This window comes from Diceros bicornis, chromosome 33, assembly GCF_020826845.1.
Source record: "Diceros bicornis minor isolate mBicDic1 chromosome 33, mDicBic1.mat.cur, whole genome shotgun sequence".
Taxonomy (NCBI): domain Eukaryota; kingdom Metazoa; phylum Chordata; class Mammalia; order Perissodactyla; family Rhinocerotidae; genus Diceros; species Diceros bicornis.
This window is the reverse complement of record NC_080772.1, coordinates 26,925,777-26,997,865: the sequence shown is the minus strand read 5'-3', so window position 1 is coordinate 26,997,865 and position 72,089 is coordinate 26,925,777.

The window sequence follows — 72,089 nt, the reverse complement described above, 5'->3', positions numbered from 1 at the left end:
ACCGGGCACTCAACAAACAGGCATAATGAAGACCTCGACCTTTTGAAGTCTTTTCATCTCTAACATTTACCAGAATTCACTCCATTGCTATTATTTGTTTGAACGATTTCACTGAGTTTGGAAAGAATGTATAGAAAGCATTATGTTTTCCATACTCTGACTGCCATCTCCTACCATGTGTTAATATGCTCTAGAGAGTAAATAGCCACGTGTGGTGGTCTAGTGGTTAAGATTCAGTACTTTCACCGCTGCGGATCGAGTTTGCTTCCAGGTCAGTGAGCCACAGCACCGTGTGTTGGTTGTTGCTTCCACTTAGCTTTAGCCAAGCACCGCCATTTAGTCATGAACAACCTACAAACTAATCTGATTTCTAAGATATTCTGGAAATCCAGAGTTTTATATGAAATCTCAGAATATTAAAGTTTGGAAACAGCTAAAAATATTTGAAAGTCTCTATCAGGGCCGAACAAAGCACATCTGCTGGTTGCAGCTAGCCCCCAAGCCATAACTTTATGATCTTTTGTGAACTGCAAAGAAAATAGAGTAAGAGTTATGAAGATCTGAGTCTTAAATATAACCTGGATACCTCATGTTTCAATTTTCTGATGTAAAATAAAGATTGAATTACATTATTTGTAAGGTTCCTTTCTTCTGTAACAACTTGTCTCTTTATTACATGCAGAAAGATGTATGAGATATAGAGCTAGGCCCCAAAATATGGATATTTATCTATATAGCCTTTGGAATATTCCAGAAATACACTGTGTAGCCTATTATAGAAAGAGGCAGGAGGAAGTTATGGAGGAAAAAGGAAAGAAGAGTAAATTGGACACCATTCTACAAAGAGGTTCTGTGGCATTTACAAAACGTGACTGAAGTCAGTGGAAGGAGTACATTTATACAGTCAGTGACAGAAAAGATAAGATTATGTGGAGGGCTGGTGAGGAGTCTGTTTTGGTCATTAGACTTGAGAAAAAGAAGGTCAGGGGATTTATTCTGAAGAAGAGGTTTACGGAATTGGCAATGAGGCTCAATAGCAAGAGATATATTGTCGACAAAAGAAGTAGGAGAGAGAAGTTAAGAACAGGATTGTTGGAAATGCTAGAGCCAAAGGAGGTGTTTTAGTTATGGGATAAGAAAAGTCGTACTTCGAAGCAATTTCTACAAATAAATGAGAGGCAGAGCAATGACAGGAGGAGCTAGCTCAGTGATTTTCACAGACTCACTCAAAACTGGCAGGCCTATAAAAATAGTCTATTTTGGCAGTTCCTGAACTTAAACATTTTTTTTGACAAATCTACGATATTATTTATTTCCAAACATGATCATTCCTTACGTAGACTTGAAATAGGTTGGATTTCTTCTTATAAATTAAGAATAATATTAAGAACAATGAAGAATTAACGAAGAATAGCTGAAAACAAACAGCAGATTCCCTTCCTACTCACCAGCTTTTATTCTATATCGTTCTGTCTACTTCTGAATTACAAATGTGAAAAAAGAGTTAATTGCAAAGATAAACACACAAAAACATGCTGGGTTAGTGAGCAGCACAGTTCCACACTGCAGAGGAAGAGAGGAAAGAGAAGAGGCTAAGGTAAGCTTCATTTATTAACTGCCTACCTATATGCTTGGCACTCTGCTAAGTTTTATCACTATTATATCTTCTGCCGCTGACAAAAATTCTCTGATATGTATATTACTACATTTTTGAGACGAGAAGGTTGAGGGTCAGAGCATTTAAATAATCTGCCTAAAGTCCCGTGAGGGGCTGACCAGAATTTGAATTTAGATTAGACGGACACCAGATTCTATACTCATAATCGCTCCACCGTGTTATCTGCCTCCAAGTGGAGAAGAGAAGTCATTACTGCAATTCTCAAAATGTTTCCTGTTAAAATGCCTTCAGGCTTTTGTGTCTGCTATTCTCTCTTCCTAAAATGCCAGCCCTCGAAATCTTTACTTAGCTGATTTCTTTTCATCATCCAAGTGATAGTTCATTTGTCCTCTTCTCTAGGGACCTTCTCTATCTGAGCTATGCAAAGTGGCTCCCCACCCCAGTCTCGCTCTATCCCATAGCACTGCTTTTTCCCCCACAACACTTTCACTATCTTACATTAACTTAACCATTTTTTCTTCTCCGTAGTCTATCTCCTTCTTCTAGAACGTAAGCTGCGTGAGAGCAGTCTTCTCTTCTATATTGTTGATCCCTATAAATCCAGCACTTAAAGCCACGCCTCGCATATAGTAGGCATTTAATAAATTTATGCTGAATTCATGAATAAAGAATATGTAATTGTCTAACCTTGATCTTTTTTTTTTTTTTTTACCATTTTTGGGTAATAGCTAAACTGGTAGTTTTGTGATGCTTTTTTTAAAAAAAGAACTACATTCCATCATGTCAGATCCTCAGTTACCACGGAACTAAGTAAAAATGATTAAACACGGTGCACCAAATCCTTGATGAGCCTCATTTCATCCATTGTCATGACCCCTCCCACCAAATATAACATCACAGTTATGAACTGTGAACTCCAATCCCCCTGGGTCTACTCACTTCCTCAATTACCCTCATGGCCTTTCATTCTTAGTGCCTTGCATGTCACTCTTCCCCAAAATACCCTACCCTTCTTTGGCAAGAAAACAGCCACCAATTTACACCATCAGGCTCAGGTTTTCCTCTCCTCTTCCCCAGCACTTTGCTTTCATTTCAAGTACAGAACCTACTTTATAACTGTAACGGTTATTTTCATCTCTCTCTCCCACCAGATTTTGAGATCTCAAAGGCTGGGACCATAAAATAATTAACTTGAAGTGACTGATTTTACTGTGTCATGCCATTCTTAGTGACTGGTTCATTTCTTTTACATTTTAGACTGAACTGATCACCAAAAATGGCACACCAATGTTGATATTCACAATAAAATTTCAATTTTTATGTCTAACATGAATTTAAACATTTTTCTGACTACTATTTGCCCATAATAAACAAAAAGCATGAAGATGGCTACAATTAAGGTGAAATAAAAAGAACCAATAGCAATGTGCAAATGATGCTCATCAAGCGGGTTAGTCACAGAATTTCTTGAAGCCCTTGATATGTGGCAAATCACAACTCAGGAATTAAAACCACTGTAGCCCTAAAATAGTAACAAAGCCTAATGCAGGGCAATGATAATCTTCATTTTAAATTCTGTTTAACTGTATATGTAGGCGTGTGCATGTGTGTGTGTGTGTGTGTGTGTGTGTGTGTGTGCCTATGTGTAGTATGGATATAAAATTTGTAGCTGCAATAATTGATCTTTCTATTTAGAAAGGACTTTCTCTGCTCCCCTAACAGAGCTTTAAGAACAGTCTTGTCTGTGGCTAATAATCTTCCTATCACTTTAGCAGTAAAGAATTAGAGCGACCCCTACCGTCCAAGTTAAATAGATATATCCTTTGTTTTCCCTAAGGAATTATCAAATACAAATTTTAACTTATTGCTTACAATTTCGAATCAAAGTCAGAATCCCTTGCTTCACCTTAAACCCATTATTAAAACAAGATGAAAAGAGACACTTGATGAAAGTTTTCCTCCAATAAAATGTGTGCACCTACTTTAGCCTCACTGCGTATTCTGCTATTACCCGTGTGGCAAGCATTTTTTTTTTGTAAATTATAATAAGCAAAGAAAAGAGGAGCTGAGGTGAAATGTCAGCTTAGCAGTAAAATAGGCATTTGAACAATTGCAATTGATTTTGAATGCAAAAGACATGTAGAAAGATCTGAATACAGCGTTGTCTAAAATCAAGATTTCAGTAATTCTCTATTTTTAAAAGCTAAATTAGAAGTACGGGCTTTCTTTCACAATTTTTTGGTTTTAATGGACGTTAAAAGTTAATAGATGGCTTGGCTGTAGATAATAAAGATTTCTGTCATTTGTGGAAGTAGTACAAATCAATATAAAAGCTAGAGACTGCAGTCACAACAAAGACCTCAGTATGGGGCTACCAAGAAAGATGACATCTCAAATTTTCACAGAAAAAAGAATTATAAAAGAAGCTGTTCTTTGAATTGCTAGAAATCCCTTCTACCTTTTTAGATAATGTGCCTTAATTGAATTTTTTTTTAAAAGCCACCTTTGGAGGCCTTAAGAATTTTTTGGAACTCACTTAGCTTTTAGTATTGAATATATCTTTTTACAAAAGGTAATGTAGCCCATTGACTTGCATTAAAAATGAAAATATGTTGAAAACTTTTTTTAACCATTTCAGCCAAAATGCGTTTCAAATGAAAACAGAGAGGCTACAAAATATTGCTCTAGAAATCCACGTCTGCATCCATGGGATCAATAAAGGGTTGATTAATCTTCAAATAAAATTAATTTTGCCAGATCAAAAATGATTTCCTCAATTATAGATGTAACTGTAGCTTGGATATGATTTTTTTAATAGTGATTTGCATCAGAAGATAGCTGCACCCCAAACTTGGTGATTGGTATAGGCAAATCCTCAACACACAATGTAACACCTCAAGCTAACTTCATAATGAGTAGTGTTGGTTTCTGCATAGGTCCTCCTTAAATAAGCAATTGATTTAATCCATTCTGTCCATTAATTTCTTACCTTGATATTTAGAGGTCAGTGTTGCTTCAGAGGACAGTTCTGAAAAAGTTATGCCACAATGAATGGATCTAAAATAGGATTTGGAGTATTGGGAATACATAGCTTTAAGGGAAAAAAGGGTGACAGAGGTAGTGAGATGCTGAAGGATAGCAATATTAATGTATTCTACACTACTGTTACTAAATGCATTTGTTCAGTGTGGTTTATTTGGTTTCTGCTAAATTATATTGATTGTTATAAAAATGATATTGTACAATTCTTTTTCTTCTTACCATCACTAAATAATTTAAGACGTGCCATAAAGAAAAATGCCAACTCCTCAAATTTAAGACAGTTTTGATTTTATACCAACACATAAAATTAAAATAATTTTCCTGTTTAACAATATATATGTTAGGTAGAAGAATACTATCAGCAAATATTACATTATTTCATAAAAGTTATCAAATTGTTACATAAAATTTCATATGTATAAAAGGAGGCTCAAGAACAGAAAATTCACACACTTGCTCTCAGCATAAACTTGAGCAAAAAAAAAAAAAAATCATAGACAATATACCATCTGTCTCCTAAGCCATGTGAAAAGAAAAGCTTTGAAAATCCAGCCGCTGCTAATGTGACATGTTGAAACATTAATCACCCCCTTAGGCCAATATAATTGTAGCTCCATGTTAATTACCTAACAATTAACAGCAGTAATTTCCAAGGGGCAATCAATGAATTAGCTTGTGATTTTCCCACAGATTTCAGTCCCACACTGCCAATCTGAATGCATTTCAAATTCCTCACCGTGGTTCGTCAATGACACTTCTGGTGTATGAAATAAAAATTCATTTGCACCCTTACTAATTAGGCTCGAATATATCCCTATGTGTATTGCAAACTCTATTCACTAGCTCAAAATCTCTGCCACAGGCATTTTTCCCCATTTAAAAATTCATTTTCTATTAAATTAGAAGGTCACCTAGCAGGAAAATGTACTAATCAAGATTTTATCACTAACGAATTAAAGGTTTTTAATAAGCAAGTTTAATTAAGTTATCCTAACAAGTGATAACAGCTATTTACAACTTAGGGGGATGTGTGCCTGTGCACTAGAGCATGGAGAGTTTGAAATGATATTCCTTAAATTCAGTAGATGCTACATATTCCGTAAACAGATGGAAGTTGACTAGGTGCATATGCGTAGGATTGCTATAGTTTCAAACATAACAATTGCTTTTGGGGGAGGAGAGGTGTGTACTTGAAAAAAAAGTTAATTAGTTGTCTATATTTTATATGATAAAAGACATATAATATTCAATTTAATAGATTATCTTCTTCCCTTGACCCTGTACTTGTCCTAGTGTCAATTACATCAATGTGGTGATAATTACCTTATATCCTAAATACATAAATATTATAGTTAATTATTATCTCTTGAGATAATAATAAAAATTGTGCTTCCTGGAAGTCATATATAATTTCAACAGACAAAAATATTATCTTAAGGTAAATATGGTATATCTACACATATAGATTTTTTCTGAAAAGTTTGCTACTTTCCAAAAAGTAAAAATGAAACATGTATATGGTATATAACCATCTATTGGTTTAGAATTCTTATTGAATTTACTATCACTTTGTTTTTGCCTTTATTATTGCTAGGTACATAGAGCACAAAGATTTTGCTCCTTGAAGAATATCGCCTTTTAAAAGTAGCAATGAAAAAAGAGAACAGAGAAATGATTAACAGTATAGCAACAGCGAAGTTCCAACAAGACACCCACAGGCAGTTCTGCAATTCCACAATTGGATTTTTCTTCCCTTAAAAGAGTGATCTGTGAGATTTATCAATCCATAACTCATTTCATTCATTCATGAAGCACACACCAGACTAAACATTATATCTAATGTAAATCACAAATAAATATTTCATGTTATTTACTGGTGTCTTAAAATCTGCGTAACGCATACACAAAAGTGTAATGTTAACTGTTTTAGAGGTGGCAGAGAAAAGGAAATAAAGTCATAGAATTATCAGGAGAAAGAGCACATCCACTTTCCTGTACCCTATTCTCAATGATTGCTAATGAGCAAACACATTAGGGTATAGATAGTTTAGGAAGACTCAGGCAACGCAATCCTGGATATTGTAAAATGCAAACCCTTTGACTCTCAAGTTCTCTTTCTTTGAGCAAGGTTTAACACAGAAGATGACTAAATCTTGTTACAAGGTACCCATTATAAAAATCATAGAATTTTTGGACTCAGAAGGACCTTAAAAGGTTAATTTAAAAATGAAAGAACTGAAGCTAAGTGATGTAAAGTGACCTACTTATGGTCACACAACCAGTTAATGGCAGACATAGATTTACTGACCTGTTAGGCCTATGCCCTTTATACCACATTATGCTGCTACACTGTTAGTAATGTCATTATTTTTGTCGTTAATGTCATATTTAGCAATAATTAATACATTTTCTAAAGAATTTTGGGAGTTAGCCTCCTGCCTTTCTGACCCATTCATTCTTTTCCACCATTAACTGTTAAGTAGTTATATAAAGAACACAATAATCCATCTTTAGTCCTACATAATAATAAATGTCCAAGAAAGCCTCATTTACTGGCTTTGAAGGCACCCATTAAACTGGCTCCAGTTCCCTATTATCCATCTCTATTTCCCACCACTCCCTAAAAACCTTATATATAGACAAGGATTAGACCTTTCAAGTGAAAAAAAAAAAAAAGCACTATATCCCTTTGTTACGTTTTACTTTCTGCAAAACAAACACACAATATAACAGTTCTGGGGATTGCAAAATCTACAGTGACAATTCTTCTATTTAGCTTTTTCTTTTTTTTTTGGCCAAAGTAGTCATGATGTAATATTCATAGACATGGCATAGATGTCATTCCTACATCTATGCTATAACTCCATTATCTCAAACACTTTGATTTCTTGCTATTCAAATACAACACATTCTCAAGACTCACATGTCCCATGAGGTCTAGCTTCACTATCTAGTCTTCTTGTACCTTCTTTTCTAAAATACTTACATTTTTAATGAATGTATGTCACAGGTTAGCTTTAACGACTATCTTTCAGTGGTTTCTCTTTTACATTAGTCATGCGACGTTTAATGTTGAGGATATGTTCCGAGAAATACATTGTTAGGATGTTTTGTCATTGTGCAAATATCATAGAGTATACTTACACAAATCTAGATGGTACAGCCTACTATACACCTAGGTTATATGCTAGTAATCTTATGGGACCACCGTCATGTATGCAGCCTGTCATTGACCAAAACATTCTTATGTGGTCAATGACAGTAATGTATGGTGATTGATTTACACATCTCAGCTCAAATATCACTTCCTCAAAGAGATCTTATCTGATCTGATCAAAGAGTCTAAAATAATACCCCCAGCCAAAATCCCTATTACTGCCGTGATATTTTTTATTATTTTAACTGCATTTAAAACTCTCTGAAATCATCTCAATTATTTACTTGTTTATTTAGTGCCTTCCCCTTGTATAATGCAAATTTCATGAAAAAAATGATTTTGTCAGTCTTTTTTACTACTATTCCCCTGGATGTAGAACAGAGTCAGCTTCAAATCCTGATTCTGCCATACAGTCACACTCAACAGTGAAAAGCTAGAATTTTTTTCTCTAAGGTGAGAGGAAAAAAACACGGATACTACTTTTTTCACTTCTATGAAACATAGTGCTGGAAGTCGTAGCCAGAGCAATTAGTCAAGAAAAAGAAATAAAAGGCATCCAAATCAGAAAAGAAGTAAAATTGTCTGTGTTTGCAAATGACACAATCTTAACCATAGAAAACCCTAAAGCATTAAAAAAACTGCTAGAACTAATAAATGAATTCAATAAAGTTTCAGGATACAAAATCAATACAAAAATCATTTACATTTCTATATAATAAAAAGAAGCTACAGCCATACCTCGTTTTATTGTGCTCCACAGATATTGTGGTTTTTACAAAACCCTCCACCAGCAAAAAATGATTACAACTTGCTGAAGGCTCAGATGATGGTTAGCATCTTTTAGCAATAAAGTATTTTTTAATTAATCTGTACATTGTTTTTTTACACATGATGCTATTGTACACTTAATAGAGTACAGTATAGTGTAAACGTAAATTTATATGCACTAGGAAACCAAAACATTAACGTGACTTGCTTTATTGTGATATTTGCTTTATTGCAGTGGTCTGGAACCAAACTTGCAATATCTCCAAGGTATGTATCTGTATCTGAAAAGGAACTTAAGAACATAATACCATTTATAATTGCATCAAAAAGAATAAATTATCTAGGAATAAATTTAACCAAGAAGGTGAAAGAGCTGTACTTTGAAAACTGTAGGACATTGATGAAAGAAATTAGGAAGACAGTGGGAAAGGAGACTGTCTAGCTACCTAGCCTCCTGGTCTTTCAGTTCATCCCCAAAGGCTGAATTTCAACCTTGCCTCATACTGAGTGTTGAAAGACCAGTAGCACCCAGGCACCTGGGACAACTAGGAACAAAAGAGAAGGAGTGAGCATCCTCCTACAGCTGTCACTGTTTTGTGAGATTGGAAAAAGGCACAGAATCAAGGTTATTTCCCCGGGAGAGAATTAAGTCTTGTTTCCAGCCTTTCTGTGTGATTCCTAAGAGGCCGTTTCGCATTTTGTATCATACCAAGTATGAAAGACGTGCAGAACCCAGATACTTGAGACGGCTAGGAACAAAGGAAAAGGAGAGGGCATCCCTCTATAGCCAACACTGCTCAGCAAGATTGGGAAAAGGAGCTGTTTCATAAAATGCAGAGACACCAATGCAAACATACAAGCAACATGAAGAATAAAGAAAACATGACACATTCAAAGTAAAAAAAGAAATTTCCAGCAACCGACCCAAGAGAAATGGAGATTTATGAATTAGCTGACAAAGAACTCAAATTAATAATCTTAAAGAAGATCAGTAAGTTATAAGAGAACACTGATGGACTACTAAGTGAAATCAGAAAAATGATAAGGACAAAGTGAAAATATCAACAAGAATATAAAAACAATAAAGCATACAATACTTGAACTGAATAATTCACTAGAGGGGTTCAACACCAGACTTGAACAAGAAGAAGACAGATTTGGTGAAATTAAAGACAGGTCATTTGAAATTATCTAGTTAGGGGAGCATAAAGAAAACAGAATGAAAAGCAGTGAAGAAAGCCTAAGAATTATGGGATTCATCAGGGAAACCCAAATGCACGCTACGGGAATCTCAGAAGGAGAAGAGAGAGAAAGGGGCAGAAAGTCTACGTAAAGAAATAATGGCTGAAAACTTCCCAAATCTGGAGATAGATATGGACAACCAGATTCATGAAGCCTAAAGAATACCATTAAAATAAATCCAAGGAGATCTAAATTGACATACATTATAATCAAAACATCAAAAGTCAAAGACAGGGGCTGGCCCTGTGGCCTAGTAGTTAAGTTTGGTGCGCTCTGTTTCAGTGGCTCAGGATCGATTCTTGGGCACAGGCCTATACCACTCGTCAGTGGCCACGTTATGGTGGCAACCCACATACAAAATAGAAGACTGGCACAGATGTTAACTCAGGGCAATTCTTCCTCAAGCAAAAAGAGGAAGATTGGCAATGGATGTTAGCTCGGGGTGAATCTTCCTCACCAAAAAAAAAAAAAAAAAAAATCAAAGACAAAGGGGGGATTTGAAATCAGCAAGAAAAAAGTGACTTTTCATATACAAAGGAGTCCTCATGAAACTATCAGAAGATTTCTCAGCAGAAACTTTGCAGGCCAAAAGAGTAGGTTAATATATTCAAAGCTCTGAAAGTAAAACTTTCAACCAAGAATACTATACATAGCAAAGCTGTCCTTCAGAATTGGAGAGAAAAACAAAAAAAATAAAAACAAAAGCTGAGGGAGATCATCACCACTAGACCTGCCTTAAAAGACTTATTGGACACCCAGAAGAAGAGAGAGAGAAGATGGCAGAAAGCTCATTTAAAGAAATAATGGCTGAGAACTTCCCAAATCTGAAGAGAGATTTGGATATCCAAGTTCGTGAGGCTCATAGGTCTCCAAACAAATTCAACCTAAAGAGATCCTCTCAAAGACGCATTACATAAAACTGTCAAAAATCAAATACAAAGAGAGCATCTTAAAAATGGAAAGAGAAAAGATGCGTGTAACTTACAAGGGAACCTCCATAAGACTAACAGCAGATTTCTCAGCAAACAGCTTATAGGCCAGGAGAAAGTGGGATGATAAATTCAAAGTGCTGAGGGAAGAGAACTGCCAACCAAGAATGCTCTAACTGGCAAAAATGTCCTTCAGAAATGAGGGAGAGATAAATATTTTCCCAGACAAACAAAAGCTGAGGGAGTTAATCACTACTAGAACTGCCTCACAAGAAATGTGGAAAGGAGTTCTTCAAGCTGAAATGAAAAGACACTAATTCTTAACATGAAAACATGTGAAAATACACAACACACTGATAAAGGTGAGTATATTGTCAAATTCAGAATATTCTAATACTGTAATATGGTAGTATGTTAACCTCTTAACTCTAGTATAAATATTAAGAACAAAATTATTAAAATGAACTACAGCAACAGTAATTTGTTAATGAATACACCATATAAAAAGATGTAAATTGTGACATCAATATCATAAACTGGAGGGAGAGAGTAAATGTGTACTTTTTGTATGTGAGTGAGGTTAAGTTGCCATCATGTTAAAATAGACTATTATAAGTACAAGATGATTTACATAAGCCCTAAGGTAATCACAAACAAAAAACTTACAGTTGATACACAAAAGCCTGAACAGGCCAATAACAAGTAAGGAGATTAAATCAGTAATCAAAAACCTCCCAGAGACTGGCCCCATGGTATAGTGGTTAAGTGCACACGCTCCGCTGCTGGCGGCCCCCGTTCAGATCCCAGGTGCGCACTGACGCACTGCTTGTCAGGCCATGCTATGGCGCCATCCCACATAAAGTGGAGGAAGTTGGGCATGGATGTTAGCTCAGGCCCAGTCCTCCTCAGCAAAAAGAGGAGGATTGGCATGGATGTTAGCTCAGGGCTGATCTTCCTCATACACACAAAAAAAAAAACCTCCCAAAATGAAAAGCCCAGGACCAGATGGCTTCACTGATGAATTCTGCCAAACATTTAAAGAAGAATTAATGTTAATCCTTCTCAAACTCATTAAAAACGTAAAAATGGAAAGAACACTCCCAAACTTATTTTATAATGCCAGCATTACCCTGAAACTAGAGCCACACAGGGACACTGCAAGAAAAGGAAACTATAGGTTAATATCCCTGATGAACATAAAGGCAAAAATCCTCAAAAAATTTCTAGCAAACCATATTCAATAGCACACTAAAAGGATCACGCTTCATGATAAAGTGAGATTCAAGTATGATTCAACATATGCAAGTAATAAATAGAATATAACATATTAACAAAATGAAGGATAAAAATCATATGATTATCTCAATGGACACAGAAAAGGCATTTGAAAAGGTTCAACATCTTTTCATGATAAAAATATTCGACAAATTAAATATAGAAGGAATGTACCTCAATATAATAAAGACTATATTGAGAAGCCAACAGTAAATTTCATATTCAATAGTGAAAAACTGAAAACTTTTGCTTTAAGATCAGGAATAAGACAAGGATGCCCACTCTCGCCACTTCTTTTGAACAAAGTACTGGAAGTCCTAGCCAGAGCAATCAGGCAAGAAAAGGAAATATAAGGCATCCAGATCAGAAAAGAAGACGTAAAATTGCTCTGTTTGCATATGACATGATTTTATACATAAAAAACCTTAAAGATTCCACAAAAAAACTGTTATAACTGATAAATAAATTCATCAAAATTTCAGGATGCAAAATCAACGTGTAAAAATCAGTTGTGTTTCTACACACTAACAGCAAACTATCTGAAAAAGGTATCAAGTAAACAATCCCATTTATAGTAGCATCAAAGAGAATAAAACACTTAGGAATAAACCTAACCAAGGATGTGAAACACTTGTATACTGAAAAACTATAAAACATTAATATAAAAAATTAAAGCAGTTACAAATAAATGGAAAGATATTCAGTGTTCATGGATTAGAAGATTAATATTGTTAAAATGCCCAGACTACCCAAAGAGATCTACAGATTTAATGCAATCCCTATCAAAATTCCAGTCATAATTTTTACAGAAATAGAAAAAAATTCCTAAAATTCATCTGGATCCAGAAAAGACCCCAAATAGCCAAAGAAATCTTGAAAAAGAACAAAGCTGGAAGCATCGCACTTCCTAATTTCAAAAAATACTAAACTTACAATAACGAAAACAGTATGATACTGGCATAACAACAGAAATATACACCAATGGAACAGAACACAGAGTATAAAAATAAATCCATGTATATATGGTCAGCTAATATTTGACAAGGGTGCCGAGAATAAACAATGGGGAAAGAATAGTCTCTTCAACAAATGGTGCTGGAAAAACTGTATATTCACATGCAAAAGAATGAAATTGGACTCAAATCTTGCATCATATGTGAAAATTAACTTGAAATGGATTAAAGACTTAAATATAAGATCTAAAACTATAAAACTCCTTGAGAAAACATAGGAGAAAAACTTCTTGACGTCGGTCTTAGCAATGATTTCTTGGATTTGACACCAAAAGCACAGACAACAAACTAAAAATTAGATAATTGGGAATACATCACACTAAAAAGCTGCACAGCAAAAGAAATAATCAAGAGAGTGAAAAGGCAACATACAGACTGGGAGAAAATATTTGTAAGCCATTTATTCTGATAATGGATTAATACCCAAAATATATAAGAATCTCCTACAACTTAATAGTAGTTTGAATAGTGCCTGGGTTATATATGAAGGAGATTCATTGACTAATTTTAGGGAATGTTCTAGAGAGGCAGGGATCTGTTGGAACTTTCTCTAGGGACTAAAGTGCTGGCAGGGACTACTGTTTTTTTTAATCTCCTTCTACCTAGCTGGCCCAGCCCTGGCAGGTGCCATTTCTAACACTCTCTATCTACCTTGCTAGCACCACTTGCCCTACCTAGGCACTTGCCTGTGGACCAGCCCTGGTAGATGCCCCTCCAAAGCAGCTCCTGCCCTGCCCCACATGGTGGGTGGTTGTGGATGGCATCAGAGCCCCTCCAAAGCAGCTCCCACCCCATGGAGCAAGCTCCACTCATCAGTATGCCTACAGCAATTATGGCCCAGGCACAACAGAAGGGTGCATACAGCCTACACAGGGGACACACCTGGAGCACCTGGCTCTGGTGACCAGGGGGGATTGTGCTACTAAGTCCCACAGGACTCCTTCTACATAAGACCACCCCTTCAAGAATGGGAAACATAGCTGATCTACCTTATACATAGAAACAAACACAGATAATTAGGCAAAATGAGGACACAAAGGAATATGTTCCAAAAAAAAAAAAAAAAGCCAAGTAAAAACCTCAGAAAAAGAACTAAACAAAACAGAAACAATCAATCTACCAAATAAAGAGTTCAAAGTAATGGTCATAAAGATGATCACTGAAATGAGAAGAATGGATGAACACAGTGAGAACTTCGACAAAGAGACAGAAAATATACAAAAAGAACCAATCAGAGCCAAAGAATACAATAACTGAAATGAAAAATACGCTAGAGGGAATCAATAGCAGATTAGATTATGCAGAACAACAAGTCAAAAATCTGGAAGACAGGGTAGCGGAAATCAACCAATTAGAACAGCAAAAAGAAAAAAGAACCTAAAAAATAAAGAGAGCTGGGCCGGCCCCGTGGCTTAGCGGTTAAGTGCGTGCGCTCCGCTGCTGGCGGCCCGGGTTCGGATCCCTCGCGTGCACTGACGCACCGCTTCTCCAGCTATGCTGAGGCCGCGTCCCACATACAGCAACTAGAAGGATATGCAGCTATGTCATACAACTATCTACTGGGGCTTTGGGGAGAAAATAAATAAATAAATAAAATTATATTAAAAAAAGGGGAAATACGTTAAAGTTTTTAAAAAAAATAAAATAAAATAAAGAGAGCTTAAGGGACCTCTGGGATAATATCAAGTATATTAACATTCACATTATAGGGATCCTAGAGGGAGAAGAGAGAGAGAAAGGGACGGAAAACCTATTTGAAGAAATAATGTGTGAAAACTTCCTCAATCTGGCAAAGGAAATAGACATTCAAGTCTAAGAAGCACAGAAAGTCCCAAATAAGAAAGCCTGGAGAGACCCACATCAAGACACGTTATAATTAAAATATCAAAAGTCAAAGATAAAGAGCAAATCTTAAAAGCAGCAAAAGAAAAACAACTAGTTATGCACAAGGGAACTCCCATAAGATTATCAGCTGATTTTTCAGTAAAAGCTTAACAGGCCAAAGGCAGTGACACAGTATATTCAAAGTACTGAAAGAAAAAAACTTACAACCAAAAATACCCAGCAAGATTATCATTCAGAATTGAAGAAGAGATGAAGAGTTTCCCAGACAAGCAAAAGTTAAAGGAGTTCCTCACCACTAAACCAGCATTTCAAGAAATATTAAAAGGACTTCTTTAAATGGAAAAGAAAAAGCCATAACTAGAAATAAGAAAATTATGAAAGCAAAAATATCACTGGTAATGACAAGCATATAGTAAATGTAGCAGATGATCCTTCTATATAGCTAGTTTGAAGGTTAAAAGACAAAAGTAGTGAGAGCATCTATAGCTACAATAACTAGTTAAGGGAAACACAAAATAAAAAGATGTAAAATATGACATCAAAAATGTAAATGTGTGGGGGGGAATAAAAATGTAGTTCTTTTAGAATGTGCTCAAACTTAATTGACTATCAACTTAAAATAGACTGCTACATACATAAACTGCTGTATATGAACCCCATGGTAACCACAAACAGAAAACCTGTAACAGATGCCCAAAATATAAAGAGAAAGTAATACAAACAAAACACTAAAGAAAGTCATTAAATCACAAGGGAAAAAAGCAAGAAAAGAAGAAAGGAAAAGAGAAGAACTACAAAAACAACCAGAAAACAGTTAACAAAATAATAATAAGTACATACCTATCAATAATTATTTTAAATGTAAATAGACTAACTGCTCTGAACAAAAGACATGGGGTGGCTGAATGGACGGATAAACAAAACCCATATATATGCTGCCTACAAGAGACTCATTTGAGATTTAAAGACACACACAGACTGAAAGTGAAGCAATGGAAAAAGCTATTCCATGCAAATGGAGATAAAAAAAAAGCTGGAGTAGCAATCTTATGTATCTGACAAAATAGACTTAAAACAAAGACCATTGCAAGAGACAAAGAAGGGCATTACATAATAACAGAGGGATCAATCCAACAAGAGGTTGTAACACTTGTAAAGATCTATGCACCCAATATGGGAACACCTGAATATATAAAGAAAATATTAGCAGATATAAAAGGAAAAATTGACAGTAATACAATAATAGTGGGGAACTTTAAGACCCCACTAACATCAATGTATAGATCATCCAGATAGAAAATCAAAAAGGAAGCATTGGCCTTAAATAACATATTAGAACAAATAGACTTAATAGATATCTACAGAACATTCCATCCAAAAACAACAGAATACACATTCTTTTCAAGTGCCCATGTAACCTTCTCCAGGATAGATCATATACTAGGCCACAAAACAAGTCTCAATAAATTTAAGATAATTGAAATCAAATAAAGCATCTTTTCTGACCACAATGATGTGAAACTAGAAATCAATTACAAGACAAAAACTGGAAAAAACACAAACATGTGGAGGCTAAACAGCAAACTACTAAACAACCAATGGGTCAAAGAGGAAATCAAAAAATACCTTGAGACAAATGAAAATGGAAAGGCAATGTTCCAAAATCTATGGGACACAACAAAAGTAGCTCTAAAAGAGTTTATAGCAGTACAGGCCTACCTTAGCAAACAAGAAAAATCTCAAATAAATGATTTAACCTTACACCTAAATGAACTAGAAAAAGAAGAACAAACAAAGGTAAAAGTTGAAGGAAGAAAATAACAAAGATCAGAGTGGAAATAAATGAAAGAGAGCCTAAAAACAAAAACAGAAAAGATCAATGAAACTCAGAGCTGGTTCTTTGAAAAAATAAAATTGATAAACTTTTAGCCAGACTCATCAAGAAAAAAAGAGAGAGGGCACAAATAAATAAAATCAGAAATGAAAGAGAGGATGTTACAACTGACACCACTGAAATACAGACAATCAGAACAGATTACTATGAACAATTATACACAAACATATTGGATAATCTAGAAGAAATGGATAAATTCTTAGAATCATACAACCTTCCAAAACTGAATCAAGAAGAAATAGAGAATTTGAATAGACTGATCACTGGTAAGGAGATAAAAACAGTAATCAATACCTCCCCAAAAGCAAAAGTCCAGCACCAGATGGCTCCACAGGTGAATTCTACCAAACATTTAAAGAAGAGTTAATACCCATCCTTCTCAAACTTCCAAAAACTGAAGAGGAAGGAACATGTCCAAACTCATTCTATGAGGCCAGCATTACCTTAATACCAAAACCAGAGCAAGATACTATAAGAAAAGAAAATTGCAGGCCAGTATCCCTGGTGAACATAGATGCAAAAATCCTCAACAAAATGTTAGCAAACTGAATTCAACAATACATTAAAAGGATCATACATTGTGATCAAGTGATATTTTATCCCAAGGATGCAAGGATGGTTCAATATCCACAAATCAATCAAGGTGTTACACAACATTAACAAGATGAAGGGTAAAAATCATATGATCATCCTAACAGTTGCATAACAAGCATTTGACAAAATTCAGTATCCATTTATGATAAAAACTCTCAACAAAAGTGTATAGACAGAGCATACTTCAACATAATAAAGGCCATATATGACAAACCCACAGCTAACATCATACTCAATGTTGAAAAGCTAAAAGCATTTCCTGTAAAATCAGGAACAAGACAAGGATACCCATTCTTGCCACTTTTATCAGCATAGTATTGGCAGTCCTAGCCACAGCAATCAGTCAAGAAAAAGAAATAAAAGGCATCCAAATTGGAAAGGAAAAAGCAAAACTGTCAATATTCACAGATAACATGATAGTATATATAGGAAAACCTAAAGACTCCACCAAAAAATAGTAGAACTAATAAATGAATTCCGTAAAGTTTCAGGATACAGTATCAATATACAGAAATCTGCTGAGTTTCTATAGACTAAAAACAAAAAATCAAAAAGAGAAATTAAGAAAAAAATTCCATTTACAATCTCAACAAAAAGAATAAAATACCTAGGAATAAATTTAACCAAGGAGATGAAAAACTTGTACTGTGAAAACTATAATATATTGATGAAAGAAATTGAAGACGACACAAATAAATGGAGAGATATACTGTGCTCATGGATTGCAAGAATTAATATTGTTAAAATGTCCATATTACCAAAAGTAATCTATAGATTCTATACAATCCCTATCAAAATACCAATGGCATTTTTCACAGAACTAGAACAAATAATCCTAAAATTTATGTGGAACCACAAAAGACCTGAAAAGCCAAAGCAATCTTGAGAAAGCAGGACAAAGCTGGAGGTATCATGTTCTCTGATTTCAAACCATTCTACAAAGCTATAGTAATTAAAACTGTATGATATTGAAAGAAAAACAGACACACAGATCAATGGAATAGAGATCCCAGAAATAAATCCACACATAGATGGTCAATTAATCTAGGCAAGAACATACAATGGGTAAAAGATAGTCTCTTCTATAAATAGTGTTGGGAAAACTGGACAGCTACATGCAAAAGAATGAAACTGGACCACTTTCTTATACCACATACAAAAATAAATTCAAAATGGATTAAAGACTTAAATGTAAGACCTGAAGCTGTAACACTCCTAGAAGAAAACATGGGCAGTCAGCTCTTTGATATTGGTCTTAGCGATATTTTTTTGGATCTGTCTTTTCAGGCAAATGCAAAAAAGCAAAAATAAAGAAATGGGACTACATTAAACTAAAAAGCTTTAGCACAGTGAAGGAAACCATCAACAAAACAAAAAGGCAACCTACTGAATGGAAAAAGCTGTTTGCAAATGATATATCCCATAAGGGGTTAACATCCAAAATATATAAAGAACTCGTAAAACTCAACATCAAAAAAACAATCCAATTTAAAAATGGGCAGAGGACCTGAATAGGCATTTCCCAAAGAAAATGTGGCAAACAGACATGAAAAGATGCTCAACATCACTAATCATCAGGGAAATGCAAATCAAAACCACAGTGAGATATCCCCTCACACCTGTCAGAATGGCTATTATCAAAAAGACAAGAGATAACAAGCATTGGTGAGGATATGGAGAAAAAGGAATCCGTGTACAGTGTTGGTAGGAAGGTAAATTGGTGCAGTCACTATGGAAAACAGTACAGAGGTTGCTCAATATATTAAAAATAGAACTTCCATATGATCCAGAAATTCTACTTCTGGGTATTTACCCAAAAAGAACACTAATTCAAAAAGATATATGCACCCCTATGTTCATTGCAGCATTATTTACACAAATTTCCAAGATATGGAAGCAACCCAAGTGTCCATTGATAGATGAATGGATAAAGAAGATGTGCTAGATGTGTACAGTGGAATATTACTTAGCCATAAAAAAGAATGAAATCTTGCCATTTGCAACAACATGGATGGACCTAGAAGATACTATGCTAAGTGAAATAAGTCCAACAAAGACAAATACTGTATAATTTTACTTATATGTGGAATCTAAAAAACAAATGAACAAAAAACAAAACAGAAACAAACTCATAGATAGAAAGAACAAACTAGTGGTCACTACAGGAGTAGGGGTAGGGGAATGGGCAAAATAAGTGAAGGACGTTAAGAGGTATAAACTTCTAGTTATAAAATAAATAAGTCATGGGGATGTAATGTACAGCATAGAGAATATAGTCAATAATATTGTAATAACTTTGTATGGTGACAGACTATTACCAGACTTACTGTGGTGATCATTTCATAATGTATAATGTCAAATCACTACGTTGTACACCTGAAACTAATACAATATTACATGTCAAGTATACTTCATTAAAAAAAATGAAAAGAATTGAAATCCAAATCGTAATGAGATATCTGCACTTCCGTGTTCATTGCATTGTTATTCACAATAGCCAAGATATGGAAACAACTCCAATGTCCATTGAGAGATGAATGGATAAAAAAAAATGTGGGCAAATATAATCAATAGAATATTATTCAGCCTTATAAAGGAAGGAAACCTTGCCATTTGCAACAACATGGATGAACCTAGAGGACATTATGCAAAGTGAAATAAGCCAGTTACAGAAGGACAAACACTGCACTATTTCATTTATATGAGGTATCTAAAATAGTCAAAACCTAGAAACAGCGAATAGAATGGTGGTCACCAGGGGCTAGGGGCTGGGGTAAATGGGGGATTGTTTTTCAATGGGTATAAAGTTTCTGTTACACAAGACGAATAAGTTCTAGAGACCTGCTGTACAGCATAGTACCTATAGTTAATCGTATGGTGTTATGAACTTTAAAATATGTTTGGAGAATAGATTTCATGTTAAGTGTCCCAACCTCCGCCCAACCCCCGAAAAAAAACTCACAAAAGAGAACAAGGAAATTTTTGGAGGTGACAGATATGTTTGGTACCTTGGCTTTGGTGATGGTGTTACAGGTATATGCATATGTTCAAACTCGTCAAGATGTATACATTAAACGTGTGCAATATTTTGTATATCACTTGTATCTCGATAAAGATTTTTTTAAAAAAAAGGTTGATTGGAAGGTCTGGGGTGTTTAAGCCCTGCACGTTTCAAAGAAAGGTCTGGCCCTTGACCTAGTCCTGAGAGGTAACTTCTAAGCCCTTGGGATATCCTACCTGATAATGATATCCTTATTTACCTGGGGTCTTGGGACACATTAGACAGTTTATGTCAACAGTCTAATTTACAGTGGAGGCCTTAGGCCGTGCAGAATGTGTTTGACCTCTGGAGGGGCTGCAGATTGAGTAACTAATATCAGACATGTGGTACTCCTTGCCTATCACCAATAAAAACCCTGGACTCAAGGCTTGGATGAACTTCCCTGGTTGGCAATACCCAGTATGTGTTGTCACACATCGCTGCTTGAATCGTTAAGTGCTATCCATATGACTCCACTGGCAGAGGACACCTGGAAACTTCTGCCTGGTCTCCCCTGGGCTCTGCTCTATGCACCTTTTTCTTTTGCTGACATTGATCTGTATCATCTTACTGCAATAAACCATAGCCAAAAGTATAACAGCTTTTCTGGGCTCTGTGAATTCTTCCAGTGAGCAATCGAACCTGAGGGTGGTCTTGGGAGCCCTGGACATACTATGGCATTCGTAGACTAACACTGCTTCCTGAGTTTTAGCAGTGTTATAGTGTATTGCAAACTTTTAAATCTTCCTTTTCTTTCCCCTGTTGCCTCAACATCCCCACAAACAGGCTGCGTGCACCCTGCCCAGGTGACCAGGTGTACCAGTGTGATAAAGATGGCCCTTCCCTACCCCTTCCTGCCCTCCCCTGTCCATGACCCAGTAACATTCAAACACATCAATAAACTCCCCTCATGGCTTTTCTTGTGTATTTCTCCTTGACTTTCAATAAAAGCACTTGCCCATGGGTCCTCACTCTATTTGGTTGACCCTGCTCCCTTGTCATTCTCCCAACCCCACCCCATGTGGTCCCTTGGGCATGCAGTAACTCTGTATCTCTAGGGCTTGTGAGTATAATAAACTTTGTTTTCCTGCACCTTTCCTGTGTTCCTTCTTGTGACCACATCTGACTGACCATCCCATATAAGAACACAGAACACATAGATACATATGGATAGGAGCTCAGAGATGTAATCTTAAGAATTTTTATTAGCGTTTTGTTGTTGTTGGTGGTGGTTTATTTGCTTGTCTATTTTTTTCCTGGAAATAGGTGTCTTAAACCCTCACTATAGCTTCTGTTTTCACAAGTAAGTAGAGGGGAATTGCTTTGAGACAGTTTATCGGCTCTGACTGCTTATCGCAATATGACTACTTGCAATTACTTCAAATCCTAGAGATGGTTCCTCAGCACTCGCCACCTAAAAATGTAACACAATCCAAGTGTAAATATAGCTTTAGGGCAAAAAATGATAATTTAATGAGTGACATCTATACAAATGGATAATCCTAATTTTTGCTATTCTTTCAAAACGTAATGTGAACCTACATAAAAGCACATAATGTATACATAAAATCTAGGATCTTTGGACTTATAAATGTCAACAGAGATAATATCACATACTTCTTTCATATACAGATTGTCTTTCAGTTTAAATAAATGACTGTATTAGTATTCAATTTTTAAGCCATGCAAGCTTGTGAACATTGCGATGCTTAACAATATTTAAAACATATTTAATGGAACAAAGATATTATATATCTTTTGGCTGGGTTTCCATATACTCCATAGCAGCTTTTACTATTGTTATGGAGACTGTACTCCCTGATTTTCAAAGAATTTATAAATCCAATTAATTTCATCATCAATTTTTAAAATTGTCACTCTTTTGAAATATGCCCCCAACATGGTCCCATCATTTTGGGGCCAGCATGCTAAATAATCCATATTTAGAAGTGTCAAAGAGGGATGAAATAAAAAAAGATACATATTTTATGTATTCAAGTATATGTACACATTTTATATCACCTGCAGGGATTTTTCCATTACAATCTGATCAAAGATCACTCAATAAAGCAACACCAATCCCTAGAGAACTTTCAGGCTTGTCTTTGAAATATAACGTTTTAAGCCATGACAAAAAGTAGTAACTAGACAAAAAGAAAAAATGCAGCAACCAAAATAACTCCTTTTAAATGTAAAATGCAAGGAAATGGGAGATATATATATATTTAATGAAAAATGAATCCCCAAATAAACATTTTTTCCTCAATTTGATTTGAACTTGATGATTCACAGAATTGATGATTCACAGATGCACAGATGAATTCACAGAATTCACAGAACTTGATGATTCACAGAATTCACAGAATTACCAATACAGGTAAGTATAACATAGCTATCTCACTTGTAAAAATATTGCCAGTTCTGAAAAGTCAATTCAATTACCTGTCCTTTAATATTTTTTAATCACATAGAGATCAATGTCTAGTTGTGAAACTTGTTTTTGTAATTTACCTTTTTATTCAGCTTCTATTGTATATGCTATCAGGTTAAAAGTTCTAATTCCAATCTTTATCTGGGGATTAAATGCAAGGGGGAAACAAAAATATAACAATTTTTACGGGATGTAGCAACGTATATTTTTGTCAGAAGCTAAGAGTTCCACAAAGATATATTTTAAAGTGATTTTTTCTCTGACAGATTCAGCAAAGCCAACTAAATTATCTAAAAGCTACCTAGGGAAGTATGCAGTTTAGGAGAGTTAAGAAGGATTAACAAATAAAATATAGCAAAAAAATAAAGCAAATAGAAAATTCACTAAAATGCAAATTGATGCCTAAGAATTATGTTATATGCCTAGTGAATAGATACAGAGGTCATCTGAGTAGTTGGGCAACGATAAAAGAAAAGGAAAGAAGTGGAAAAGAAGAGAAAGTCTGAAAATGGAAAGAATTTCAAAAGCTGAGTCTCTAAAAAATTGAAATTTTAGAAATAGTTATTTTAGTTGATACAATTTGAAACAATTTTGATAGGCTGTCAAAATTTTGCATTGTAATTTTCAGGGCATATTTGTAATAATTCTAACATTTTAATTCCAGCAATAAATCTTTTAAGGCATTTCAACATCTTTTTTTTCATGAAAACAAAATTGTATCCTTCTGCAAATATTGACTACTTAAAGGGAAATTCCTCTAAGTGACATTTTTTTCTAGTAAAACAAGTACATTTCATTAAAAATTTTTAATAACAAGTAAATTCATCCTAAAATGGCATCTGCCTAGCAATTTCCAATATTGTTTCACTTCTCACTAAAATTCATAGAAACAGACTGAGAAAAAAAGAAATCTCACCATTGGACTGCCTTATTCCATAATATTGGAAATTTCCATCTGCCTTAGAGTAAAATGGAGATTTCTTCCCTTGATGGAGAAAAATGTACTCAGGTTTTGCCTCATGGAACATCTACAGAATGATTTAGGTTAAAAAATTGGAAAATAACTTTTCCCTGTCTCTCAAGTCCCAGATATCCAGCAGTCTATGTCTGTAACAGAAACTGGACCATTCTACTCTAATGCCACAGGTATAAGTCTCTGAGGTAACCAGAGGAAGTTTCCAAATGCTTTGGTGCCTCTTTCAACACCTAGGGAAAACATTTTCCTAAAAAGAACTAAGCACGTAGAATAGATGGCAATAGTGATCGGATGTGTGTCTCCCTAGGACAGTCTCCATAGACAGAAAAATCCCTGAAGCGTGGGTTGCTGGAATTGAAGTTTACTATAGACTTTAGAAGTTACGGTGATTGAATCGTCAGATGGTTAGGGCAGGAAAAGCAAGTCATCACAAGAGGGCAAAGGGGTGCTAATGCAGTCCACTCAAATCAGGAAACTGTATACGACGTTGTGAGAATTGTTACCTTTCAACAGTAGACCCGAGAAAAACATCTGACCAAAAGATGAGAAAGACTCTGAATGCATTATTGTCTCTAGACCAGGCGACCAGTGCCCGATCCCTGGGCCTTGTGCCTTAGAGAGCTCTTCTCTCATCTTCCTTCAACTGTGGCACTAACAGTGCATAAAGTGGTGCAAAGGGCATAGGTCTAGCAGGTCAGTAAATGTGAGTTCTGCCATTAATTGGTTGGATGACCATCAGTAGATCACGTTACATTACAGTCATGTGCCACATAATGACATTTTGGTCAATGATGGACTGTATATATGATGATGGTCCCATAAGGTTAGTACTGTATAGCCTAAGTGTGTAGTAGGCTATACCATCTATGTTTTGTAAATACACTCTATGATGTTTGCACAATGACGATGTTGCCTTTCTCAAAACGTATCCCTGTCATTAAGCGATGCATAACTGTACTTACATTCAGTTCCTTTATTTTTAAATCAAGATTTTAAGATTAGCTGTCCATAAGTGCGTGGCTTTATTTCTGGGCTCTCAATTCTGTTGCATTGATCTGTGTGTCTGTTTCTTTCTGCCAGTACCATGCTATTTTAATTACTATAGCTTTGTAGTATATTTTGAAATCAGGCAGTGTGATACTTCCAGATTTGTTCTTTTTTCTCAGGATAGCTTTGGCTATTTAGGGCCTTTTGCTGTTCAATATAAATTTTAGGATTCTTTGTTCTGTTTCAATGAAGAATGTCATTGGGATTCTGATTGAGATTGCACTGAATCTGTAGATTGCTTTAGGTAATATGGACATTTTAACTATGTTTATTCTTCCAATCCATGAGCATGGAATATCTTTCCATTTCTTTATGTCTTCTTCAATTTCTTTCAATAATGTCCTATAGTTTCCAGTGTATAGATCTTTCACCTTCTTGGTTTAACTTATTTCTAGGTGTTTTATTCTTTTCATTGCAATTGTAAATGGGATTGTATTCTTGATTCCTCTTCCTGCTGAAAACTCTGATTTGAAAAGGTGTATGCACCCCTATGTTCATTGCAACATTATTCACAATAGCCCAGACTTGGAAGCAAACCAAGTGCCCATCAATAGGGGAATGGATAAAGAAGATGTGGTGTATATGCAATGGAATACTACTCAGCCATGAAAAAAAGAAAAAATCATGCCATTTGTGACAATATAGATGGCCCTTGAGGGTATTATACTAGGAGAAATATGTCAGACAAAGACAAATACTGTATTATTTCACTCATATGTGGAAGATAAACAAATAAACACATAGATAAGGAGAACAGATTGGTGGTTACCAGAGGGGAAGGGGGTGGGCGGAGGATAGAAGGGATAAAGGGGCACTTATGTGTGGTGACAGTTGGAAACTAGACTTTTGGTGGTGAACAGGATGCAGTCTATACAGACTGAAATATAATAACGTGCACCTGAAATTTACACAATGTTATAAACCAATGCGACCTCAATAAAATAATTTTGAAAAGAAGATTTTAAGGTTCCTCTGAGTTTAAAAATAATATATCTTTTAACATAAAATTGGCATAGCTGCTACAGTCTTCTAGAGCCAGTATGATAATGAGAGTTTCCTTCCATCCCATGTTTCACTTGACCTCTGCCAACACCTTGATTCTTCTGTGTTTTTTACCTGGTGGAGTGACCCAAATGTTTATTTTCAAAGGTTCTAGATCCTCACTCATTCATTCAATACTGTTAATGTTAATAAGCAAATAATCACATTAAATTACACTGACCAACTTAGTAACCTTCTTTTCTATTGATTTATAGGCATTAATGCCACAAATGGCCAGGGAGCAGCCTCAAGTTCCAATTTAATGGAACTGTGGTTGTATTCCTTGATGGAAGCTTCCTTCTTTGGAAACAAAGGGTTCCATACCTACCAATCCCAAGGCTGAGGAATTAGGAAGAATCACTTAAAGAGAAGGTTGTTAGATACAATAGTAAAAAGGCACTCCTACCATCATTCTTTGGTTTCAAGCTCTGTGTGTAATAGCCATGGTGGAAATAGCACTATATTGGTTTCTAGTTTGAGGGATATACCACACCTTGTAGGAAAACCCCCACCTAGTATGTACTGTTCAAAATTCTGCCCAGTGGAAACATTTACCTTCACAATTGTGTTTCAGGGTTACCCTGGACAAAGCTGTTGGACAGTTTAGACAGTAGACATCCAGTTCTGGCTAGTGTCAACACACCAGGCAGATCCATCTGTAAATGAGGCCTCCAAATATTCCTCCTTTGTAAACTGATCATAGGAACTATCCAAAAGCCAAAGGAGAGGTCAGAGAAGGATATAACAAAGTATCAAGGGAAGGTACCATGAGGGTCTGAACCAACTACTTGTGCAATTTACTTGTGTCTTCTGGATCTAGATGGACTGAGTGTCTCTCTTAACATCCCAAATTAATGGTGGTGCATGCCCAACTTAATAATTTATTGGAATAGAAAACAATGAGTTTGTGATAGGCAACTTAGGTTTAATGCTTACCTAATGTCCTTCAGTCAGGTGTTCAGTCTTTAACAGGGCCCGTTAGCCAGGAGCTACTTCTCAAATGGAGAACCATTGTTGACAGAGGATGACAAGACATTGCAACAAATTATGGATCTGTCCATTGTTTCTCCTATTGGGGCACAGCAGAGACTCCATAAAGCATCCCTAAGTGCAAAAGACACTTGAAGTATCCTTGGTCATAAGACTCAAGTCGAGGTTGCTGCATAAGCTTATATATTACTCAAAAAAGAGGTCAGAGCAGTATACCCAAATGTGCTACATATTGCCTTGAAAATACAAAAGGCCCATGTCTCTTTATTTGTAGTGGGCTGTACAAAGTACAGCAACTTGCCTTTGACATTTGGAAGGTTTATTGCAGCAAACCCCAGAAAACTAAACCTCACTTCACTGATGTGGCAGGAGTCAGGAGTTTCTCCTGCCTTAATGTATCACCCTCTAGCATGCTTGTACTTTTACAAGGTATTTAGGATATCTACTAGTTCTTGCTTCTCAAGTCCAATTAGCATATCTTCATTTAAAAAAATGAACCAGCATGGAGTTCTGTGGAATATCAAGGTTGTCAAGATTTCTACCGATTATATTATAACCAAACACAGAGTTGTTTATGTTTCAAATGTAATTTAAAACAGTGAAGACATACTCCTCTCCTACCCTGGTGAAAGTGGTCTCTTGATTGTCCTTATTAATATGGTTAGAGAAAACTCTTTCGAAGTCAATAGCTGCAAACACGTGCCAGAAGCTATGTTGTTTGCTCGGCAATGAGAACATAGATACCGTATCTGAAATGGTAACTTCAATTGAAATCACTACCTTCTTAAGGTTTATTATAACCTCCAATCATTCCTAAGACCCATTTGGTTCTTGCACTGACCCACAGGAGTGTAAAATGGACGTTTGCTAGGTACCATCACCTTTGGCATCTTTGGTTTGTGATGCGGGTACTAATCCCAATAATTCTCTGAGAAATGACTCTTGATTTAGTATTATGTAGCGTAGGAGGAGAGGAAAGCTAATGGGGGTGGTGGTGGAGGTGGCATTTCAAGGGGCTTCTGCTTTAGTTCTTCCTACTATAACTGCCCTTACTCCATAAGTCAAGGAACCACTGTGGACCATTATATCTTTTCCAATTGCACATTCAGGAGCTATGAACATAACCAAAAGATGGTTCTGCATACCTTTTGAACCATAGTGACAGGAGATTCAGCCAAGGCTCACAAGCCCTCATGCTGTCCAGTGGATCACAGTAGCTGTTTTAAGTCTCCAGGTATCTTTGTTAACTTAGACTTATGATATTAATACCACAAGCCCACACCCAGAAGGAATGATTAATTCGTTTTCATACTATGCCAAATAATTAATATTTTAATGGGCTATTTAGGTATGCTTTTTTGGTTATCTCTATATCTTACCTGTTTTCTGATACACATAATATTTTTAAATGATAAATTATACAGTCACAGTCACGCATCGCTTAACGACAGGGATATATTCTGAGAAATGTGTCGTTGGATGATTTCATCAATGTGCAAACATCATAGAGTGTACTGAAGGGAAACAAAATTTGCCACCCCAAAATATGTGTCTTTTACATGAGGATTATTGTAGGATGATTATTTTTAAGAAACAAAAGACTCAGTTTTTCTTGTTACCTCTCTCTTAATTACCTAAAAGAACTCAGGAAGCAAGCTATTACCTTAGCATAACATGAACTAGGTGGTGGACACGGAGGAACCTAGAAAAGGTTGTTCGTTGGGTTCCACTCCATGTTCTTTTTTCTGTTTGGCCAAATAAACACATGTTTTCCAAATGTTTGCTCTCTTTCACCTATCTGTGAACTGCCTTCCTTCTCTTTGAAGTCTCTGACTCTCCCTACCTCTAGCATCTTCTTCTGTCTTTAGCTGAGGATGGTATTTAAGGTGAGGGCTTCAGCCATTTTGGCTAGTTACTCAGTTTTCCTGGATTTCTCCCATGTATACATGTTATTAAACTTTTGTTTGTTTTTTTCCTGTTAATTTGTCTCATCAGTTTAATTCTTAGACCAGCCAAAAGAACCTAGAAGTATAGAGGAAAATTTTTTCCTCCTCTACGGTACTTACACAAATATAGATGGTATAGCCTACTATTCAGCTAGGCTATATAGTACTAATCTTATGGGACCACCATCGTATATGCAGTCCATCATTGGCTGAAATGTCATTGTGCAGTGCATGGCTGTATATATAATTAACAGTTATTTTTAAATTGAGTGAATTAGTCTACTCACCAAATAGGCTCTTTTTTTCCTTTCTTTTTGCAAGTTTTAATCCTTTCCTTGATCTTAGCAATAGCCTACTAGAAGTAAGTTGCAAATGTAAATAGAAAGTTTTTAATATTCAAAATATAAAAAAAGATCATCAGATTCATTAAAACAATATTTAGACACTCATAGAACTAGTATTTGCCATATTTTAGGATGACAAATCAATTGCAAATGATGTAATAGAATAGTAATGAATGAACGGAGTATTGTTTGAGAACAATTCTGGAGATGTATTTGGCCTCAGCCGGAAATTTCTCTCTGATTATTTGGTGATACCCAGTCATGGACATTGGAGAGAGTACTGTTGACCAGTATTTGCATATCTCATCCAGGCCTTAATGAGTCTATCGTAAGAACTTTCTATTTTGTGACATGATCTTATATAAATATTGCATATGCTATTCTGTCTAAAAACAGAGGTGGATTTTTTTTATTAGAAATATTTGCATGCCTAAAATGCATCAGAATATATCAAATAATCTGAAGACAGGAAAATGAGAGTGTGACCTTTTTTTTCTTTTTTTCCTGACTTTATATACTTCGAACTTTATGTAGCATCTGTATGATGTGGGAAGTTTGGGAAAACATTAGTGACACTAATGTTTTGGACAGAAGAGTAACGATCTGACATAGACCACTGCACAGGGCTTGAATTGAGCACTGTTTTCCTTTTGGGCCAATGACCACAATTCACATTCTGCAGTGCCTTGAAAATGTTATGTTTAGTAATATAGGTGAAACACTGTTTAGTTAGGCTGTCAAAATATCTTCTATCAGCCTGTGATTTAGTTTCTCATATTGTCTCATGGGAAATGGAGACTTCTCGCACACTTTTATTTATTTATTTTTTTTATTTTTTTAATTTTTTGTTTATTGCAGTAACATTGGTTTATGACATTGTAAAAATTTCAGGGGTACATCATTGTACTTCTATTTCTGCATAGATTACATCTTGTTCACCACCAAAATACTAATTACAACCCATCACCACACACATGTACCGAATTATCCCTTTCACCCTCCTCCCTCCCCCCTTCCCCTCTGGTAACCACCAATCCAATCTCTGTCTCTATGTGTTTGTTTATTGTTGTTATTATCTACTACTTAATGAAGGAAATCATACGGTATTTGACCTTCTCCCTCTGACTTATTTCACTTTGCATTATACCCTCAATGTCCATCCATGTTGTCACAAATGGCTGGATTTCATCGTTTCTTATGGCTGAGTAGTATTAATGGATAAAGAAGCTGTGGTATATATACACAATGGAATACTACTCGCACACTTTTAAATGTCAAAATAAATTCAGAACTATCGGAATGCCTCAAACATATTTCCTCAAATTAAATAACTTGCTTCACATATCAACATCAGGTGCCATTTGGGCTGTATTTATGACTCCTGATTAAGAGAAGTCTTTTGATGTGAAGGTTTCAGACATTTTATTAAGATCATATTTTAATTTTCTTCTCTTTTCTATGTCTGTAGATGATGTTATTTAATATCCTTTCTTTAGAATACCCCGGGTGTTATCATAATTTCTTTGATTAAGATTTAACTTGAGTAGATCAGAGGTGATACTGTTAAGTGTAAGAATCTACAAGAATTAATCACTTATCTTTTATCACAGTCTTATCAAGGGCATTTAACAAAACCTCTTGTCCAATGAGATATCTAAGTTATTTTCAGGTTGAATTTATCAACTGATAATAGTATAAAACCCACTTGAGAGATTCAAACTGCTATTTCACAAAAATTCAGCATTAAAAAAATTCTATTTAGGTAACATTTTTATGCCAAAACTTTACTTTTTGTTTTGATGATCTAATACCTTGATAGCATACTATTAACAACAAGAAAATTCTGGGCCAGTTACTTGATAATAAAATAATCTCTCTGAAGATTGTCACATAACTTTTAAATCCAATGTTTACAAATAATCCCTTGAACCAGAATAAAGAGAGTTTTTGGCAAATATTCCTAGTATTTTAAAATATTTCTCCTCTTTATATTTTGGGGAGTGGATGTTTGTTTACCTTTTTGCACACCCATTCTCCAATACTCCTTTATCCATTTGGAGATTTTCCCACCTAATGAGAAAGAGCCTTACTTCACATCATATTCTTAAATTCTATGCTTTATTGCCTGCCATTGTAGAAAATTTTTTCAATGGAAGGAGGAAGCAGAAAATACTGATTGTAAGCTAATTATGGAAGTAGCAGATCTATCTCCTTAGAGCAATTCCTGATCCTCCACCAGGACTTAAACTTCTCTTTCCTTGGCTTCCCTATCTGTTTCTCTCTTCAGAGCCATATACTTTCTACTTTATTTTTGAACATGTCTCACCTCCTTCAGGAGATTTTAATGTTCTTAAAGAAGGGACACAATGATTTGATTCATCTTTATGTCTTTCAAAACGCTTATTCCAGTGCTGGATATATGGCAAATGGTAGATAAACGTTTATGCATGAAGTAATGAATGAATGAGTCAATGAAAGGGAGATACAGCTCATGTCTTACCCAAAATGTTAATTCTGATGGAACCCAACAATGGCTATCATGGACCAGAGAAATCCACTGGCTAATATTCTAATTATTCCTAATTCACTCCCCATCCAAAGAATTAAAACTACTGGATTCATAGGCTTTAAGGAGGTTTAAGAAATTTCATGTTTCAGTATCATGTATCTGGGGTTTAGCTGCAAACATGTTGTCTAATGCTGTTTCACCTTTCCTATTGGGAGGGGGACTCAACTGATTATCCCATTTCTTTTCCAAGAGTAGTTCAACACTCAAGGCCTCTCTTGCCAACGGTGGAAAATTTGTTTTTCTGTTTTTGCAGTTATTTATCTTTTTGCTGAGGAAGATTGGCCCTGAGCTAACATCCATGCTCATCCTCCTCTATTTTTTTTATGTGGGACACTGTCACAGCATGGCTTGATGAGCGGTGTGTATGTCCACGCCCAGGATTCAAACCTGTGAAACCTGGCCTGTTGAAGCAGAGCATGCACACTTAACCACTATGCCACTGGTCCAGCCCCCATAAAATTTGTTTTTCTGTGTAACAGTAGGATCAAACATCAGTACAACTGATGGTATGACTATAAATTTTTAAGGAGGTGAGAATATGGCAGACAAAATAAGAAGAATATGAAAGCCAGTGTTAAGAGTTTTAAAAAACTACAAAACATAAGTCCAAGTAATTTATGTGTCTTTTTATAAGTAATCTAAAATTATTTGGAACTATTTTTCTCATGCTTCAAATAACATTCAAATAATCATATAAAATGTTAGGCACCATATTATTTCCCTTCATCTTTTGGAAGATAGATGGAATTTTACCTGTATTTCTTCAGATATTTCAGAGAATTTTCTTTCAGCTTTTAGTTTATGAATGTAAAATCTAAATTGCACTACTGCAACTATAGATAATTTTCCAATATACTGCATATTGCCATGTGTGTGTTCAGTTTAATGAAAGACAAACCCTATTGCAGACGTTGTGGTTAACTATTTCAAATCAATCCTCCTTCTTCCTAGCCCTGATTTGGTTCAGGAATCTTCCCCATACACAGAGTCATGTACCTCCAGGGAATGTCCTCATCCTAAATCTATGTTAATCATAATTGGGTCTCTAAGCTAATTGCGATTATCCCATTCACCTTACAAGAGATTAGCGAAGTTATAGGAACTTGATGAAATTTTGATCAATGAGACAAGAGGGAAGATAATCTAGAGGACTTCTGGGAAAGATTTCCTTGCTCTTAAAAAGAGATGTGAAGAAAGAAATGGTGAACATTTTTGCGTCCAAATGTGAGCACCAGCACTGTCTTGCAATCATTAACATAAACTGACACACTGCAGAAGGCAAAGTGAAAAGATTAAAAACAGCAAAAAAAGACATAAAACCATCTGTGGTTGAATCACTGAATTAACTAAACCTGGAGGTACCCGAATTTGCTATATTTTTTTAATGGTTTATGAGATTTTTTGTTATGATTTTCTCTAATTGCAGACAAAAGCTGCCCCCCCATTTTACTTTAAATTTTATTTTCTCTAATGTTATCACTTACCAAGAAATATGATATTTGGGGTGAAGTGAATGTGAAAAGAAAAGATATGATGACCTGAATTTATTTAACTGTAGATTATCAGTTCTGTTATCAAATTTTCAAAACCAGTTTCCTCTTTGACATTATGATTAAGGTAAATTTTAATATATTCACTTAAGGAATCTTAAAATTTCATTTTAAAAACTTTGATGTGTTCCATAGAACTGTAAAACAGATTTATTTTATTCTTGTACACAAAAAAATATAATTTGGTCACTTTTTCAGTAGTCTTTGTAATATATTTTTACGTAGTCATGACTCATAACGTTCTGATATGTAATGTTATCATCAGAGTTTCTTTCTCTGTTTTTATTACAAAAATCTTCTGGTTCTGTGAAAAGTTTAATCTATTAAAACATAATAAATGTACCTCTAACTTTAACCCCAATATATGCAAATTTATCAAAATTAGATATGCCATTTGACATTCACATTATCAGACTCTGCAAGTTTCACAATTAAAACGTGAAAATACACATACTTACCAAAATTTCATTTATCCTCTTCTATATAATGTATATGCTATACTTCAAAGAGATAGGTATGTAATTTTCATGTCAACTTCAGAATCACCAAAAAGTACCCTGGCAATCAGTGGAAAGGTTTAATAGGTTTTCTGTCTTGTTCTTAATTTGCTGAAATTACAAAATCAATACTTTCAGTTGTAGCTGCAGTTACCTGTTTTACTGCTTTAAGATAAAGTCTACAAGAAAGTAACCTTCACTTTCAATTTGTAGCTCAGAACATCAGGTTGCTCTCTGCCACTAGTTAAATAGCCTGCTCTCTGCCATCCTACATAAGATATTCCAAATGTGTTGTGGTTCCATGATCAGGAGTTACGTACTAAAAGGAACTGTGATTAATACAGAACAAGCAGAAATTCAGAATTTTACACTTTCTTTCCTCCCCTTTCTCTTCACAACACATGGACGTCCCTTTACTTCTTTAGCTTAAGCTCATCTGAATTCTTCCTATAATTTTCAACTCTGGGTCTTAGATTGGCATCAAATGTCCACATACACTCTCTACCCAAATAAGAAATAGTCTTATTCTGTCTGAACACCATCTTACCTCTAAGATTCTTGTTACAAGGGCACATTCCTGCCACTTTTAAGATAAGGACATTCTCCCAGTTAGAGTCAGGTTAATACAAAGTAGACAAGTAAATACTTCTCTAAGATTTTAGTTTGGAAAAAATGTGATAGATCAGTCACTTTAAAATGTCATAGATATTGGAAGTGACAAAGGGATTTTGAGTATTAAAGCTATAAATGTTTTTCTGTTGTAGGAAGTCTCAATAAACATGAGCAAACTCCCTACTGAAACTTCAGTTTTCTAATGTTATCACATAGTTTTCCATGTACACACTGTCATACTAAGACTTACACTCTGAGTACAAGAAAAAGAGTGAGAATTTGGGCTTCTTAACTCAAATGATTTTTTTTTCAGTCCCCAAATTCAGAAGTGTTTTGCTCCAGCCTGTTTAGTAGAAAAGAAAAAAATTCCAGACAGAAGTGAAGTTTCCTTCACCTTTGCTTCTGCGATACCTCAGATGTTTTACTATCAATATTTTCTTTGGCTATAAACTCACGAGGTTTTGCTGTTTTATCATCCCGTGACCACTATGTCTGAGCTATGATAGTAATAATTACATTCTATTTTGATTTATCTGTTTACATGCCTGTCTGTTTCAATAAACTACAGCTGTTTAAGGGAAATAATTTCTTATTCATCTAGCACAAAACCTATTCACGTAAAGCACTCAGGATATTCTCTAGAATACCAGGAAAAAGTAAACAAAATTTGAATTGGGATTGAAATCACGATAAGCTGCTGATAAACTTAACATATAAGAACTAATGATAATTTTAAGGTTGCCACTTCTAAAAGATTCCTTGGATTCTATTTAAGTGTGTGTGGTGGGGAGCTCTATCATAGAACATATCACACAAGCAAGTTATTTTTATCTCATTGTATTAGTTTGGACATTGTTTCTTAGGCTATATGTTGTGACCCGTTGCTGAGTCATAAAGATAATTTAGTTGGTAGTGTCCAGCATTATTTATCTTAATAGAATGGAATAGAACAGAATAGAAGCAATGCAATACAATACAATACAATATAGAAGAGTAGAATAGAATAGAAAATATCAGAATGTACATACTAAAGATAATTATAGTTTTGTAAAAACTCTTGATTAGCTGTACATTTGTGTATGTACTAGTTGCAATTTCAAATGTATTTTAAACTGAGGGCAGTGTTCAAAAAGTTTAAAAAAACGCAGAGTTATAATATGAATTGGCTATTTTGTCAGACACCAAAAATACTTTTGGTTTAAATAAAAAAGGAGAGGATGTAACTACCACCTAAATGTGCCGAGGGAGACAATCCAGGACCTCCAGTATCTCCACAGGATCAGTTCCTGTGTTCCTCCTACCTTGTTGCCTTGGCTCTCCTTAGAGGATTTCGCTCATCCATGTGATCCAAGATGGCTCACCTCCATGTGTGCCTTTCAATCTTAGGAGAGAAAAAAGGGAAATAAGAGGGCATGACTCAGACGTTGCCCACAGTTCTTGGTCCACATCAGATGATGTACTTCGTTCCAAGAGAGATTGGGAAATATCATCTTTTTTTTCTGGGCAGCCATCTAAAAACCCAGAGTTCAATTAATTTGAAAGATGGGAAGAATGGAAACTTGGGGACATGTAGCCTTCTTGCCACACTTGTGTCTGGTAGACCTAAAGGAAGGACGTAATACAAATTAGATTTTACTATATGTAACCAACTTAATCAGCCTAGAAATTCATGTCTGCCTGGGCTAGCCTTCCTTTTCTCTCCTTTGATCTCCTGGTTAGTTTTTATGAAGAATACCATGTTTTGGTAAGCAGCATCCAAGATGACCCTCGACGATCCCCACTTCCTGGTATTTATGCCCTTGTGTAATCCCCCCTATTGGAGGCTGGACATAGTGACTCACTTATGACCCATAAAATATGGCAGCAGTGATAGTACATCACTTCCAGGATTAGTTAATAAAAGACGCATAGAGGCTTCTGTTTTGACTGCATGCTCTCTCTCTCTCTTTTTTTGGATCACTCACTCTTGAAAAGCCCTATCGTGAGCAGCACTATGGAGGGGCAGCATGGTGAAGAACTGATGCCTCCTGCCAACAGCCATTGAACCTGGAGGCAGATTCTCCAGCCCCAGTCTAGTCTCCAGAGACTGCAGCCCCGGCTGACAGTTCCACTGCAGGCCCAGGAGATACCGGGAGCCAGAACTGCCCGCTAAGCCACACCCAGATTCCTAACCTTCAGAAACTGAGAAAATAAAAGCTTCACATTTTTTAGGGAATCCACAAAACAAGTCCTAGTTTTGCAAATGTAAACCAGAAATCACAATAAAAAAAGAAAGAAAGAAAGAAAGAAAGACAGAGAGAAAAAAAGAGAGAAATATTGAAGAGCCACCACTCTAAGGAATTTATCTCTTCTGTTGAAAATACAAAAGGTGACCATGTAAAATGTATAGACTTGTTTATTTTCTAAATATTCCAACTGTATGCAAACCATTATTTATCTTGAATGCACATGGGCATATTTTGATCAGACCTTTAGACATCAAAAAAAATTTGGAAAATTTCTCATCCTGTTTGCATTGGAGGAGGGAGTGGATCAGGTTGGATAGCACTGAACCTAGATAGCACTATTGATGTCTTAAAAATGGCGTTATTTTTAACATGCAGAACGCACTGATTGTGGGTTATTATGTGCTGTTGAGGCAACTGGACATAACCATACATTTATCTTCAATAACCAAGATTTCCTTTGTAATAACTAGACACTATATATGCAGGATATTGTCTATTGTTACTTGATCCGCATTCCTTCCCCTTTTTATGTATTTTCCAATACCACAAGGGCTAGAGAGCCGAGAATTACACAGTCCAGACTCCTTTACAACTCGTGTTCCTCCAATTAGATGCATTTGTGCATATTGGTAAAGAACAAGTGAGTTGAGAGCCATTGTATTAGTTTTTATTGCTATATAAGAAGTTACCACAAGCCAAGCAGCTTAAAACAACACAAATTTGTTATCTCACGGTTTCCATGGGTAAAGATTCCTGGTACAGGTTAGCTCAATCCTCTCTCAGTATCTCACAGGGTCAAAGTGGGATACAATCAAGGTGTCCAAGGGGAATACTATCTTATCTGAAGCTCATTGTATGTTGGCAGAGTTCAATTCCTTGTGGTGGTCAGACTGAGATCCTTACTTTCTTGCTGGCTGTCAGCTGAGTGCTGTTGTTAGCTCCTAGAGGCTGTCTCCTATCCCCTGCCATGTCACCCTCACTGCAACAGTTCATAACCTGGCTGTTTTCTCCTTCAAGGCCAGCAGGATAGCCATTTTGTGAATCTCTCTGACTTTTTTTTTTTTTTTTTTTGGTGAGGAAGACTGGCCCTGAGCTAATATCTGTTGCCAATCTTCCTCTTTTTGCTTGAGGAAGATGGTCCCTGAGCTAACATCTGTGCCCATCTTCCCCTACTTTGTATATGGGATGCTGCCACAGCGTGGCTTGAGGAGCAGTGTCTATGTCCATGTCTGGGATCCGAACCTGAGAACGCTGGGCAGCCAAAGTGGAGCATGTGAACTTAACCACTATGCCATCTGGCCGGTTCCTCTGACTTTTTCAAGGGCTCATCTGATTCAGGTAGGCCCACTCAGGATAACCTTCCTTTGATTAGCTCAAAGTCAACTGATTGAGGGCCTTAATTACATCTGCAAATTGCCTTTGGCCATATAACATAACATAATCATGAGAGTGATATCCCATCATATTCAAAAGTCCCACTTACACTCAAGAAGTGGGGACTATAGAGGGCTTGTACACCAAGGGGCTGGAATCTTGGGGGCCATGGTGGAATTGTGCCTAATACAACCAACTTCCTATTGTTTTTTCTTCTGGCAAGGAAGGTCGTAAAGACATGAATGTTTAGAGGAAGTTGTGGGAGCCCAGCTCAGCATTCCTGTCTAACCACGAGTTTTGTGAATTATGAAAGGCAGTTTTACCAGCAGTGGGGGTGGCAGCAGCAACAGTGTTCTAACTTGTGGAGTTTAGTGGATATGGTACATTCTTAGACACATTAATCCAGTAGCTACACCCTGACCCCCACTATGCCAGTCCATCCAGAGATGATGTAAGACCTAAATTTCCATATTAAATCTTTATTTAAAATATGGCAACATTTCTGAATCCTCCACCAAAACCCGACTGATCTGTTCCCGCTGCCAATTTTCCTGGAAAGATGCAGGTCATGCGGAAGGAAGTAAAATGGGAAAGGTGAAGCCTTAGACTGGAGAAAGAGCAAATAGCCCTTCCTTTCTCAGGCTTGCAGATGTTTAAAAAGCATTCCTGGTGCTTGAAGGAAGCTGGCATCTATTGGATAGAGGTAGTCCAGGAGTAGGAACCGTAAGGATGCATGACCGTGAACCTAAATCTGTGGGCTATGAGAACAGCCAGGACCAGAAGGTAGTCACACTTGGCTTAAAATTACTATTCCTTTTCCTGATTCTCACATGCTAAATAAAACCTTGCTATATGTCATACTCCAGTCGTAGACAAATGACAGACAATTAAGACAAGAATTTGTTAACATTTTTAAAAGAAAGTAGTAAGAGGAAAGTAATATCTTCTGTAGGGCCAATGAAGTGGTAATACAGCCACCTAGGTGATGCCACAGGCTTGAGACTGCAGAAAGTTGATGAGCAGCAGTTCAAACAGAGGCCCATGGGGGCTGGCTCTGTGGCCTAGTGGTTGAGTTTGCCTCCTCTGCTTCAGTGGCCGAGGCTCGCATGTTTGGAGCCTGGGCGCGGACCTACACCATTTGTCAGCCATGCTGTGGCGGCGACCCACATACAAAGTGGAGGAAGGTTGGCACAGATGTTAGCTCAGGGTAAATCTTCCTCACCGGGGGAAAAAAAAAAAAGAGGCCCATGGTCCTAGGGAAGCCTAGAACCACAGAGAGAGGCATGTTATGGCACAGACTGATGGTGACCACACACAGTACTGTCTCTGGATAAATAAGGAGGTGAGGAAACCAGAAAAAGAGGACTGCAGCAATACCACCACAACTTGTTGAGGCTTATTGCATTTTCCTTATACTATGTGAACTCTGAAAAAAGTTTATTCCTTTCAATTGTAACTCAAAACATAATATTGTTGCTCATTTTGTTTTCATCTAGAATAACTCAGAGAATAAATTCTTCAAATATGTTGTGATCCATTTGGTCTTTCACTGTGTTACATTGCCTCCATTGACCCTAGAGAGCTATAACTGCAAAGTATAGGGTCAAATATGGTTAAGGAGTCCTAGTACCCATTATATCCTTCCTCTATATTCATCTTGAGTGTGGGTATGACTAGTGGATGTGAAGGGATTCATTCTTATGACTATGTTACATTACATGGCAAAAGGGATTTTGGGAGATGTTATTAAGGCACCTAATCAATTGAGAAAATCAAATGGGAGTCTGTCGTAGGTGGGCCTCATCTAATGAGATTAGCTCTTAAAAGGTAGTCTAGAGGTTGGAAGCAAGAGAAAAAAGATAGCGATTCAGTGTGAGGAAGATTCTCTGTTGCTCGCTTCAGAGACGAAAAAGCCACATGGAAAGGAATGCAGGTGGCCTCTAGGAGCTAAAAGCAGAACCTAACTAGTGGGCAACAAGGAGACCAGAGCCTCAGTCCTACAACCACAAGAATTCAATTCTCTCAATAAAGTGAATAAGCTTTGAAGAGTACCCCGAGCCTCAGATGAGACTCCAGCCCCAGCCAACACCTCACGGGCGGTTTTGTGAGAACCTGAGCAGAGAACCCAGCAATGCCGTGCCTGGACTTCTGACCTATAGAACTGTAAGATAATCAGTGGGTGTTGTTTTAAGCCACTACATTTTTGACAATTTGTTGCACAGGAATAGAAAATGAATACAATTAGTGTTATAAGTTAATTAAAGAAATTGCATTCTTAATAAGCAGGCTTCAGTGGTTGTGTGGGAACATATGTTGAGTTGCATCCAGGAGCACCCTTTGAGCTATAGATAAAGTAACTACATAATTTTAAAAAATAAGCACTCGTTGTGCTTGGGACACTACCTAATGAGGGTGAGAGTTTGAGAAGAGAAGCAGAACAGAGCTTGCACTAACACTGGACGGCCGCAACTCCCATGGAAAAAGAAGAAAGAGAAATATAACACCTACAAGAGAAATGTCCTAAAGTTCTTTGCAAGATCTGCCTGCATATCTCATGTCTATACACTCTAAAGTAAAGCCAACCAATAATGCGAACACAACCAGATACTTAGGTCTCAGAATCAGTCCTTATATTTTGGCAGTGACCTTTTGGAAAGTAAACCATACGGCTGTAAGAGACCCATGCCTGCTAACTATATTCAACACCCAAGGATGTGAATGACACACAGATATCTCTAGATAATTGAGGAAAATATGCCTCACGAAAGATAAGTGTTAACTGAACACGTAAAATACTTGACCCCGGAGAAAACAGATTATTCAGGGAACAGAGATGAATTCTGATCTACGTCTTCAGAGTAATTCAAGAAGATACTTTATCTATAAAACAATAATGGTGAACTCCTTAAAAGATTAAGTAGAGGATAAGAAATAACCTTTGCAGGGGCCAGCCCAGTGGCGTAGATGGTTAGTGCCTGCGCTCCGCTTCAGTGGCCCGATATTCCCAGGTTTGGATCCCGGATGCGCACCGACGCACCATGTCTAAGCCATGCTGTGGCGGCATCCCATCTGAAGTAGAGGAGGATTGGCATCGCATGTTAGCTCAGGGCTAATCTTCCTCACAGAAAACAAATAAATAAATGAGAAATAGTCTTTGCAAATTAAAAATGATTGTCAAAATTATAAAATTAAAAAAAACAAATATATAGGCTTAATTATAAAATGGTATCTAAGAACAAAATTAACAATTTATAAGATAGTTAAGGAATTCCTCAGAACATAGAAAACTAAAAAGAAAGAGAGGAAAAATATTTGGAAAAAAAGTAAAAGAGTATGAACTAACAATTCAGGAGGGTGACCATCTTTTAATGAGAGTCTCAGAATTTAAGAACCTCAAAAATAGGGAAAAAGAATCAACTACAATAGAAAAAAATTCCTAAGACAAAAATAATCTTCAAAATGTATAAAGAAATAAATGTTACAAAGACATATAGTAGGTGATATTTATTAACCATAGTTGGAGGCGTTAGCCCACCTCTTTCAGAAATGAGTATATTTGGAGGACAAAATAAGTATTTGAATTGACAAAATTTTAGGGGAAAACGTTTACATAATCTGAAGCCGTAGATAAGGCCTTCTTAAGTAACACATAAAAGACAGAAACTATAAAAAGAAATAGTGATAAATTTTATTTTATGATATTTTAAATTTTCGTATGCTGAAAGATATTTAAAGTTTATGACATATAAATGTATTAGATATGACAAAACTATTACTCTTCAGAATTTGTAATGAATTTCTATAAATGAGTAGAAACAACAATAAAAAATAGAAAATTTATTGAGATAAATATAATGGTCATTAAATATTTTAAAATTTCTCTATTAATTAGCAAGACGGTTATTTAAATAATAGGGCTTTTTGTTTTGTTTTGTTTTTTTCCCATTACATTAGCAAAAACTAAAAATATACATATATTTATAATATCCAGTGCTTAACACGAGTATGAGGAAACAAATATTTTCATAAAGAGTCGGTAGAAACTCAACTAGTAGAGCCTCTGGAAAGGCCATTGGCCCACAGATATCGCAATGTCAAACGCACGGATCAGCCTGTAGATGGTCCTTCATTTAGCAGCTATTTACGGGACACCTGCTTACCGGGTGTTGGACACTGTTCTAGGCGCTGAGGATGTTGCAGTTAATAAAACATGAAGGCGTCTGCCTTCATGGAGCTTATTCTTATATATACTATATTACACATTTTTACAGCTTCCTATTTTCCTGATGCCTCAACATCTCCACAAACAGGCTGCGAGCACCGCACTCAGGCAACTATGTGCAGCAGTGTGATAAGGAGGCCCTGCCATGTTCCCCTTGTTGCCCTCCCCTGACTGTAACCAAGAGACAACATACACACCAATGAAACCCCCGATGCCTTTTGCTGTGTACTCCACCCTGACCTCCAATACGGGCACTTGTCCATGAGTCATTCTCTCTCTCAGCTCCCCATCTGCTTGGCTGAGCCCACTTCCTTGGAACACCTCCTATATGGCCCCCTGAGTGCAAGCTGCACCTCCCTCTGCTAGGATCTGTGAGTATAATAAATCTGTTTTACTTTCATATGGCATTCCATGGTGTTATTCCAGACTGTTCTGTTCATACCAGACTAATCATCAAAAAACCTCATTTTTAAGTAACATAATTATTCCTTACAATGCATATACCTTAGCAAAATCATCACAAATGCTCATAAACAAGGATTTATGAGGATGTTCTTTGCAGCTTTATTTATAATAGTGATAAACTGGAATGCACTGAAATGTCCATCAATAAGGGAAGAGCTAATGTAATTACACTTTGTCTATATTACAAATAGTAAGCTTCTGTTAGAAAGAGCTATGAATACTGGCAGGGAAAAATCTCCAAATTATGCTATCAAGTGAAAAAGGTAAGTTGCAGAATAATAAATGTGAGTGACTGCATTTAGTTTTCAACAAATATTCTTATGCATTTTTCTTGCAATCTCTATTTCCTGTCCCTATACTTTTATTATATTTGTGTATTCCGCCTCCTAGGAAAAGTCTGAATGTATACACCCACACACTAATTACTTAATAAGTTAATAGTGGTTACTCCTGGGGCAATGAGGGGGATCTGAAAGGTTGGCAAAAGAACTTTATATTTTTGTTATATAAATTTTACAAGAAAAATGTCTACAAATTTTCCTGCAAATAATCAAGAAACACATACTCCCCACCTGCTAGAGCAGCATTCAATGGAGAAAACTGCCAAGACCAGATGTAGCAGGTAAGCAGGTCCCCAGTTCTCATTTATTCTTACACAGCACATAGACCTCCACTAAGGCCATCCATCAGACTCCAAGCGAGGCACCCTGATACTTGGGCTGTGTGACTTTTTAGTTGCAGGGTTAGGAAAACCCCAGCCCCACACCTGGTCACTCAGGGGCTGGGATATAACAGAAATATAATCTGGCAGAATCTTCATTCCAGCACTAGCCTGGAAGCTAATTAATTGATTGCAATTTGGGTGCCACTGGCCCCTCCTTGGTCTGATTAAGGGCTGGGTCCAAGACTAGCTGTTGCAGCTAAGTGATATAGCAAGACGATTGCAGAATCCAGCACATCAGCATTCTTGCTTAGGGAAGCAACAGCTCCTTCCCTGGCGTGATTAAGAAGCTGAGGTACAAAAAACAATCTTGAGGTTGGTCAAGTTTAATTCTGTTAAACACTGAGATGTAACTAGCTTCTACAGAGTTTTATAAAAGGTCGTATTCTTTTCTGGAAGTTAACCTGCAGGAAATCAGTCTTGGACAATTGCCTCACTTTTCGCATATATTACTTGAGGAATTAATATATTATACAAAGTTGATTTAGAGGTAAGACAACAATATTATCTATTGAATTTAGAAATAGTAAGGCCATTGGCAATCTTGGAGAAGGTGGTAGTGTTTGAGGTAAAAGATTGAGGTCGTAGGAGGAAAAATATGGATAGTGAGTGAGTAAAACTATTTGAGAAATATGACTTTGAAGGAGTGGTAAGAAGCAGACAACTAACTGCAAGGTGTAAGAGTGGATGAGAATAGATCCAGAAAGACAATTTAAATTGTGTGTGATGAGGGTGTGGGGGAGGCTGAAGGGTACTTGAGTAAGAGTAAGTGAGAAGGTACGAGATTCATGGAAGAGAGGGCATGACGGATGAATGGTGAAGGTCCACAGGCACTGGGGTGTAGCTGGAAGGACTGTCCCTGAATGAGAGAATGAATTCCTTTTCCATTACTTATAGCAGAAGGGAAGGGAGAAAGGATGGTGAAAGGCCAGAATTTTGTAGACGTTTATGATGAAAAGTTGAGGGAGGTCCTATCTGATAGCTTCCATTTTATTTTAAAAGTTGAAAGTAATTCAATTTTTTCTGAGAATCAAAGGGAGAATCCTCAGTTTGAAAAAAGAAGATATTTGAAACAGTTGCCATGGAGGATAAGAGTTAGATTTTTTCAGCAGTGTGCCATAGGAGTACAAGTGACAACAACTTGCACTATTGTGTTATTTCCCCAACAGCGCTCAACAGGCTGGGTGCAGATGTGGAAAAGACAGATATTTGGATTGATTCAGGATTGAGAAATTTCCAGGTTAATGCAAAGGGAAAACCATGAACTATCCGTAGGGACCACTATATGCAAAACACTCAATAAATCTTTGCTGTTGTAGCAATCAACAAATTAGCATTCTCCAAAACGATCTAAAACCCGGTGTGGTGGGAGTACAAGCTAGAGGTTAGAAAGTGGAAGATGTGGAATTTGATTTTAAGAGTAGAGTGGTTTCAAGTAAGGGCAAAGTAGAGTTGGTCATCAGCTATGTAGGAAAAGTATAGTAGGGCAGAAAGTCATTGAAGATGAGGTGGATACTCAGTGCTCTTAGAATGCAACTGTGGCACACGCCAGTGGCTTTGCTGTGACTAACTACTCTCTATTGTTCTGTCTTGAGAATTGGCAACAGAAGATACCAATTGCCGAGGCAATGAAGAGATCCTCATCATCTTGGTATTCTAGGATTACTTACTGTTTGGGGGCACTGGATGTGGAGAAGCAGGGTTCCATCTTGCATGCTCATATTTTTTATGATCTCTACTCTAGATTTGGTTTCTTTTCCGAACATTTGATCAAGGAGTGCCGTGCCATTTTGAATTGTCTCCCACCAGAATATCGCTATTTTTTAATACTCAATAGCAGCTATTAAACTCTTACTATGGACAAGAAGTAGTGCATTGTCCCTGAAGAGGTACAAGTACCTGGCCTTTGCCCTCAAAGAAATTTCAGTCTAGCTAGTCACCTTATATAATGTCCTTACAAGTAAAACAACTTTATTAGTGTCAAAAAATAATGTTAATAATCTATTTCTTCTGAGTTCTCAAGGCATTTTTATTTGTACTTCCCTTACTAAATTCATGCATGGTATCACAGTTTTATGAGGCAGACTTCTTAACTTCTCTATTGTAAAACAACATAATCATAGATGGGACCATGTCTCTTCATATTTATCTATTTAAATTTAAAGAAGTACTAGATAAAAGTATGGCTCTCTCAAGTATCAATCTATTTTGACAAAGGAAGGCTATAAGGAAGAAAAATTCTTTAAATTTAAAAGAGTGTTGAGACACTGGGCTGGATTATTCTGCCAAAAATTTATAGTTGTGTAGAGGTGATAAAATTCAGTGTGTCTTGAGGTGTATAAGACTAGAGTCTCTAAACACATAGTCCAGGCAAACCATAAAGTTTGGATGGACATATTTAAAGACTGAAAGTAGTGGTATGGACAGACAAAATTTGTTTTGGATTTGGAGATGTCAACACTAAAAATAGACTGAGAGTACAGCTTAGTTCGTTGTGCTACAAAATTCCAGAGGAAAAGCAAGTAGTAATGACAAAATTTATTTTTTAACGTCACTTTTATTGTGACTTTAATGGAACTCAAGAATTGACTTGCTTAAAATGTAAACTCTGACTAAATCAACTAATCTTGACAGTACTAAAGTCGTTTGTTTCAGTCTTGGCTGAGAAAAAGTCAAATTGTTTGTCTCCAAAATAAACAAGTGCCCACCAATTCCATGACCATCACTCCAGTTTGCTGAGATCAGCCCACTCATGTTGTCAGCACACTCATCTCAGCAGGCTCAGAACCCCAAATCCATATTTAATTTAAACTTCGCACCATCACACAGAAAGCTTTCAACAACCTCACTGCCATTTAAAGGGAAATGGCATAAGCTACTGTTTTCCAGGAGCACTTCATTGTCTCAAAAGAAATAGAAATAATCCGAAACACATAATTTTTATAATTCAAGGAAAATAATTTTTTTAAAAAACCTAAATCCCTTTCCATCCATTCTTCATCTTAACCAAGTGAGGAGAAGTTTGCATTTTAACTTAATTTTGATTTTAACTTCTTGCAAAAAAATGCAAGAAGAAAAATGGCACATGATTTGAGAATCAAAAATGGACTTAGTTGAATTTGGATTTTAAACCTGAATCAAAAAGACTTCCCAATTTTGTCATGGTCATTTTATCTATTATTCATTTTTGTTTCCTGGTAAGGAAAGGAATAAAACTCAGATGTTTGAAGAAACGTTAAAGGAGGATCTAGTAACAGAGGCGTAATTGGGTTTAAGAGAACAAAGAAGAGCTGAGGCCAGTCTGGTCCTGAAAAGGCAGAGTCCCTGGAGCCCAGTGGGAGCTGGAGGTGTGGAGGAGGAGCTGTTCAAAGGCACTGTGGCCCTATAGTTATGGAGGGACACAGTAACTGCCAGCAACTGCAGCTCAGGGCAGGAGGGAGCAGAGAAAAAATATGCACACTTCTCCCCATCTCCTCTCCCACTTGCCCATCTTCTACTGGCACTGCCCATTAGCCGAAGACAACCCAAAATCAGTAAGTAAGGGAGATTGGGTGATGCAAAACAGGTTTCATTCCCAGGGAACAAAGTAGAGTGTGAAAGGTTGAAGATGGGATCTAGGGGTTCACGGAGGGAAGACAGAGAACGACCAGGACTATATCACCCAATGATGAATGGGAATTTCGATGTACTATGAAACAGATGATAGCTGTTCAAATGCTGACTCTGTCACTTAGTAGTTTTATGGATTTTTGCAATCCACTTCCCTTCTCTGACCCCCAGTTTTCTCTCATCAAGATATCTGCAGAATGATCGCATCCTTGAACAAAGGATTTTTAAATTCTCCTAATGTTGGGTTTTAGGGGTAGGTGAGTTAGCATAAAAAAGGAAACTGAGGGTCAGCATGGTGGAGTAGTGGTTAAGTTTGTGCACTCCACTTAGGTGGCCCAGAGTTTGCAGGTTCAGATCCCAGCATGGATCTACACACCGCTCATGAAGCCATGCTGTGGTGCATCTAATATACAAAGTGGAGGAAGATTGGCACAGATGTTAGCTGAGTGACCATCTTAGGCAAAAAAAAGGAAGATTGGCAACAGATGTTAGCTCAGGGACAGTCTTCCTCACCAAAAAAAAAAAAAAAAAGGAAACTACTGACCATCTGGGGTTGAAAACTAATACAAGAAAGAAAATAAGAAAGATAAAAATGGGCTAGAGATGGCATTAGTTTAAGCAAGTACAACTTTGTCACCACTAGTCAGACAACCGGGCATCAATGACTTCATCAACATTGGTGAACACACTAATGTAGCATCCCAGGACAGGGCAAAAAAAAACAAGCCTATGGAGTACATATTATATACCAGAGGCATGACAAGTGTTCTAAATACTGTATTCATATTGTTTTCACCCTTCGTTTTGTTCATATTCTCTTTTTCAGTTTTCATCTGTGGTTTAAATCACTCATCTATTTACAGGCCTTGTAATCAGCATCTACTTTGAAACAGATCCTGTACTAGATCCTAGGATGCAAAGATGAAAAAGATATTATTTGTCACTTGAGAACTTCTTACAGATAGAGACTAACCTATAATTGGAAGGAAAAGTAGTCTGCATTTGTCAGTAAATTCTCTCCCACCTTAAGGGGAATGTTAACAGAACACTCTGATACTGTTATCCACATTTAAACATGTTCGGGTTTGTTTTTTTTTTCCGACTTGCCTGACAAATTTCAATGTAAACTCTCAAATTCATTTACAAAATGTGTTGAGACTTTAAGTGACAAGTGGTTTTTTTATTCTGTTATAGCATGGTCCAGCATTGAAGTTTCTGGGACAATTTTTTCATAACATTTGGGAAACCCAAGAGATCATTTGGAAGATCTCATAAATTCAGAAAAGAAAAGAAAAAAATTGCAAACAATCTAGATTTCTCAGCCTAACAAAAAATGAATTCAGAGATGTTGATATACTACCTTTAATTATAAACAGCATTTCCCAGAAAGCATCATGACTTTTTCCTGACTGTTAAGCTTTTAGAGTTGCATCTGACATATTCAAACCAAATCTACACATACAATCATCTGTGATTACTAAGTTGTGAATATGATAAAAATCTAAATAAATGATTGATTGTTGCTCTTTGGGGAAGACACCATGATTTTGTTTGTGTTTTGTTCGTTTTATTTGTTATTGATGTGTGTTTAGCTTTGTTTATTTCAGAAAATACAGACTTACACCCTTTGACACATTTGTAATGATAAATAATTCCATAAATTTTAATTTACTACAATTTGAATTCACAATAAACAATAAAACCATTTTACTGAAACCTAAAAATACAAACAAAATTTTTGTAAGCAATTTGATCTTGCTCAAATGAGAAGATAAACTAATATTTGAAATCTCCATTGGGTCAATAGCTATGTGTATGGATATACCAGGCCCAGCCAGGTCTATGGCATTGGGTAACTTCAGAGGACACCATATCGAACAAAATGATGCCCTGGGAGTATCTAGCGCTATAGCCCAGAGCCAGCATTGACTAACATACGTCAGAAATCATATAGTATTTTCTTTATTTATTTATACCACACCTTATTATCCAGACGATTTTGGGCAGCAAGCTTCATTATTACACTGAAGGCTGTGAACCAAGTGTGCTTATTTGGTGCCTATAGAACAACAGTTCCTGCCTTGTACTGTTTGCCGTTCTTAAAGAACCGGCATTCTACTTCAAATTCCTCAATTTACACTTTACTATTTAACATAACCCAGAGTCCAAAGACATCACCACCACCATCGCCTTGCTATTTTCATCATTTCAGCCATTACCACAACTAACACTAGCACCAAATTTCAGCTTAGACCTGAGGCTTTCATGCCTTGCCCAGTTGATTTAGCTCCTGTGGGTGTTATGCCCTCTAATCCTATAGAAATAACTCATCAAATTGAGTTGTGTGCTCTTGGCTGCCAGTCGATGTAGTGGTTACATTGATGTCCCCAGCACAGCTTTCTATGTGGTTTTGACTTTCTCTGTGCCCATAGTTCCTAACCAAACCTATTTTAAACTGTGAAAGCATTAAGCATTATATCAGATTTAATAGCATTTGTAAATGTAAAAAGAGTGAAAAATCAGACCCATAACGTATATAGGAACAGTCTTCAAATGAATTGGAAGTATGATTGTAAAACCAGACATTCACAAACTTTCATTTGAGTTCTCTGCTAAGCTCTTTTTTAATACTCATAATCATAAACCACCTCCCTCCCACCGCTCTGCCACTCACCTCTGCTGACCCCGTATGCACACCTGCTCTCTGCTCTTACATCCTGCTTCCTTTGTTCAGATACATCCTCGGCTCCGTGCAGGCAGTTCTCCTTACTATTTCTAAACACCAAAATTTTTCTGATTTTTTCCGAACCAAAATTGGGCAATTATTTAATATTCTATACTATGTAAAGTTGAAAAGTGTTTTTGGAACACATTCGGAATTATGGTAAGCACTAAGGTGCAATTAAAAGGTAAAGAATGTTAGATCATAATCTCCCTTCAAGAAGGTCATAGTCTAGTTAGGGAAAGCAAACATGAAAAGTAAATAAAAATTTATCATTTATAATTCAAGACAATAATGGAGAGATTATCAGAATGCTGTACAAAGTAATCTCTAATGAATTAGAAAATAACTGTTAGGATAGTTCAGATAAGCATAGCTGGGAGGTAGACAGGGAAGAGAAAATTCAAGGATGCAATATTACAAGTGCAATATTGCAAGTAATGAGACAGATGTGCAGAAGGACCACCATGAGTAAAATTTTTATGAGAGAGAATAATTTAAGAAAGAGGTTGAAGTGAAGCTGGAAGGAATGCAGGGTTCCAATTATTCAGGACCATGAATAACAAGCCAAGGCATCTCATCTTCATCTGGTAGACAATTAGGAGCTATGAAATATTTTTGAAATGGATAGTAATATGCTCATTTATCTAGTGATGGTATAAAGGATGACTTGGAGAGCGAAAAACTAGCAGGAAGACAAACTGAGAGACTATTGCAGTAGGTCCTAGTGTGCAATGATAACTTCCAGAATCAACAGAGAAGCAGTGGGAAGAGAAAGATGAGTTATTCTGAAGAAATAATAAACACTAATTTAATTTATTAACCAGGAAAGAAGAGAGAAAAGGGGAAATCAGAGATGATCCTAAAGCTTTTGAGTTGGGAAGATGATGGTAGCATTCTTTAGATGCCAGTTCTGGAGAGGCATTTTAGAGGTAAACATGAATTCAGTCTTAAATAAAGACTGATATTCAGTGATACATATGCATAAATTTAGAAATGCTGGTTTGGAGTTTAAGAGAGAAGCAGTGTCTAAAAGTACATAGCGTGGACGGACACCACAGACATGCTATTTGAAACTGCAAGATGACAAGTTGGAAAGTCGAAGGGAGAAGGAGAGAAAGTATAGAGAGATAAGCAGACTAGTGTCACAATTAATGCACAACAGTATTTAATATGTGTTATTTGAGGATCAGGAAGCAACATACCAAAGAAACTTCTAAATAGTTTACCATAGAAATCTGACAAGATCCTGATCTCTGCTGGAACATAGACTCTACCTAAGAAGATAACCGATAATTTACTATAGCATCTACAATTTTGCAAAGTTAGTACAGTACGTACGCATTCTAGCCATGGAATTTGGGGTTTCTAATGCAAAAGTGATTATTTACCAGATTTAAATAGACAATATATGGTTTCGTATGTGAGGCAGTGGAACTAATATTGTCACCATAGTTGTTAAATATGCAATTGAAATAAATATTATATCAATTTCTAAATAAAAGCTATATTTTTAAAATATATTATGGGATAGCCATGGCATTATTATCCCTTGATGTGTAAAGTTGAACCATGTGAAAATTTGAAGATCCCAAATAGCCAAATATTGGCAATTTTATAATTTCCACCTATAATTTATATTCATATCTTTGACAGATTTCTAAATTTTAAAATTCAAGTTAAAAATATTATAATAAGACAGTAAAAATTTCCTGGTTTTACTTTCTTTGACCTACAAATACTTTTTTAAACTGTATTTAAATCTCAAAAAAAAATTCCCTATAATAAATTATATTTGATTCATAAGCAAAAGAAAAAAATCATAAATGACTATTCTAATATATGACAAAAATTAAATGAAGATCTGATAATTATGTTACAATTTAGACAAAATACACAATTTAACAAGTGGTAAAGCAAAGAGATACAACTTCATCCACTTAATATTGTGTCTTTGTTGATTCTATTAACAAGATAATTGCCAAACTATATTTTACCTTGTACTCTGTGGACACGAAGCCAGTTTATTTAAATATATTGTATTACTAAACAAAAGATACTAAAATTACTTTGAAAACATTGATCTATTTTTAAAGTAGATCGGACAGTTCAGCGTCAGCACATCACAAAGCTCGGTACAAAACCGGTTTCTTCTTTTAGAGCAGACACTGTCATAATGTACTTGCTAAATGCATGCATTTGATATAAGAAAATTATGGTAATGTGACATTCCTGCTACATGATGGAATATTCTTTTAGATAGTGAAACATATTAATAACACACATGATAGAGTTCTTTTTGGTTCTTGACATTTAGAACCAAATTTTTCAAAGGTTGTCCTCATTACGTATGTATACAGTAAGTATAAACCACATCACACATACAGACAAATGACTCTTAGCCTCTGCTTCAGTAGAGTTTTGCACAAGTCAACAGGTGACCACAATTTTCCAGTTCCTTTATATATGACGTCCTTAAAGAAAACTAAATGAAAACATTTCTTGAGAAATTATTCGCACTTATACAACCTTTTGAGATAAGCCCATCCTCCCTTGTGATAAAAGTATTTGAGCTGAAAGGAAGGTTAAAGAGCTACTCAAAATACAATACAATGTTGTCTCCTGCTAAAAACATGCAAAATAACATTTACAAGGAGTCTGTATGTATGTTTGTGTATATTCATGAATATTTATGTGCATTTATATACAGACCTAGCTATTACATATACACATGTATGTATGGGTATATATAAATATATAGCTTTGTGACTAAAGTCAAATGACGTACTAACAAAGTCATTGTAAAAGTTTTTGTGTCACCAATCTGATCTCTTTGAGATTGTTATGAATTCTTTTAACCGACTCCCACAAATAAGGCCATACGTACGTAGACACAGCATTTTGCATGTCATTTTAGGGATTTGATATGGTTCTGGTGTCTAATCAGAACTCTGCAGCTGCTGCCTCCAACTGCATGACTTAGTAACCTTTGTAGATTGTTTTAAATGGCATTTTTATTTAAAAGAATGTAAAATTTCCTTATGTAAATAATTTTTGCATATTCATCACTAATATTTATTTGAAATTACCAGAGGCAGTTATAGTACAATAACACAGAACCCTAGTTTGGAAATTAGACTGTCTGGATATTTGAATCTCGTCTCTCCCAATGCTGGGTTAATTGGTAAGTCACTTGATTTCTCTATGACTCAGTTACTTCATCTTCCAACGATAAAAAAAAAAAATCATACAAGCCATTAAACATATAAAAGTACTCAGAAAACACTTAAAAATGTGCCTGGCACTTAAAAACATCAATTATGAAGACCTATTATTATTTTCAAAGTTTATCTTTTAAGGTATTGATGTAGTTGCTGCTCTGTGTCTTCTTCTTCGTCCACCTTCTGAACTATCATTTTTCACATTTTATCACATCCCATTGCTCTAATTTATAGACTATTACAATCTTCACTTGTAGTCATTGGGAAAAACTGAGGTTGGTTTATTTGTTTGCTTTGCTTTGCTTTGCTTTGCCAAGTATTACGTCTCTGTAAAATGAACTTCATGAACTGAGTACAACCATGATAGTAATTGGCATTACCATAAACATATTCAACTGCAAAATGTGGCAAGTGAATTAGAGGTTACATGTCCACTACTATAGATCATTTTCCCTATCCAAAAAGATAGATACCTTTTATGATTAAAAAGATAAGAAATTCTCAGTCATAAAACTGTGACACTTGAGTTTTATCTGCTTCTTGAATTTAACAAATTATTAGAAATTTTAATAATGCCTTATGCCAACATTTGGTGGAAGCTTGAAACTGGCTACTGGCTTTTGATAATTGGCTTACTATTACAAGAAATTAGAAAAATGCTACTTTAATAAATCCAGTAACTTGAATTTTGTCGTAGATTCCACATGAATAATCAGCACAATACAGAATACAATGATTCTGAAGCCAAACAGTCTGGCTTAAACAATATACATCTAGGAGCATAGTGCATCTATAAACTGGTTCTCTTTTTCATTAAAAAAGAATTTTGGTAATGCAGTGGTCTAATAGCACAGCAGCACAAATACTTGCCCAAAGAGTAAATAATAAAGGAACTTGATGGGAAGATCAAGACACCATAACCAGTCACGTTCTTTTTCTAGGCAAGGGTTTTCATTTTTCTAAATTTCAGTTTAGCACCTTCTGTTATGAAGTGATGTAATATGACTAGATTTGGATGGCAAATAGGGTCCAATGTCAACTTTAATCACTTGATGATAACTCCCTGAAGTCCTTTGCTGAGACTTGTTTTTAGAATCCATGTCCATCTGGCAATAGGGAGAAGGATGCCATGGATGAATGTAGAGGCAGTGGTAGCCCTCATGTCATGTTCTACTGCAGAATTATATTAGTAAGATCCTTTGTAGCTCTAAAAAAAAAAAAAGTATTAATTGTTTATGGTCACCATTAAAGTAATTTATAATACTTTCTGGTGTATCTCTTTTTGAAAATAATTTTAATAAATAACTATGGCATTCAACTGAAATGTATTTGATCTGATAAAGGAATAAGTACAATACAATTCAGTTTTTTAAATAGAAATCTTTCCTTTTACACACAAAAAACCAAATTACCCAATATGACTTGGTTTATACCATATGAAAAAGTGTTTAAGTTTGGAAATTGTTTGTTCCTCACAATTGACATCTGATTTTCCCTAAATAACAGAGCACAAATGAAGATGAGCTGTGAACAGACTGGAAATGCTGCTGATCCAGTAGCTTCTTGAGAGCAGAAGCCATGTCTTAGTCAGCTTTGTTTCCCTCCCTGGGGCCTTGACACATAAATTATATGCAATAAACACGGAAAAAATTATTCTGTTAAGCTGTTTATCCAGTCAGTATAACATTCACTTCAAACATTTATTGAGTATTCATTTATTCTAGTATTAAGCAGTGTTAGGCTCTGGTATGAAAGTTTTGATTTTTTTTCTTCAATCAGTTATTCACACTTTAAGGTCATTTTTATGGTCAAAAACTCATTTATGAAATGTCTTACCAATGTTGTGATCCACTTTCTGGCTGTAGAGCACAGCAGAGAGAACTTTATATTACAAGGCCCTCTGGCTTCTGGTTCAATTTGCATCCTATTTTAGTGCAGGGCACAGATTGGATTCCTCAGGAAGTAGGCTTGGAGATGGAGATTAGTGTGCAAGAGGGTTATCAGTGAGTGCCCGAGGGATCAACTCCCGAGAAAGGGAAAGTAAGAAAGCAGCACTGGGGAGAGGGAGAAGCTGAGCTGATACAGTCTCAACCAATGCTATGGGAAGTTCTGGAGTACTCTTAAGAGTTGTCTGCTTTATGGAGATTCCTCAAAAAATTAAGGATAGAACTACCATACGATCCAGCTATTCCACTGCTGGGTATTTATCCAAAGAACATGAAAACACCAATGCGTACAGATACATGCAACCCTGTGTTTATTGCAGCATTATTCACAATAGCCAAGACTTGGAAGCAACCTAAGTGCCCATCAAGGGACGAATGGATAAAGAAGATGTGGTATCTATACACAATGGAATACTACTCAGCCATAAGAAACGATGAAATCTAGCCATTTGTGACAACATGGATGGACATTGAGGGTATTATACAACGTGAAATAAGTCAGAGGGAGAAGGTCAAATACCATATGATCTCACTCATTAAGTAGTAGATAATAACAACAACACACAAACGCCTAGAGACAGAGATTGCATTGGTGGTTACCAGAGGGGAAGGGCGAGGGAGGAGGGTGAAAGGGATAATTAGGCTCATGTGTGTGGTGATGGGTTGTAATTAGTATTTGGGTGGTGAACATGAGAAGATGATGTAATCCATGCAGAAATAAAAGTATAATGATGTACACCTGAAATTTATACACTGTTATAAACCAGTGTGACTGCAATAAAATTAAAAAAAACAAAACAAGAGGGTCTGAAGTTGAGGAGAAGATTCCTGTGCTTTTCTTTAGGTATGGGTCTCCCCAGAAAAGGAATGTGACCTTGGGCCAGAAGCTTCTCTTCAGCAGAAGCAATCTCTTTAGAGGGCTGGCAGCTGAAGCCTGTCTCAGGCAGTATTAGCAGCAGGTAAGGAAGTCAGTCTTTCATTGCTGAAGCGGGTTTGCAACATGCACCACATTGCCTACCATAATGCTATGATTCTCTTTTAAGATGATAGAAACCCTCTAAGCACAAGACAGCATAGTCATGAAGACCATCAAATCGTATGTTTGCCCATCATTTCTGAAAATTCTAGGAGAAGGAACATCGCCGTTAATCAATTTGCAAGGCTTGGCGCAGACTGTGGCTTGCAGTGGGCCACATTGCCAAGGTGGCAGGAGGCATCTGGGCTGAATCGTGCCTACATCCAACTTTGTAAGCCTTGTCCTGGTGACAGGCTGTGTCTGCCCAGAGGAAGAAACTGTCTTATTGCAATCTGCCTGCCATAGGATCAACATATCCAGCTTTTACAGAAGTGTGTGTTTTAGTAAGGACTCAGTCTTGATTGCTATTCTCACTTACATATAAACACAGTGAACACTAACATAGCTTGTTTTATTCCTTTTATTTTCTCTTTCAGATGTTAACAATGACTATGTTGGCAGTGGTGAAAGAATCCCATTTCTGCACCATCAGCCTAATGGGTTGCATATTGTCAAGAATCGCTCTGTTTAACATACATACACATCACATGATAACCTTCTTATTTATGCCACTACACAAAGCAACGCCGGAAGAAACGTGACAGTATAAAATGAATTTTATTAATCAACTTAAGCATTCTGATTTATTGGTTGGTTTTTAGAACATCTGGGAATTTTCAATATTAAATTCCATATGATTAGGGATTTATAAAGTAAAATTTTGCAGAAAAAATATTAAGTGGTTTATTTTTATTTGCATTACAAAGTCAAAATTTTCATGAATTATACTAAATATGTACCTATTTAATCATATTGATTGTCATAAATTTTAATACACAGTTCTACTATTTGACATATTGCTGGCTGCATAAATAAAAATAATACTGACCAATGATGATAACAAAATGTCCCCAGAATTTTTAAAGTTTACGTCTGTGTTCTCATTTGTTTACATACATGAAATTATATAGAGACAACCCATTTCCACTGTTCTTCAATTCAAATCAAAGAGTATTTAGGTAACAGTGCCACCTATTGCTATAAAGCTAAAGTAACCCTATTTGTTATTATTCTCTTAGTATTTGATACTACAATTCTTATTTTTCTGACTGCTTCTGTCCATTAGCCTAAGTTGACATTTTAATTTTAAAGTAATTCAAGATAATTTCAAGTAATTTAAATACATGAATGCTTTCAGGAAAACTACATTTAAAAAGAGAAATTTATTTGAAGGTTTAAATACACAATGGGTCAATAACGAATATAAAAATAAAACAATTTAGGCCACATTTTTTTCTGTCTTTGAAAACCACCATTATAGCAAAATGTGGCAGAAATTTGTATTTTTAATTAAATTTTATATCATTATCAAGCACAAAGAGTGGTCTTTGGTTTCATCTGTGACAAAATAGACTAAAATATACTTAAAATAGATCATTGGAAAAAGGAAATTAAATTGTCTTTGCCGTGAGAAAAATTGTGAATTTCTTTTCAAAAAATGGTTCATAGCATTCATTTGGATTTACATAAGAATATGTAAATTGCAATAGTTTGCACATTTTATTTGATTATTTCTAGTTAATAATAGAGTTCAAAATTCACTACAAATATACATTCATATAATTAATATCAATCACCTATTTTCAATAACATGTATATGAATATCTTTTTGAATATAACTAAAGTTTTAATATGTGTAAAAATAAAATGTTTATTTGCTTAATTAATTCTGAAATAGTGTGAGCTCATTTAGATATATTGTAATATTTTCTGTTTATTCTTTATTGTATAATAAAATAACCGCATTGGGCATTGTAAATGATGAGGCTGTCTGAAAATGTAAAAGTAATCTCTTGAATTTTCCAGCAGCAAAGTCATCAATGAAATTAAATAAAAGAAAAGCAGAATTTTCTTTATCTCCCCAAATGGATTGTGGTATAAAGTGGTACTTATATAGAGTCTGGAATTTAAAGATACTTTAGATGAGCAAAAGAATGGTTGATTTTTAATACATGCTTCTCGGTCCGTAGGGAAGATATCATAAATCACATATTCTAAAAACCTAATTATATAGATTACATGGTTTTCGAAATTACAATTACCATAGTTTGTGTATAATCTTTGTAACTTAAACGTAAAAATTATTTCAATCTTTCAATTATATCTTTTAATTTTTACATTCAATTGCATTGAACTGTTTTGTTGATTGTATATTTTTATATGAAGAACAGTAATATTCTTGAATCATCTCAAATTGTGCTATTTAAATTCAAAGTAAACTTTATGAATGTCATATAAAGTCTGAATATGCTGAAATATTGAATTAGTTTAATATCACTGAGCAACTGATTGCTTGTATAGCTGTGTGTATGTTCAGAAAATGTTCAAATTTAGTGAAAACATGGCCAATTACATATCTAGGAGAGCAGGGAATATATCTTTTTTTCAAGGGAGGATTCTTAAATAGTTTATGCTACGAGTAAATACGTAATAAAATATCTTATAGACCAGGAATTTTGCTCACAATGGCTAGCACAGTTCTTGGCACATAGTAGATGTTAAAGAACCATCTATTCTAGGTGAAAAGAATAAATATAATTACCATTTGGTCTTAGATGGAAAAAAACATATTTTTTCTCAATTTCAGCTAGTTGTATATAATTGCTCTTCTTATTCAATGCAATTGATTATTTTAAACACAAGTCCATGCAAGTAGAGATTGTTTTCAGAAATATTTTAACCTTACAAGCAACAAATTTTGAGGTCAAGAAAAAAAATTTGAAAGAGACTTGACTATTGTTTCAAAAATCATTGTTTTACACAATATTAAAAAAAGACTTTAAAAATTATTGTCAATTAATGTCTTCACAAACTTTTTAAAATTCCTCATCTTTGGAATAATTACTTATTATATTTTAACTGGAAAAATAGAAACAAATAACATAAAATAGAAAAGATGGACTTGGGGAACAGTGAAAATGTCCCAAACTACTATTTTGAAATATCCTAATCCAACTCTGTATAAAGCAGTGTATAATAGACACGCCTTATGTAAAACATGTATTATTGTCCATAAAAGCAAACAACACTGATAATATATACTAAAAACAAAAATAATATACTTGCCCTAGAAAAATAAACTTACATTACTGTATATAGACTGAACTCGATAATTCCTAGAGTTTAAGTAGTTTGGCTTATTTTATGCTGTTGGAATTAAGACAAGTATTTGTATAATGATCTTCAAGATATTGACTTTAAATTTTGGGGTCATGGTCCTTCATATAAAGTATCATTAGGTTATAATTCAATCTGGGATAAGAAGGGGTAATTAGATCTAATGTTTAATTATTTGTCTTAGCTTCCCCAAATAATTTTCTAAGAATGCAGACTAGGAATGCAAAGATAAGATGGTTACACCTCAGCAGCTAACATCATCATTGCTTTTATGTCTCAGCTTTACTAGATCATTGCTTTAAATGAGCATCACAAAACCAGTGGAGTTTTATTTAGCCTCTGCATTACCTTCTCCTCATAATCATTTTCAATTTATTTTTTTTCTTGCATGTCATCATTTTAATGTAAATCTTTCTTTTTCTTTTCAATAAAATGAAATGATTAAGTAATTCTGCCTTTTGCATGATTAAAGATGACGGATAAGCTTGGGTGGATAAATATCAAGGCTCCTAACAGGATCTGTGCACCTCACATGTCAGAATCCTTCTAGCTTGCTCACTGTTAATGACAGGAAAAATTAGCATGTCTGTGGATAGCCTAAGAAGAAGCAGAAGATAGAAAACTATATCATTTTTTCTTACTAAAATTTAAATCGCTTTCATTTTCTTGCTGTGATTAACCCATAGCATGAAGAGTAGAAATTAAATTACATGTAAGTCCTAACCACAATACAGGTTCATATAAAACTAAAAATTCAGTCATTATTTAATAATGGTTTAGTAAGTACGCAGATATAAGCAAATCTAGAATAGAGAGAAAATATTAGTACAAGGACATTTACAGAATCGTTGATGATATAAAACATTGATTGCTATGATAGCACTATTTTGGTCATTTTGTGGTAATGATTTAAGAAATAAACACAAATGAAATTAATTATATTTACCACTTTATTTTTCATAACTCCTTTATCTTTCATCTTTTCATAGTTTACTCAGACATATATATCAAAAAGAAACTATTACAAGAGAGCACATCTTATATTGTCATTGCTTCTAGATGCAAAAACTGAAATGATGCTAAGAATTAGATTTTTGGCCTAGCGCTAACTAGCCTCTTGTGATTAATTTGGATTTTTAAAAATTTAATACTGAAGACCATGATTACTTTTAATTTTAACATTTTTAAGGACACACTATATTTGCCTCAGTCAGTCTTAGTTTTATAAAATAAAACCACTGGTTTCCAAGCAGAGGCCTGTGATAACAGCAAAGCACCCCTGCATTACCTTTGTCAACCATGACCACACAACCATGTTTCCTGACCAAGTTTTGTAGACGTCTGTATTATGGTAGCCCTGTGTTCCTTTTTTGACAGAATAAATTACTATTCCCTGCATTGTCTTTTTTTTTTTCTGAGTGTGTTCTGGATGGCAAAATTTGGGCTACAAAATGCTAATTTCTAACCTAACACCGTGACAGCAATCACAGCCTTCACAAGGATGGAATAAAGAGCAATCTAACATCCAGCGGTATGAGTTTCTCATCAGTGGCTGGCAGACTGCCGTGAAGGCTTACAGTAATCCCATTGGACAGCCCTGGTTGATGAAGTCTGGGAACAGGCAGCCACAACGTAGGGAGTTCACAATTGCAAGCATTTGTCCATAATTTAAAGCTATACAAGAAGTGGAGAGTATTCATCTGAACAACAAGCTGTAATTTCACTGGAGTAACATTTACACTGTTTTTAACCCATTAACTTCTTTCCATATGCACCACTGACTTCCTTGTTTTAGAAAATACCTCTCTAAAAAGCAACGTGCAAACACCTAACACAGGCTTATCTGCTAAGCTGTGAAAACCTGACATCAGAATAAAAGCTTTTTGTTTGGAAACAGCATCAGTGAGTGACATTTCTAAATCTCAAACTTGGCAGTTTTTTGATAGTTTCCTCTTACGTGGTGCTTTTAGTACTTGAAATTCATTTTGAGCATATCACAGGCATATCTAGGCTGGTATTTAGCTTTTCTTTTTGTGTTTTCATTTTCATGTGTGCTGGGTCTGACTATCTATTACTCCAGCTTGAAGTGTTAGCAAATGTAATAATTCAAGTACCTCCAATTTTACCATTCACGCAGAACTGTGTCTGTGCATGTGTATGTGTGTGTGTGTGTGTGTGCGTGTGTGTGTTTTCCCCCGCTATTGTGAGGAAATATTGTAGACCCGTGCAACTTATACCTTATTCGCTTCTCTTATTACTTTAGAAATTGACATCAAATCAAGAAAAAGAAACACTGTATGTTGTTATATCAAAAATACAGCATGATGGTTATGAAATGTACAAAATCCTCCTCCTTTTAAGAATGTTAGTGGTTGGATTATCTAATAGATCATTTTGAATAGAAGAGTTTGCTATCATCTAAAGCTCAGAATTGGAAAGTTCGTGCTGCTGTCTCTTCTTCAGACAAAATCTATCATTTTTTCCCTCCTTCCTTCCCTTCATACTTTCTCTGCAATATCTTTACATGTATAAATATTACCATCAAACTACATTTTTCTTGTCCTTTTAGCTAAAAAAAACCCTAAAGGTGTTATATATCATGATATTATCTCAAATATCCACCTTCTACTCAGTGTTTAAAGAAAATCTTTTTTTTTTTTTTTGGTAAGGAAGATTGGCCCTCAGCTAAGGTTTGTTGCCAATCTTCCTCTTTTTGCTGAGGAAGATTGGCCCTGAGCTAACATCCATGCCCATCCTCCTCCATTTTGTATGTGGGAGGCCACCACAGCATGGCTTGATGTGTGGTGCCCGGGACTCAAACCTGCAAACCCAGGACCGCCAATGTGGAGCATGCAAACTTAACCACTACACCACCGGGCTGGCCCTAAAGAAAATCTATTTTTGTCTCTATGGCAAGGGGTACTTCACCCACCATTGTTCCTTACCCCATTTTACTCTTTCCATTTAAAACCCGAGGGAAATCCTGTGATAACTAGTCTTCTAGTCTTCTGGTCCCGATTACTTTCTTTCTCAATAAATTCTTCGAAAGCTGCAGTAATTTTGCTTGCTTACTAATCCAGTCATTTTAAGGACAACAAACCTCTCATTTTAAATCAAGGTCATTACCTATTGTGTCGAAGTAGCAATAAACAGAAAGAAGATCAGTAATTCTTTAAAAAATTAGACATATTCTTGGGGCAAAGATCACATTCTCTACTGTCTGTATACTGTTGTAATATACAAGTACAAGAAGTGAAAAGGTACAGTGACATTGAACAACAGCATGCCTGGCATGAATAGGTCCTCCCTCTTTCCCTAGCCAGCTTGCTCTTTCTGTAAAGCTGTCACAGATACATTGTGGTTATTACACCACAATGCCTGTGATGTCTGAAGGAAGAGTTTCTTATTCAAATCTGATCTAGAATTCTCAAGAATAGCCAAGAATTATTGCCAGATGGCTCTAAAAGTGGCTTTTCTATTCACTCAGCTGTTCTCAAATTACTCTTTGGGATTCAGACTTAAACCTATATATCTCCAAAATCTGTTCATTATAGTAAAGACAATCAAAAAATAATTGCACATTATTAAATTAAATTCAGGATCTTTATCTTCACACTCAAGGCCCCAACTTGTCTTTCTAACCTTGTTAAACTTTTTATTGTAAAATAAAACACAGATCTGGAAAACCACACACACATAAATAATGTTGCTTAGTAAAATAGTGTAAGGCAAACACTTTTGTGACCCCACTCAGGTCAAAAAATAGAACTTTGTCTGCCACTCAACCCCATGAGAGCCCACTGTCTTTGCATTTGTTGATGGTTCCAAGTGTATGTGCAGCCCTAGTCACTATAACACAGTCTTGCCAAAATTTTAATTTGATACATTCTAAGTTTTAAAAAAAATCTTCAGATTTACCTCCTCTATCCCTTCTTTTTCATATAATTTTTCAGGTGAAGAACACACAACTGATAGTACTTTAAAGAACCTACAACATGTCATCTGAGTGTGTCAGTCTAGTTTTAATGATGGCGTACTCATGGTGTAGTTCAACATGTTCCTCTGTCCTTCATATTTCCTGAAAATTGGCAATTGTATCCAAAGACTCGAACAATCTGAGGACTGATTCCCTTGATGATGTCTACTTTCATTAGGAGGCACAAAATATCTTTTCTCTTTTTGTGATGTTTGCAGGTGGAATGCAAAATGCCTAGATCCATCAATTCATTGAGGATTGTAAAATAATGATATTCTAATTCTATTATTATTTTGTTTTCACTTATTAGGTGGAATAATTTCATAGGGAGGCTCTGTAAGATAGAGATAATCTACAGTTGCCCTTGGAAAGCTCTCTCTTTGTCGCCAGGGGTGCCTGGATGTCTAGTTTTGACTCTTGACCAAGATAAGTGCAGTGGAATTTATGATGTTTTGTTTAAAATACAAAACTCCCCTGTTGACCCTCAAGCCCCGAGGGCCAGTTTGTTTATCGATAGTTTTCAACTGGCATAGCTGGTTAGACAGCCTGGGTAATTATGTAACCAGAGGGGCATAAAAGACCTCCTGGAAGCTTCTGCCTTGAGCCTATCTGAAGCCAAAATTCATGGATTTTGGTGCTTCAATCCAAAGATGAAGTGTATCTGTATGTGAATAAGAACGGTGGGGAGCTTACCCCTGAATGTTTCTTGGATCCCCAATGCCTGCCTGCAATCTCCCTGTTTTGATGCACCATCCCCTTTGACTTTAAATAACAGCCTTAAATGACATGATCTGTTGAGTCTTATGAGTCTTTTCAAACATCCAAACTAAGAAATATTTTCAGGGACCACTATCCTCATCTACTAATTTTTTATCCAAAGAATTAGTTTTTTTTTTTTTTGGTGAGGAAGATCAGGTCTGAGGTAACACCCATGCTAATCCTCCTCTTTTTGCTGAGGAAGACCAGCTCTGAGCTAACATCTATTGCCCATCCTCCTCCTGTTTTTCTCCCCAAAGCCCCAGTAGATAGTTGTATGTCATAGTTGCACATTCTGCTAGTTGCTGTATGTGGGACGCGGCCTCAGTATGGCTGGAGAAGTGGTGCGTCGGTGCGTGCCCGGGATCCTAACCCGTGCCGCCAGTAGCGGATTGCACGCGCTTAACCGCTAAGCTATGGGGCCGGCCCCAAAGAATTAGTTTATTTCTTATAAAAATAATTTTTATTTCATATAGAAAGGCAAGATAAATGTTTATTTCTTTCCTCTGATTTACCCAGTTTTCAAGATAATGAATTGATTCCCTATGATCCTCAGCAGGTAACCAATTACGTTTTTTAATATGTTTTTTAAACGTGTTTGTTTAAACATATTTAGGAAGTTTACATCAATTTTAATGTTTACCCTTTTTGAAGCTCAAATTGTCCCCTTTGTCCCCATAGTCTTTGATGGCTTTCATGCTCTCTGGTATGTCAAGATATTCCAGAGCCGTCTTTTCATCCCTTCACCCTCACCTTGGTATCATCTGTTATTCCAAAGCACCATCTGTATCCTGTGGATTCTCATTGCTACTGGATCAGTCATTGTCTCTACACCTTTTCAGAAATAGGCCTGAATAGAACTAATTAATAAATAAATATTAAAAATACTTTATGAGTTTATACTTATATTTTGAATTCAAAGTGAGAACTATAGGGTGTTTACCTCTTCTATATATCTTCCCCAGATTAAATACAGAATGAACTCCAATGGATATTTGAGAAGATTTCTTTTAAAAGGAGGGAAGTTATAAATGTTTGGATATAGAGGAACCACAGAGGTTAGGAAAATAACACAGAGCTTTTCACAGGTGAACTGATGCCAACCCTAAGGACAAATGAATGGGATTGGGGGTATCATCTCTGGAACCTAGAAGGATGGAGAGTTGTGCAGAGTCAGTTGTCATGTTAGGCAATATAACCATGGTCAATGGACACAGCCAGCTCAAGAAGAACTTGCAGAGAGGGAGCCAGAAATTATTACTCTGATCTTACTCTCTTCCCTCCTTCTGATCTCCTTTCGGCAAAATTCATGTTATACATATTGGTGTATAATCTGTTTTTTATACTTTTGTTTGTTAATAACTATTCATCAAAAGCAGTATTTCAATTGCTGAAAGATATTCTATTACATGCATATGCCACAAATAATGCACTCAAGTCATAAACATTTCATCTCTCTTTTCTATTAATTTTCTGCTATTATAAAAAAGTTTTTATGGAAATTTATGAGACTAATTGCACAGGTTTGTAGCTATATGTTGGGTAAATTTGCAGAAATAGAATTGATATTACAAACAGTATGTACATTTTTAGTGCTGTTGGGATATTTTGTAAAATTGCTGTCTAGAGATATGGTACCACTTTACACTTCCTTCAACAACATTTTTTTTTCACACTCTTGATCAAAAATGTGGGCTCTGGTGTTAGATTTCCTGACTATCTGGAAATCAGTATCAAAACCTGACTTCACTACTTATTTGCTATATAAGGCAAATTACTTGACCAATCTCAGCCTCATTGTTCCATAAATAGAGATAGTAGTTATGGTATCTACTTATTGGTTTGTTGAAAAAATTAAACAGCATGCTGAATGTTTAAAACTGTCTGACATATAGAAATTACTCAATAAATGTTAGCTAAATAAAAGTAGGCATTATAACCCTAAAAATACATCTTTGCCAATCTGATAAGTACAAAAATTATTTCTTATTTTTTTAACTTGAACTTCTTTAATAATCAGCTTGAATTTTTTTTCATTTCCTTCCAGATGATTTAGGTTTATTCTTTATGAATTGTTTGTTTATGCTTTTCACACATTATTTTTATTTTGGTGGTACTTATTTTAAATATTTAGGGAGGCATCTATATATTAGAGATAGTTTGTATATTATATATTTTTCAAATTATTCTCAGGTTGTCATTTGGATTTTAATTATACATTAAAGGTAATTGATTCTATAATTTTTTAAATGGTTTCTGACTTTGTCATCATGTTTGGAAAGGCCTTTCACAACCCAAAATTACATAAATAGTCTTTATATTCTCCCAGTATTTTTATAATTTTTCTTTTTATACCTGTATTTCTAATACATTTGCAATTTACTTAGATGTAAGCTGTAAAATAGAGAATTTGAATATCATTTTTTCAAAATAACTAAGGTCTACGTTAACAATTTTTTTGCGTGAAATATATTATCACTGATTGGAATTACATCCTTAATTTGTGTGAAATTATTCATGTAAATATAGTTATAATTCAGGATTTTCTATTGTTTCACTCATCTGCCTATCACTTTCCTACACATGTGAATATATGATAAGGTAAGGATTCTTATTTTTGACAATTTAATTGAATATGTTGTAAAACGGTCTATTTTAAATGTAAGTGGGTCATAATCAATGTAAGGTTCTGGGAATTAATTTATTGGAAGTCATCAACATTTAATAGAAGATAACATAGAAAATATCAGACTTCATTACATGTATTTAAGGTAAATATTACTTTTTGAAACTTTTATTGCTCTTGTGTTTGTGTGTGTGTCTGTACGTACATGTGGATTGAGTGACAATTCTAAATATACTTCATACTGAGGGTTACAATCAGAAAAGATTGAAAATCACTGCTGTAATATAAATTCGTTCAGATAATATTAGAATAATTTTTTTACAAGTTTCAATCTCCCCCACCAAAATTTTTCCGTGGAGATATTTACTGGCATTATATTAAGCGTCACCATCTTTACTTTCCATTTTGAAAGGTAATTTTGTCCTAAGTAGTCTGTAGGATTAATTCATTTCCATTGCATTTTAGTATTTTTCAACATGTTAAAGAAATCTAATTTGGAACTAATATGGTTTTGTCTTCTGTAATTTCTTCTCTGCATTTCTCTGAATTTTACTCACGACTTGGTAATGTAACATTTACTCATATTGAATTTACAGCTTCCCTTTGCATCAAGAAAACCTTATTCCATTGGCATGTAGGTGAGAGCTAGTTCCCATGCCAAATGAGTGAGTAGCATACCCCATTCTGGACCACTGTTATCCTAGAGTTTAAAGAGCAGTTTGACATATCACTGAGATGTACAGCTAGCAAACAAACATTTGTCTATAATGAGAAATTGAAGGAGTAAAGCTTTCACATGTTACCTAGTGTTATATAAACTTGTGAAGGGAAAACAGTGATCAGATTATAATCCTTTATAAGCTAAGTGAGCGTTCATAAATTAATTGCCTAGATGTCAGAGATAGACAGATAGATAGACAGATGATAGAGATATGCACCTATCTGTATATATATATATACTTTATATATATAATGACATATATATATATGTCATTCTTTATAATACCCTTACCAGCACGAAGTCTTCATAGCAGCATGTAACACGTGCCCAGTATTGTGCTAAGAGCTCTACACACATTATCTTATTTACACCTGCCCTGTGAGGTTTAAACTTTCATTGTACAAATGAATAAACTGACACATGAGTTTAAAAACTCACCCAAGGGGGAGCTGGTCTGGTGGGGGTAGCGGTTAAGTGTGCGTGCTCTGCTGCGGCAGCCCAGGGTTCCCAGGTTCGGATTCGAGGCGCAGACCGACGCAACGCTTGTCAAGCCACGCTGCGGTGGTGCCCCGTATAAAGTAGAGAAAGATGGGCATGGATGTTAGCCCAGGGCCAGTCTTCCTCAGCAAAAAGAAGAGGATTGGCAACAGATGTTAGCTCAGGGCTAATCTTCCTCACACACACACACAAAAAAAACACAACTCAACCAAGGACGCAAAGCTGGTATGTGGCAGATCCAAGACTAGAGATCAGAGTTGCTCACTCTTAAACGCTACAAAATGGGCTGAAAAGGAATTTTTTTTGGTTTTATCATTTTGGAAGCCAGTGAACAGAGAGAATTTTTTCTTTAAGTCTGGAGTCCTGTGGCCCTCAATGTTCAGTGAGTGGACTGGGTTCTGATTCTTCCATCATCCAGCTTCATTTTGCAGCAGTTGCTCCAATTCTCTTCACGCTGGACACACTGGCTTTTTTTTTTTCTTTTTCTCAAATCCCCATTTTTCATTCATATAACTTTTTGAGAGAATAAATGATTCATCTAATGGAACTACATATACAGAACAAAGCAAGACAAGTAGAATGTTTTCATTTTTCACTTTGGGGAAAAAAATAAGCTTTTAGTCAAATCAACTTAAGAAACAGCTTGAATTGCAAGATAATACTGCTCCTATAAGTAATTGCTTATGTGCTTGTCCTATTCACAGTGGAAGAGCTATGATTTATGAACATTTTTATTTAAAGTATAATCTTGGATTTATTCCAAGTAATTGTCATCTTTGAAATGTTGTCAACCTGGGCTAGCCACAGGGATGCCAGAATTAAAGTATTATATCAGCTCACCACATGGTCCGTCCATTGGGCTCAAGGACATTTTTATCCGCCTCTCTTTTATCACATATTTCCTTACTTCACATTTATATTTAATCCATTGACTTCTGTGATTTCTTTTATACCAGAGAGCATGTAAAACACAGGAGAAAATGAGTAGACATATTCACTTAGCAGAAGCTTTCTTCCTAGTTCTCTCTGTCTCTCTTTCTGGCTGAAACTCTATTAGGCAAAAGTGCCGCTGGTATTAATCTAAGATGATTAGCTGTGAAGTGGAACACAAAGGCGAGCCTGGGGTGGAACCATCTGAGGGTGAGAAGATACTTTAGAGCAAAGGGATCAAGAAGAACATGAGTTTAAGAGGCAAACTTTCAAATACGAGGCCCAGGAATTAATGTTAGCTACAGCTGCAGACCAAATGGGAAAATACATTCACCAGCGTAGAGATTGTTACCGGCCTTGTATTAGCTGTGCATTGAGCCCAGAGAGCAGCGTCAGTATATTTCAATTAAGCTTTTTCTCTCTCTTTCCTTTTTTAATTTTTGGTTCCTTGACCTCTTTCTTCCTACACCTCTCCACATCTTATTCCTATAACTTGCCTAACTTGCCATTAACATCGTGTTAGAGACGGCTCTGCTTATCACGCATACCACGTGCTCCCTTAAATAATCCAGCCACTTTGCAATTAAATTAGGCCGTGAGACTAGTTCCAGCCAATATTAATTTATCAGAAGTGACTTGTCTCACTTCTAGGCCAAACATTTAAGAGCTACTGTGCCACCTCCCTGGGGAGAGAGTGACATCCCAACATGTAGGGAACCTGGATCCCTGAGTCACCTGATGCAGGAGCAGCTCCACTGAGTGGCATCAGACTTCCCAGGAGTAATTATTAAAAGTTGTATGTTAAATTACTGAGATTCTGAAGTTGATTTGTTCCTATAGCATAATCTAGTTTATACATTAAGGTACATTTTAAACTAATATATACATTGATATACATTACTATTATATCAATTAAGTGGAAAGAATACACAGGCCATACACTAGGAGACTAGGATTTTGCTTCTATCCATCCGATATTCCTTCAAACAAGATGTATAGAGTTTCTACAGTATTTTAATCGTTGTTTCAGATATGCCCTGCAAACAGTAAATAAGACAGATAAGACCCTTGTTCTCAGAAAAAGGGGTTAGATAAAAATTAAGTAAACAAATAAATTAGGCAGGTAATTCAGACATTAATAAGCTCTATTAAAGACAATACCAATATATGTGAGAGAGGTAACTAGGGGGCTATCCATTGAATAGTTAAGGAAAGCCTCTTTTTCTTAGAGTTAGGACATGGATGAAGTAAAGGAGTGCGATATTGTGATTTATAAGAAATATATATATTTGGTCATTCAGATGACTGAAATATATATCTCAGATATATTTGGTCTTCATCCATGGTTCCTGGCTCACAGCTCCCCAAATCCTTGGAATTTCCTGAGCAGTAAAAGCAAGGGGACCATCTGTTGTTATAATATTTGAGCTCTTTTTTTTTTTGGCAGGGGAAGATTCGCCCTAAGCTAAGATCTGTTGCCAATCTTCCTCCTTGTTTGCTTTTCTTCTTTTTCCCCCCTAAAGCCCCAGTGCACAGTTGTGTATAGTTGTACGTTATTCTGGTCTTCCATGTGAGTTGCTGCCACAGCATGGCTACTGACAGGCGAGTGGTGTGGTTCCAGGCTCGGGAATGAAACCTGGGCCACTGAAGTGGAGTGTGCTGAACTTTAACCACTAGGCCATCAGGGCTGGCTTATAATATTGGGTTTCTTGTCCTCAGCTCCTGAAAACACTTCAGGCTGTAAAGGTGAAATTGGTGTCTTGTTTATGTTGAACCCCACTCAAGGGTGGGCACTGGCTGCCAGGATCACTCATGTGATCAGAGGGTTGAAATTTTCAGTCCTACTCCTTGATTTCAGAGGAGAAAGTGGGGGCTTGAGGTTGAATCAATTACCAATGGCCAATGACTTAGCCAGTTATAATGAAGCCTCCATAAAAATTGAAAAGCACAGCTCGTCAGCCTTTTCATTTTTCAGAGAGCTTCAATGTTGGGGGACCAGAATGCTTCCATATGCCACCATGGTGGGATTCAAGCTCCACCAGGACAGAAGCAACTTTGTTCAGGACCTCACCTTATGTATCTTTTCATCTGGCTGTTGATTCATGTCTTTTAAAATCCTTTGCAATAATTCATTAATCTAGTGTGTAAACGAGTTTTCTTGAGTTCTGTAAGCCATTCTAGCAAATTAATCGAATCCAAGGAGAAGGTCATGGGAACCTCTGGTTTATAGCCAGTGGGTCAGAAGTACAGGCAATAACATGGGCTTGCGACTGGCATCTGAAGTGGAGGGCAGTCTTGTGGGACTAAGCCCTCAGCCTGTGGAATCTGATACTATCTCCAGGTAGGTAGTGTCAGAATTGAGTTGAATTCCTAGACACCCTGCTGGGCATCCAAGAACTGTTGGAGTGGGGAAGCCTCCACATACACCCTTTGGAATTGGGTCCAGGAACACTTTGCAAGGAGCTAGTCCAAATATTTTAGAGAAGTCTTTGGGTATATATATATATATATAAATGATCTGAGTGCATTAAGACAAAGAAAGAAATCCAAGGTGATTGAAGCATCAAAGCATAGTGAACCTGGAGAGAGTAGTGTTATATGAGGCGAGAGTGATATGCAGCATATTGAGCCCATAGTCAGGATTTGCAATTTTATTCTACATTCTATGAGAAAATATTGGAGATATTTAAGTAGGAAAATATCTTAAGCATGTCTACATTTTCATAATTTCACTCTGGGCATAGTGCAGAGAAGGGATATATTTTTAATGCAGCACTGACCCGACTCACAAATAAATTATTTGTGCAAAGTGAAGAAATAAAGAAACCAATAATAGTTCCCAGGATCTAGACTTGTGCAACTGGGCTCATAGTGATACATTTGTTAAGATGAAGGAAGCTGGGAGAAGAACTTGCTTTCAGATAGGATTTATGATGCCAAGTTCATATCCAAATGGAGTTGTTTAACAGGAAATTAGATATATAAAACACTAGAGCACAGTAGAAAAGTTAGAGTGAGATAAAACTTGGAAATATTTTTATGCAAATTTTATTTAATGGCACTGGATTGGTTAAGATCACTTAGGGAGAGAGCTTTGACAGAAAGAGTCATCTGAGGCTAGAATCCTGGAATATTCCAGCATTTGGTAATTCAGAGTCTTAATTCCTCAATCTCTTACTCCTCCTCAAAGCAGACTACTCAAAGTTGCTAAAAGCTTTGTCTTGAGGGGATCCTTAAGGAGTGATTCTAGTGAAAATTTCAGGTATGGTAGTAAGTCATTGGGAGAAATAAAATCAGGAAGAAACCACTTTTGAAAAACCTATAAATCACACTTCTTAGATGTTGCTTACTCTATCTACAGCCCTGACTTAATTATGAAATAGTCACCTAACTCAGAGAATCCTTATCACATGGCTTTTCATAGGGAAAGTAAGGGCAAACCACTTCCTGTAATATATACTG